Genomic DNA, 55,437 nt, shown 5'->3' on the forward strand with positions numbered 1-55,437 from the left:
GATGATATCTGTGCTGCGGCAGGATGGTCCTCACCTTCTTCATTATTGAAGAAAGGTCTTCCAGTAAATGGTCCTCACTTTCTTCATTATTGAAGAAAGGTCTTCCAGTAAATGAACAAGACTAGATGATGGCGCTAAAAGGTGGGCATAAATCTATTTAAAAATACAACATTAATTTGATCTTTATAAGGTTCATGTTTACAAGAATATGTCAAATTAAGTATTGTTTGAAGTAGTATTTTTATTATTTATATACCATATTTATGTTTTTGCTATGATTTTTTTATTATTTTATTATTATTAAAAAAAAAGATTAATCTGGTCTGATCAATTCTCAGTGAAACAAGAACAACTGTCAATGTCTTGACAGCTGATATTAAAGAAAAGAATAGGTAATATTTCATATAAATAGCTGTATATATGATAACTGTGTGTGTATTTATATATATATATATATATCTGATATTAAAGAAAAGAATAGGTAATATTTCATATAAATATATATATATAAATATACACATATATATTTTATTATTATTTTTATTATTACTTTTTTTTATTATTATTATTTATTTTTGCAGTACTTCACCACCAAGGAAGGTGAACGAAAACTATCCCAGAGGAATTGTGCCTTTGTTCCCGTGCCTCGGTGTCCCCTTCTTCAAAAATGGCTATGTAAGTATCGCACTGTTTTTGTTTTAGTTTAAATGCATTGTTGACAACTTTTAAATGTTTTGGTCACATGCCCATAATACAGGTGGTGTATTTTTCTCTTGGATTTTTAAAACACTTTTTCTTCTCCTTTTTCTATATTTTTGTCTTTCTAAGAAGCATTACTATGTTGGTATGAGTGTCACTGGATACTTGCTATGGAGAATCAAAACTATACAGAGAGGCATTTCTAATGAGGAATATAAAGTAAAAGTAACAGTGTTTTGAATTGATCTCACTACTGTTCTCTAGGCAGGAAAATAGTCTGTGTATTTTACAGGTTTGTGTGTTACCTGAGGCTGACAAAAGAGAACATGTTTTTGAATAAAATGCTTAACTTTAACCTGGAAGTTTGAATCTTGCACAAGTTGGTGTGTGGTTTTTAGATTGTGTTTATAGTTTTGATAAAATGGTGAATTGTGTGTTAGCAATCGAGAAAAACTATAATAAAATGTGACTGCTTTCATGGAGGGGAAAGATTTTCGGCAGTTTGGCACTTTGCACCTTACACCTTACACAAAGATTTGGTATAGCTCCAGAAAACTGTTCTAGAAGACTTCAGTTCCTGCTTCTTCCCTTGCTTCTGGCTGTAATTTTTAATTAAACTTGCAGACATTCATTTGTTGACTGATGTACTTTGAAAAGACACTCTACACAAAAAAGCCACTGGAAGAACCGGAATGAGAAACCCTGCTTTATAATGAACCTACATAACAAAAGACACACCTGAAAACAATTTACATGAAAAATGCCAGAAATACCAGACAGAAGGTTAGAAAATGATATGCCATTGTCAAGTCAAGTCACCTTTATTTACAGTATATAGCGCTTTAAACAAAAAAGATTGCGTCAAAGCAACTGAACAACATTAATTAGGAAAACAGTGTGTCAATAATGCAAAATGACAGTTGAAGGCAGTTCATCATTGAATTCAGTGACGTCATCATGCAGCTCAGTTCAGTTTAAATAGTATCTGTGCAATAATTTGCAATCAAGTCAACGATATCGCTGTAAATGAAGTGTCCCCAATTGTCATACAGTACGCTGAACTTCTGTAAATCATTACAGTTGTTCTCGATTGCTCACACAATTCATGAAACAATTCACCATTTTCTATAAACACAATCTCAAAACTATACACCAACTTGTGCAAACTTCAAACTTCCAGGTCAAAATCAAATAGTTAAAAACGTTCTCTTTTGTCAGGTAGTATTGAAACCTTTGATGAGCCTGTAGGCCAACTTCCCTCATGGTCAGTCCATGCAGAGGGACATGGTCAACTACTGCATAGTGCTTTGTTTTTCATCAGGAACAAATGAAATTTGACCTCATCCCCTTCATTCCCCTCCAATTCCTCTTTGTCTCCCACTACCAGGATTCATTTTCCAAAACATATAATCAGCTGTGCGTTTGTTCATATCATCCTGAGACTCTGACCTGTGTCATCAGTTTTGATACATAATGTTCACACATGGATAAATGTGTGCTGTTTGAGATCATTTTTGGATGAGTTAATTATATTGTGTGTTTGTGTTTTCTAAATGAGAACATGGTTAAACCTCTGCAAAATGATGTCGTTCCTGTGTATAGTTTTGCAGAAAACACTGAGCAAATTGGAACGTGTTTGCAAAAATACAGAAATTTAAATAGGGGTTAGATGATGACACCACATATTGATTTTTTTCTCTTGTAATTTTATGGCATTAGGTTTGGTTTGGGTAATTTTAAAGTGTTAAAATGTTCATGTATGTACCGTAGGATAAGATGCAAATGTTTCAATATATGTACAGTATGCATTTATTTACTTATATAATGAACTGGACTATGAGTATGTCTCTTAACATGTATTGCTATGATGGCTTGTCTACAAAAAGACTGAAAGGGTATGGGACAAAGGTAAAACAAATCTGAGTGTAATTGTTTATATAGCAAAAACATCAGTTTTAATAAAAATCATCATGTGGAACATAAAAGTGCCTAAAGTTGAAGAAACCCCTAGACTCTTAATCGATCACTGTCAGTAAATATCTTAGCCTCAGTAGTTTCTATATTCACACATTCATTTTGCCATTTTCAAATTCTCACTTTCATCCCTTCAAACTCCTCTGAATATTGTATGAATGTTTCGCTTTGCTCATGATTGTCTGCTTTCAGTCTACACCAACCTCAGCTCCTCAGGAGAAGGACAGGCTTTAAAAATGGATGGATGGGTTGCATGGTCCATCTGCAACATACAGAATAAACATTACTACTGTCCTCTTAATTACAGGCAAAATAAACGGCTAATTCCAAAACTCTGTAAAATATGCAATAAGCTGCATTAAAATCATGAATGTCTTTTCAAAATATGTTTAATTAAAAAAAACAGTCTATGGTTTAGAGGAACATTGTCATTTGCATACCTCTGAAGTAATGTCATCCTTTTAACTCAGAAAAAGCTTTAAGTTCACTCATGCAGTAAATAGTGCTGGATAAAAGACTCATTTAACCTCCCTAGTGTGATGAAGCAGGCAGGTAGAAGACAAATGAATGCCTTGAATGCAAAGGTATAAAAAAAAAAAAAAAAAAAAATTCTCACCATCTGCTGCATTAAATCGGTTGGAGAGATAGATGAGAATTACTGTGAATGAGCACTGGAATATTTGTGTACTGACAAAATCAATTGGCAATAGAGCTACACTTTATGTTGGTCAACATAACTGACCTACACGCAAATATTTACACCTGTGACTTTACTACATAACTGTATGAAGAAACATCATGGACCTTATTGATGGCTTCATCATCTGGACTCTTATGGTTACGTGTGAAGGGGTAGGTTATGTGCATGTTTTTGGATGCTGGTACCTTTTTCATTGAAAAAGCAACTATTAAATAAGATATGCAAAAAAAGGTTATTCAAAAGATTGATGTTTCTTGGGAAGTTCTTATAGTGTCCATGCACTTACATGTTTTTCAGATGAAGACAGTTCATCCTGAATGTTCTATAGTATTGCATCTACAAGAAAAAGAAGCTGAATGTCAGCTCCAAATTGGTTTAACACAGTCTTTGTTCAACTATAATGCTACCAATACAGGTGAGCTTAGTCACAGATAAGCACTGATACTCAAAACCTGAGCATTTATATTTCATCAAGATGTCAACCCATAATCTTGAACCTTTGTATTTTAAAACTATCTCTTTAATTTGCAAATAAAATGCAAATATAGGAATGAAAGCTCTAAGACATAAATTGTCCTCATTTATAGGTATATTTAAATACCGAGTCTTATAAAAGACTAAAATGTGACTGCATTGTTAAAGGGACAGTTCACTGACAATGACATTTAAAAAAAAAAAAAAAAAACTACCATAAAAGTAGTCATTTTAAAGTTGTGTTCAGAACAGACCAAAATTCAAATCATTAATTACTCCATTAATTACTGTCATGGTCCATTCACATTCATTGGAATTTATTTATTTATTTATTGTTTTAATTATGCAACATCTGTAGGGAACTACTGTATAAAATATGTTAAGACTACATACATCACTTATGCATTCATTAGCATTAGCAGTTACAGGAGTTCACAGGAAAACATGTACTTTTGACTAGAGCTGAATAATGACACTGTTGTATTTTTATAGTGGCTTTACAGCAGAATTTTGATTTGTCATATATCTGATGCATCACTGTTAAATACTGTAACGCTGCTTTGAAACAGTCTCTAGTGTATAAAGTGCTATATAAATAAAGGTGGCATGACTGATGATAAGAATCGATTTATTGTAATTGATAGTTTGATTAAGAAGTAGACTTCTGTAAACTTTTATTGTACCGCTGTGGATGTCTTCAGCCTGTCTGGTTGAGTGGGATGGTGTGAACTGCTGGCCTGCAGTCAGTGTAGGAGAGAGAGTCTCAGTGTCTTGCCCACCTCCTTTCCTCAAGTCTCATGGTAACATCAACAGCAACACCATAATAATAATTCCTACTCTTTTTGCAAAAGTGGCCATAAAAGTTCAATGCTATTTCATAAATGTAAAACCAGTGTTTTTGATTTTGACTTCTTTAGAGCTGATCACCCGCACCTGCACTAGTGAGGGATGGAGTAGGTTGAGTGTGTCTTATTACGATGCCTGCTTCCAGGACAACAGCACAGAGCAGGAAGAGACTGGACACAGAGTAAACAACCTTGAAGAACTCTATTTTTGATTATTTGCATTTAACTGAATGCTATTACTGTGTTTTTGGATTGGTTCTTACAGAGTGTTATTGTACTGTCGGAAGTGAAGAGTGTCATTTTTGCACCACCAGTGTTACCAAATGTAAAACTGATCTGTTATCAAACAGGTTTCCTGAACACTTCCCCTTTGTCCAAATGGCTTTAAAAAATAAAATAAAAAAGTGAGGTGTCAGAAATGCCTCTCGGTTTATATTTTGCCACATGTTTTTATATTTTATCTGATGCACAGACCTTCATACAAAATTGTATGCCTTGCATACGTGTCAAAACACTTTTTGGGGTCCACTGTATACTTTTTACACATTTGTCAAACGTTTTGTGTTTAACCTGTTGCAAAAGGTTTTTTGGCATATTGACAAATTGCAATATCCTATACTTTATTTATTATCTGTTAATACTAAAATAGAAATTTAAACCACAAATATTTGACACCAAAAGATGGTGCTCCATGTTCAATCTCAAACCTTAAAGCAATTATGCTACAGGAAGAATTTAAGTCATGAAAAAATTACACACTGCACCTTGAATTTTATTGAATAAAATTGACCCAAGATGAATCGAATGGTATCTAAACTTGATATTTTCCATTTTACTGTGGTAGCGAGAGTACTTTGCCAGGGTGAAGTTGATATACACAGTTGGGTATGGCATGTCCATTGGCTCTCTCTGCATTGCAATCTTCATCTTCTGCATCTTTAGGTACCGCTTACATTAAATATTCACTTCTTGCTTCAGTTCCTTTACTCATTCACTGTTACGATGCATGCAGGAACTCAACTGTAGTGACCTTTTTTTGACATTTGCATCAATGAATGCTGATGTCATATAATATTGCCAGATTTTCATTAACCCCACAGGAAGCTTCTGTGTACACGGACCTACATCCACCTCAACCTCTTCTCCTCATTCATCTTGAGGGCTTTGGCTGTGTTTGTAAAGGATGCGGTGTTATTCGCGGATGAGACTGTCAATCACTGCACAGTCTCCACGGTATGTTACACCAAAGAAATAACTGATAAGATCAACATAAAAAAATGCCATAGCATGAAACATATATTTTAAAGTGATCATCTGCTCCTCTGTAACTGAATGCTATATTTCATCTGCCAGGTTTTATGCAAGGCTGTGGTGACATGTTTCCAGTACTGTGTGTTATCAAATTTCTACTGGCTGCTCATTGAGGGACTTCATCTTCAGACACTGCTAGCATTCACCTTCACACACACAAGAACATTTTTCTGGTGCTATATTCTTATTGGCTGGGGTATATTTTAAGTATATTTTACACACAAACTGCTGATTATATAACTTATTCTTAAATGCCCATAGATTGTTTTCTCTGTATTACAGGGGCGCCATCTGTCACAGTAATAATCTGGACATTCTTCAAACATAAATATGATAATCATGGGTGAGGATGAGATTTTTGTGGAGTGCATTTGGACAATTACTACATATGGGAAGCAAAGTAACAAGATCTGGAGCTAACAGTTACAGTAAATGTATAAATGTGAATGCATGTATCATAAACAACAGTGTTTTTAATGTGTTTGTAGGTGCTGGGATGACCTGGACAGTGGATATTGGTGGATCATAAAAATTCCCATTTTGCTCTCTGTATTTGTAAGTTTATGCAAAATACAATACCTGTTTGCTTAAGACAGGCAGTTTTTTTTTAAATCTTATATTTATTCATTCATCAATATATTAATATATTATTGTGAATTTATTTACTTGCTGTTAAAATATTTTCTCCTATCCCATTTTAATAGACAGTGAAAGCTACAGTTAAGGCATTTGCCTGAAAACACTGTGGCTATGGTTTGGTACACTATAAAAAGTAGTAACCTGCACTTCTTACCTTAAAGAGCTCTTTCTACCTCACATCATCTATAAAACAATAGTTTTGTTATAAATTAATGTATTTGGGTACATTTGGTCATTTTTTTATTTTTAATTCTTGAACAAAACCGTTTAATATCTTTTTTTTTTTCTTTTTTTTTTTTGATAGATTTATTCCCATAAAATTTCTTAAAATGTTTGACTATAGACCAAAATAATGTGCTTTAAATCTTTACAGGTGAACTTTTTGGTGTTTGTTAACATAAGCAGGATTATAGTTGTGAAGACAAAAACCCCAGAACTGAATGGAGGAGATAGGCAACTTTACAGGTGAGATCTATTAAATAATTGCAAATTGTAAAATCACACTACATGGCTATTTTTGGTTTCTTTTCAGTAATACAGACGTACTTTAGATACAATAAGGTGCTCTGATCTCTTTTATCTACCGTTCAGGAGACTGGCGAAGTCAACTCTTCTGCTCATCCCTCTTTTCGGAGTACACTACATTGTATTTGCTCTGTTTCCCGAGCATGTGGGTCTAGAGGCAAGACTCTTCTTTGAACTTGTGCTAGGTTCCTTCCAGGTACTGTTCAGACACTTATAATGCAATCTACAGTGAATGCCAACTATACACACTATCAAATAAGTTTTAATGAATAGCAGTCTAATAAATGAGCTGTCTTTGTAGTTATTTTCTCTCTCATTTGAGAAGTGAGGAGCTTAAGGGGAGGAGCTGTTCATAAGTGAAACTCTGCCCTCTACTGTAAATGAACTTGAAATACAACAGCTTTCTTAACAGTGCCATTTTAAATTTAACATTTTTAATCTTTCAGCAAAATGCAGAAATATACTAATCAGCTACTAAATCAGGGGTGGTCCATGTCAGTCCGACATAGGCCACCCCGTGCTAAAACAAATCCATAAAGTCTCAAAGACTTGACTTTATGCTACTGCAAATGTCAAACTATTAATTAATGGTATTTCTTTAAAGGGTTTCATTGTGGCATTGTTATACTGCTTCTTGAACTGTGAGGTAAGATCTAATACATTTTAAATAGCATATGAACATATAAAGAAGCATTGTATGACCTTATCAGTTAATTAATTAATGTTTTTTTGTTTGTTTGTTTGTTTGTTTGTTTGTTTGTTTGTTTGTTTTTTAGGTGCAGAATGAAATAAGAAAAGAGATTGGGAAGTATAAGTTCCGAACTGACAACAACACTTTCCAAATGGCAACCCAGGACTTCACTGCATAAACTTGTTTTATCACAACTGCATATTATCTTGTTATATCGTTATAACACTTTTTTTTACATGGCTGTAAGTTTTGTATATAAACAAAAACAAAAGAACGTATAGGTGTGAGAAATGGCACTTGGTTTGATATTTTTTCTGATGCAATGACATCCATACCATACATATTTAAGTGTGACTTGTGTGTCCAAAAACTTTTTGGATGCCGATGTATTGATTTTTTCCCCCCTCACATTTGTCTAACCTGTGGCAAAGTGTTTTGGCACACTGAAAGGTGTTAATATCTTATTTGGTTTGTACTTTACAATTTTTAACTGTTAATATTAAATGTTCTGTTTCTGTAATATTTTTATATATATATGTGACACCAGAGGATGGCGCTACATGATCAACATTCAATGTGATGCATTACATCATCAATATCAGTTTTCCAAACATGAGCTCTTTTTCAGTCACTATGTACAGTAACTTGTTGGAAATAATATGCATTAAACATTCTGTATTCAACAGTGAGCAAACTGATGTGAATAGTTTCAGTATCTTAATTAATTTATTTTTTTCCTGAAAAGAATAATGTTGTTAGCATGTGCAGTGATAGTTCTTCATCTGCAACATTACCAGTGGGAGCGATCAAGTAGATTAGATTTCTGTTCAGCTGCCTGATCTACTTTAAATGGTCGTGGTGGGTGTGTGTGTGTGTGTGTGTGTGTGTGTGTGTGTGTGTGTGTGTGAGAGAGAGAGAGAGAGAGAGTATAATTGTTTTGTTTCATATATATATATATATATATATATATATATATATATATATATATATATATATATATATATATATATGCTTTGTGTGTATGTTGATTAGCCTATTGGAGGGCCTAAAGCTTAAAACACCCAATTTTAATACTTGATTCATGACCAATTATTTAGCATGTTGAAAAAAAAAATAATAATACAATTACAATGGGCTACTAATACACCCCTCCAATTATAAGTTAAATTTTAAATTCAATAACAATTTAAATGAAATCTTAATCGCGTTAATCGATTACTTCGTTGAGAGATTTTCGCGCCTTTTATCAAACTAACGGTCAAAATACTCGTTTGAACGTGGGAACTATGGCGTTTACTGTTTGAATATTTGTGCGATATTCGACAGTACGGGTTATTTTCGTTAGATTTATTTAGGAAGGAAGACAAACTGTTTCTATAGGCTACTCATTCATATAACATAGCAACTACAGTATAAAACCTTGCTCGTGTGAGTAAAATCCTTCTCCATAGGCGATACAGACATTATTATACCGTTAAACAACGCATAAAACTAAAGCATCTGCCCAGGAAAGATAAAGTAGAAATAGCGTTTTAATGTTTCAGAACCCCTTCCATGATCCGTGATGATCCTCTATACCTGCGGCTCAATCTCAGGTTTCATTCAAGACGTTCATGCGTCAGCAACAGCTGTCCTGGAGCTCGTGCTGGTCCCGGGTAAGAGAGACCGACTTCAGCTGGAAGGAAGACCAAAGACTGAAGGTTTTGTGGAAATATTTGCCTCTCTGTGACAGGTAAAGTTGTGGTCTAGAGCACTGCATGATGTATAGGTCGGTCAGTTGAGGACGAAGCTGTGTGTGTATCTGGAAAGCTGCAGGAATCATTTTGCCCCCCTGAGGTTTTGATTTCACTCTTGATTTAATATGCTGTTGACCATGTCTCAACAGAAGATTCTAGCTTGATTTGAATAGGATAGAATATAAAATAGAATGTTGAGGATTTATGGTTCAGAATTGTGATGAATATTACTTTGTCATGAGTAACAAGATTTGGGTATGTAAAAATGTCTAACAGTTTAGCAGAAAGTCAAATTAGTAGGATTTCACAAAATCATTACAGATGGGAAGTGAGAAAGATTTGAAAGTATTTCTCAGTCATGGCATTCTGCTGGCAAATATTTTTATATAACGACCACTAATTCTATAATTGACCAAAGTCTCAGGCAAACTTATAGCTGCGCTAGATTCGTGTTACAATATCACGCTGTGGGTTTTCTTTTAAAACAATAAAATAATTCAACAATGAATAAGGAATATTAAAACTCAGTTCATTATTCATATTTTTTTTTTTTTTTTGTAAGCATTTGTGTAAAAGGTATTATGTATTTTATCCTTTAAATGTTATTTCTGAAAGAGATTGGCAGTTGCCTCGTTTTCCAGTCTTGCTCTTTATCACTCTCATGCATTTACTCTCCTACACACTACTATATATGTAAATATGAACACACAAAACTTTTCTTTATGTCTAATGCGTCAGGTCTATTGTTCCAGCAGATGCTGACTGAGTAGTCATACTCTTTTTACCCATCCCAACTGCGTATGGATTCAGAGTTAAATATAGCCCATGTCTTCATTTCAGGGCTGGGCTGATGATGCTCGTAGTGCTCGTAGTGCCCCTCCATTCCTCCACTGTTAATCCATGTTGCCCTGATCCGAGGTTTAGGATGATGGAGACTCTTGGCTTGTTGGTCCTGAGACGCTCGTCAAAAGCACTCTGATTGGATTTTGTTTAACCCCCTTCAGGTTTATCCTCTTGCCTTTCACAGAGGTTCCAGCAGGAAGTGTCGACTTTGTAGATTGCACTGTTTCACAGAGGTGCCAGTTTGCTAAATTTAAGGGCAAGATTGAGACATGAGTTTCCATGGTTAGTTTCATAACATTAGCTCAGACTAGATGGGATGTGGTTGCTTGGAGTTAAACAGTTACACCATCATGTATATGACACCATATTGGGTATATGGATGGAGCAACTATTTGGTAATTTGGTGTGGATTTGGTTGAATTAGAAGGTGTGTTGTCTAGAGTGTATTTCGACTCTGTGAGTGAGTACTGGGCATCACATGTTCTTGGACGCAGAAGGTGTTGGTTTTAGGTTTCTTTCAGTGGTGGAACCATGTGATCTTCTGGTGATCCCCCTACCACCGCTCTCCTAATGTGTGCAAAAGGGGAATCAGTTTTGAAGATGCAAACATACATTTGACCCGTTTCACACTTTTTTGAGTTTGTAGCATTGTGACATTTGATATATTTGCACAATATGAGATGTCTCAATTAGGGCTGTTTGTAGCCCACATCATAAAAATGTCCCCATATATTTTCCTTTCTCTTGTTATGGATATATTTATATAAATTGGCTTTGCAGTCAAGCTGCTTCTTTGCTGCTTCATGTTAAAAGACATTTGCAGGTTTCGTTTCCTACAATGGATTGTAGGTAAATATCTTATCCATTGCTTTTTTTTTTCTCTTGTTTAATTAAATATATTGTTGCTATTTCAGAGTTAGGAATCACTGAAAATGATTCAGTGTGAGTGAACTGTCCGATTGAATAAAACTGAATCACAAACAAATTTAGACCTTTTTGCAAACCTTATAAGATTTCTTCACAAATGTGGCATTTAGTTCTGATTCTAAACAATGGATAAAAACACACACAACATAACTGCTGAAGTATTACCAGAGAAAATGATTCTCAGATCAGTATAAGGTAAACTCAGCTGTTTTACTTGTGCCCTAGTAAAATGGGTGTAGAAATGTCTCAATTAATTTTCATTCAATTTACTAGTTCGTTTAAAAAAAAGGAAAATTCTGTTATTGTTAAACTCCATGTTGTTTCTAGTCTGTAGTACTATGGCTTGTTTCTGCTGTGGAACACAAAAGAAGCTGTTTTACAGAATGTCCACGATGCTCTTTTCAGCATGATGCAAATTGAATGCCAGTCAAAAAGGACAAGAAAAGCACAATCAGAATCAGAGATGTGGCTTATAGAGGCAACCTGAGTTTGAGTGTGGCTCATATATCCTCTGTATCATGTTGTGAAATACATTCAAATATAAATTCAGAGTTGCTGTGTCTTGAATGTTTACAGTAAATGTATAAATGTGATTTGATGGCAACAGAGGAGAGAGGACTTTAAGCAAATAACAAGTTAAATGTCTAATATGGCTTCAGAATACTTCAAATAATGTGAATAATTCATATGGACTATGTTTATGCTTTTTTTGTACTGTCTAAAGCTTGACAGTCCACTGCACATAAATAAGCAGCTTTGACATTAGGAAAAATATCTCCTTTAGTGTTACACAGAAGACAGAGGATTATACTGGTTTCAAATGGCATGAGCAGGAGTAAATGATATCTGTAGTGTTAACATGCTCGGATGCTTGACATACTGAGGCTTTCTGCTACATATAGACCTTTTACTGTTTCCTCAAAATGTACAAAGATGCTTTTCATAGTTTTTAAAATCCTAGAGTCCCACATTTTAGTGAATAGTTATGCACGCCTTTCTAGAAGATAAATAATCTTCATATTTGGAATTAAATGATTAACCTTTTAAATGGTTTACATTTCATATTTCAAAACTATTACATTGGGATTTCAGTTGATACCATTGGATCTTTGCAAGTAAGGCTCAAGCATACATATGCACGAGGCCTTATAGAGACCTGAGAGAAAGGTCAAGTAGACACGGCAGTGTTAAAGAGAGGCATGGTTTATATTATGACCCTTTAAGAAGACATAGGCTCAGAGCATGCCTCATGTTATCGCACTATAGTAATAAAATCCCTTGTTTGTACTGCTGATCATTTGTTTACAACTTACCACATAGGCATCAGTATAAGGGTCAAGAAGTCATAAATGGATATAGTCAAGCTACTCCTGATGATATTGAAGTGAAATGAAGAGGTGTTTTGCTCTTTTGAATGTCAGTTATGTCAGAATATTTATATGGTTTTATAATTCATCTAAACCATTTCAAGCGTTAATAAAATGCACATCTTTTTCAATCCCCGGAATACTGTGTTTAGTTGAAGGTCAAGGCATGTTCTCTGCCGCAAAGTAAAAATAGGCTTTTATTTTCCCTTTGGATGTCAGTCAGTGACACTTTGTTTCATGAGCCAACATTGTTGATGTGTTGAAACCTCAAGTGGTTGCCCATGTACAGTTACCCCAAAAAGTATTTGGACACTTAAGCTGCTTTAAATATATATAAATGTCCTTACACCAGATAACAAATTGTTAAACAAAGTGTCACTGCTAACAAAACTGTTTTGAGCAATTTTTGCAACTAAGCAAAAATGTATGAAGTAGAGGTCTTCACAAGCCCACTTGGATCTGAACTTGAGGTTCAGATGAGTTCAGAAAAGTGGTGTTGAGATGAATTCAGGTCAAATTTTAACTAGGGTTGGGTACTGAAACCCAATATGGCACTGAAACCTATATGACCGGTAACAGACCAAATCAGAACGCAGATTTTGGTGCCTCATTTTGGTGCCACTTAAATAGCTGTCGAATATTTGTATTAACATTAGTGTCCATGTTGTTTTCACATTGTGACTTAAAAAGCAGGGAAACTCAGGAAATAAGACTGTCAGAGGAGCGTGTGAATGCAGCACTTGCTCCGATGGCAGCAGGTAGTCTACCGTTAGCCAGCTAAATTAAAACATGCTTAAATTCAAATACCTAAAGCTAAACTTCCTTTGTAATAACTTGAAATGAGAAGCGTTTTTAAACTGTTGTCCAACAAAAGAAAACATTATAACATGTTTTTATTTCAGAACGTCAGTCAATTGTTTGAAATAAATTGAATCACAGAATGAGGCAGAAATTATATTCTGTACTGTAATGTTGATTAGCAATGGTGGCTTAGGATTTGTTGTGAATTTGTTATGTTAATTAGTTGTGTTTTGAATTTACATATATATTTATATATTTTCGTGTACTTTAAAATTTTAATATATTGTTCAATTTAAATATTTTTTTTATTTATTAGTAACAAATAAGCTATTCTTTAATGTCAGCAAACGTCATTCTGTGGCTCTTTTTTTAAATGATTAATTCAGGCACTGTTTAGGTACAGGTACCATTTTAAAAGTATCGATTTGGCACAAGTATTATAAAAACCCAAACGATACCCAACCCTAATTTTAACAGGTCTGTTTCTGGTCTGGGTTTACTCTTTTTTTAAGAAAATTAATTTAAAGTTTGGGTAAGAAGTGATTCTGGTCACTTCAGGTCAGGTATAGATCTTAGAATCCAGAAGACTTTTAACACGACGTTAACTCCTCTCATTTTGATGAAAAGTTAAAAAAAAAAAAAAAAAAAAGGGTAGCCCACAAACTGAGGATGGAAAACAGTCAACTAAAAAGGAAATGAGAGATAAAAGCCACCCCTTGACTGTTTGCCGTTCCACAGTAAAGTTGTGCTTTTTATTTCACATTTGCTTTTATTGTAGTCTTTTTTTTTATCCTAATTCACTTTTTGGATTTGGATGGTTGACATATTGCAAGGATCACTCAAATGAAGAGAAGTCTGTGTGCATAACAGTCTGCCTGTTGTTCTTGGCTGTAGATACAGTAAGAGGCAAACTAACCCAGTCACAAATATTAGCATTAGGGCTGTTGCCAAGAATCTGGCAATACGATATGTATCACGATACAGGGGTTCCGATACAATATGTTGCGATACTGTCAGCAAGGCGATATATTGGGATATTTCTTATTTTAGGAATAGGATATATTTTTAGGAACACACCACCATATGCAAACGCCCCAACTGCACAAAACACCCCCAAAATGAGAGAAAGCTGCAGCCACGTGGAGACCCCCGTGCCACGTTCCCGCGATAGACGTTACCACAAAAGCCCAAATGACAGCACACTTCAGCTTTGTACAACGAAAAAGAAACTGGGACAATTCTTTCATCCTCCATTACTAGCAGCGATACTAACGCTAACATTATTGGCGTGCCCTAACGCTAGTATTTCCTGTCACTTAGAATTTGTTCAGAGATGAAGACTGCCATCTAGTGGTCGGGATATAAACTCAAAACGAAACAACTGCCATGAATCTTGTATGATTTTTTTTAAATATCAATATTCCGTTTTTGAGAATCGATACAGTATCGCCAAACAAAATATTGTGATACTCACATGTATAAATGTTTTCTTACAACCCTAATTAGCATTTCACCAGACAGCATTATTTACTTCTTCTGTCCTATGATGAGACTTTTTTAGACAAACCTCTTTTGACAGTACAGTTAAAAAAAAAAAAAAAAAAAAAGACATGAGCAAGCTTCTGGACTATCCAGTGGTATATAGTTCTACTTGTTGAAGACCTGATCTGCTCTAATGCAATCAGGAAATATCTTCAATAAAGCCTCTGCAAGAAGTATATTTTAAGACTTGGGGAAAACCGGGCCCCTGACCCGATAGAGACTAAAAAATTGGAGGAGGGGGCGGCGCTCTTTCTCATCCTATAGTGATATAAGAGATCTTGATGGTGGCTTCTTAGCCTCGTCCAGAATGGCACAGTGAAGCTTAATATTGGTGGGAACATGACATAGAACGTAATCCATTTTGGGCGGGAACCTCTGAAAGGGGTCGTATCATGGAAATCATTGCTCTTTTGAAAGACTTTGATGGACTGTGCAAACAAACTGATACATTTTTGTATCCTAAGCTTAAAAAATGGGTCATTCAGAAATGGTGAGCGAGAAATGCTATTCATGTCACAACCATAGGAACATAAACATTTAAAAAGAAAAGAGACAAGCTGAATTATTGGCAATGGATTGACAGTAACCTGCTGTTGAAATTCAACAACTTGTGAGCTGTAATAGGTGGAAGGATCAAGAGGAGGGATCATTTGTTTCTGGTGTTTAAAGGAGTGCATAAGTCTAGATGTTGGGAGATGAGGTGTGGGTCGGAGCTGAGTTGGCACGTTGACCTGTTTATTGGTGCGATGCGAGTGAAGTTGGAATGAGCAGAGTCATCAAGCTTCAGTAACTCGATGCTGAACCATGATGGCCCACGGCAGCTGGGCAGCCACCATATCAGTGTTTGTGTGGTACGCATGTGTATGAGAGTGATCGAGAGTGTATGTCTGCTTTCCACTTTCCCAGCCCCTCATACCCTGTATACTTGGCCCCAATAAAGAAACACTGAATCCTCTAAGGCTACGTTCACACTGTCAATTTTTGGGATTGACGACCGCATTTTCTTTACAGGTGTGAGTCTCGAAATGTCCCGTTCACACAGTCAAGTCAAGTCAAGTTGAACTTTATTGTCATTCCGCTACATGTGTGGACATACAGTGGAACGAAATGTCGTGCCTCACCTTTACACAACTAACCTACTGACAGATTTTGACTTTAAATACTATATATAAATATTTACCTATACATAAGCTAAAAAAAATACAGACTACATGAATGCTTCACATGATACTATACCTATACAAAACTAACCTACTGACAGATCTTGACTTTAAATACTATATAAATGTTTACCTATACATAAGCTAAAAACAAAATACAAACTATACAAATGCTACACATAAACACTGTACATATGTACATAACTGACCTACTGACAGATTTTGAATATGAATATACTATGTATAAATGTTTACCTATACATAGAATGAAAAGGAAAAATATATAGACTGTACGAATGCTTCACATAATACTGTACATGTGCAAAGAGAAACACTGTAAGTCAAGCAGCTGGCTGGGGAACAGTGCAAGATGATTAGTAGTGCACGAGCATGTAAACACATATTTGAGTCTTTTGTGGGATTATGTACACACAGCAGTGTGTGTAAATGTGTAGTGCGCATAGAGGACAATTGCACAAAAAAATAATGTTTCAGACAGTTTTCTGTGATGTGGTAAGGTTGGGGGGGTGTTTGGGGGGGTGGAGGAGGTGAGATGGTCCATGTTTCAGGAGGTAGGGGGGTTTGTGTGGGGTTTCAGAGGATGGTGGGGTTGTTTGAGTTCAGGGCTCTCACAGCCTGGGGGAAAAAGCTGTTGAGCAGTCTGGGCAGTCTTTCTCCTGAAATCCATCACAACACAACAGCAGCTTACAGTTGTGTTTAGAATACTGTCTGTATGAACATGCAAAGGGAGTCAGGCCCAATCCTTACACTGCACAATAAATCTCTTATTTATATTGCATCTACACTTATAATGAGAGGATTAGCTTGCAGAACTCAGGATTGAAAAAAAAAAACTTTTGCGTTTTCAATGGTTAGTGGGTTCTGACCAACTTAAATGCCTCAGATAGGCCATTACATTCCATAAATCAACAAAAATGTCTGTGATTGCTACAGTGTTCAACGCTGCAAAACACGTTGTAAATAGAAAACTTTCTCTCCAGAGTACAAACACAGAGAGACAGCTACGCACTGGAGTCTGCTGTGTGGCGGCTGCCACTTACTTTTTTTTTACTTTTTTTTTTTGTGTGTTTATTTGCCTGTACCCACTTCCTTCTTCCTTAAATCTTGAACTTCGTGACCCAGGGTTTGAAAACCAGTGATATACAGGGTATGCACATGACATCACGACATCACAGTAGGCGGAAATCACTGTGGTAAAACCCACTGAAAAACACACAAAAACACTGAAAATGAGAAACAGCTGTTGTGTTGTTTGATTTAGATCTAATTATTTTATCTAGCAGATAAAGTGTTCAGACCTCGCTTTGTGTATTGGCTCAGCATTGAAAACAAATGTCGGAAAACAAGATTCCTGGCCACATGTCAATGTCTATGGACCACTAGTTCTTTGATAAGTTGTAAGGATCACTGTCAAGACCAAATGCTTTGATTTAAGCAAGTAATCATTTATTTTACTCCTGTTTTTGCAGCTTCCTCTATTAGCACCAGCCAGGTTGCAGTATGCTTTGCTACTCAGTCTGACAGCATGTTCGGTCAGAAACATCATTGAATACCCTCTATATGGTTAAATCAGGGCATTATAGAATTAATAAACAAGTCTCTGTGTTTCACGTTAGAGAGTTTGTTCAAACAGAAAGAAACAAAATGGCAGCCTGACGCACGTCATTGGTTGTGTCTCTGTGAACACATCCTGATATATGTGAGTTGGCCTGGGTGACTGTGTCTGCTATATTAATAAGTAATATGATGTTCTAAAGTAATGTTCGGTTCTCTTTGGTACTGTGGGAAAATATCTCGCTGCTGCTTGTCTTGCACACTTTGTCAGTGCTTTGACACATTTATCTTACAGGTGGAATGTTGCAGAATGGATGTTTGGCTGGTAGCTCATGTCTTACAGGGTTTTTAGTCTGCCAAGCATACATCTTCAAGGTCAGCTTGTAATGTGGCCTTTCACGTAGTCCACAGTCATCTTAACTGACATTTAAAACCTCAGTGGCGTACAGTTATTGTTTAGAAATACTTTATATTTCATTACCTTATTAATGTGAACGGAAGTGGCTGACAGCATAATATTATCAGAAATCTCTACTTTAGGCTAAATGTGTAACCATTCTGATATCAACACAGAGTCTTAACCCTATACAGCCTACGTTATCATATTGGATACGCACATTTCTAAGGCCTCTAAATGATCAACAGGATCAAAACTTTGCTGAAAAACTTTCTGTCGTCTGATTGATTTTATACTTTTGTAGCAAGTAAAGTATCACGTTAAGTAGAACTTTTTAATATATATTTTGTAGCCTTTTAGAATACTTTTTTATTATTATTATATATGTATTTTTTGTGAAATAAGTGATTTTAAGTAAATGTACAAATAACTTTTATATTATTAGTAATATAATTAAGGATGAACATTTACTGGACAGGAACAACTGTTTTACTTGATTATCCATATACATGTATGTATATGTACATATATATATATATATATATATATATATATATATATATATATACACACACACACCTCTCAATCATCATTGTACTGCATTGCATTTTATGTTTTGCCCCACACAATAAAAACTACAGAGCTTTGATCATAGAACAAAGCATTAAATATGTGTTTAATAACTGTAATAATTAGGAGATATTGAGTGACAACTTATAGGCATTATATGTAAGTAGTCTGCTACTGTCATTAGATCTCATTTATTTAATTTACAAGCTATCAGAATTTAATTTGACTTTTTGGCCATATAAATTTTAGCAACTGTACCAGATAACATATTTTGAGCCTCTGAATAAAATGAAGGTATTTTTTCCTCCTCGAGTATGAGCTCCAAATTCTCATATTCTCTATATCTTACTATATGAGCCATAAAAGCCTGATCATGTATCACATATTATACTCAACAAAGAACGCTTTTTGTTGTTGTTGTCTTAAAACTATTCTTTCATATGTCAGACTTTGTAATGTCCTGATCCCATTCTGATTAAAGGTAAAAACTACTCAGCTGCAACTAATGGTGCAAAAATGTGTTTTCTGAACCATTCTTAAACTATATTCTACCATTAACTGCTTCATGCAAACATAATCCAAATCTTGTATATTCTGTGTAAAATGATGTTTTAACGCATTTTTGATTTAACAGCCAAGATGCTTTGCAGGAGTATTCATGACCACAAGGAGATATTGTTGAACAGTGAGGATGTACTGTACATGTAGGTACTGTATATATGGCCAAGATTGTTGTAAGTAAAAGGAAAAAAGAAAGTGAAAGCGGAACGCTGTCCCAGGCCTTTGGATGAAGGGTTTCATTCCAAAAAAGCTTTTGGTTCAGACTGAGAATGTTTGTCGTTAGAGTTTGGTTTGTTTAGTTGGTGTACACACTGGGTTCCTTGGTGTTCATCTGAAATTTGGTACAGTTTGCAGTTTGTATAGTCACAGCCTGTCCTATTCTTGTGGAAGTGAACTACTACTGATGATCTAATTGGGATATTTCACACTTAATTAGTTATTGAACTTTGCTGGAACCAACACTGAACTAAACTGATCTGAAAAATGCCACTTTTATCTTATGCAGAGCTGCTTTACAGCTTACACTGAATTTGTATCATAACTGATTCATTTTAACACTGTTGATTTCACCGTTTATTAATCTGAATTTGCTTTGAAACAATCTGAATTATATGAAGCACTATACAAATTAATGTGATGATTTATTCATAAATGCTTGAATAATTTGTAATGTGAGAGCAGCTCTCATTTTTTTGCATGTCTTGCAATATGTCCACAATAAACAAATGTAAGCAAGTTTTGGAATTGAGAAAGTGTTTATGAAGTCCATGGTAAATCCATTATAATTCAAATATATTTCCACTCTCTTTCAGCAGCTTAGTGTAGAGATTCCCCGTTGTGGTGGTATCTCTTCGCGATGCCAAGATGGCAAGCCTGCTCCCTCCCACAGGCACCGACGTCTTCCGGCGATTCACCCCGGAGTCGCTGGTGGAGATCGACAGGCTCATCCACGAGAGGAGCACCAGGGAGGATGTAGAGGGGGTTGAGAAGGAGCCACAGGCACCGAGCAGTGATCTGGAGGCAGGAAAGTGCCTGCCAATGATCTATGGCGACCCACCAAAGGATCTCCTCAACACTCCTCTGGAGGACATAGACCCCTTCTATAAAACACAGAAAGTCAGTCTCAAACAGTCTCAAAATACAGTGCTCTATATTTAAACCTAAACCTCTGTTCATCTGGTGTCCATAATTGTTCTTAAGCCTTTGTGTTAACCTCTTTCTCATTTGCAGACTTTTATCGTCATAAGTAAGGGAAACACAATCTACAGGTTCACTGCTGAACCAGCAATGTTTTGTATCAGTCCTTTCAGTCTTGTCAGAAGAGGAGCCATCAAAATTCTTATACATTCATATCCTTCTCATGCCATCATTTTGATAGCATTTTTGTAACGATGATAATGATGCAGTAGAATGTCATTAGCTATTTGCCATATTTACCTTGACTGTACTTCAAATTATTTAGTATGATCATCATGATCACCATCCTGTCCAACTGTGTGTTCATGACAATGAGTAACCCTCCAGCCTGGAGTAAAACTGTTGAGTAAGAGCTGCCTCATGTGAACACACACATTTTTAGTGGAAGTGACTAAATCTGTTGAGTACTAGCAAAAGTCTCAAATAATTTTGGAGGGATTAAAGGTTGTAGAGTAATAAAAAAGGAAAATATCTATATGAAATAATTACACATTTCTGCGTTGGTTAATTTTTTTATTTGTATTTTAAATTAGTCCCATATGTGTAATAGAATAGAATGTATACTTGTCATTTACAACTGATTTATACTGTATGTGCAGTATTAATACTAGCACATTATAACTGTGACTCTGCAACACATATTTTTGCTAATTTATTCACGAGAACTGTTGATATCTATATATTTGTTTGTTGTTGTAGGTATGTTTTTACTGGTATATACACCTTTGAAGCAACAATCAAAGTTTTGTCTCGAGGCTTCTTCATCGGACCTTTCACATTCCTCCGTGATCCATGGAACTGGCTTGATTTCATGGTGATCAGCATGGCGTGAGTATTTCAATTCATATTTACAGAATGACTATATATACAGACACACATATGAATATGTTATTAAAGAAAAAGTTTACTTAAAAATCCTTAAGGCCATTCAAAATGACTTTGTTTTATCATCTAACCAGATTTGGAGAAATTTAGCATTACATCACTTGCTCACCAGTGAATCCTCTGAAGTGAATGGGTGCCGTCAGAATGAGAGTCCAAACACTTGATAAAAACATCACAATAATCCACACCACTCCAGTCCATCAATTAATCATCAATTCATCTTGTCACTCAGTCTTATGAAGTGAAAAGCTGAGTGTTTGTAAGAAAACAATCTATCATTAAGGTGTTTTTAACTTTAAACAAGTCCTCTATCCACAGTATTGCTTTTTTCAGTGAAGAATTTGTCTCGCCTAAATCAGGAGAGAAATATGCACAGATCAAGCACTGTTCAAGCCAAAACAGTCCAAAACAGTTCTAAACAAATACATGTATATTGGTGGATTTTGATGTGAGAGGGAACCAGGAGATAGACTTTTTCACTGGAGGAGGAAGCGTTTTGGCAGTTTAAAGTTAAACACTTTGGCCCGGTTTCACAAACAGGGCTTAACTTAAGCCATGACTAGGCCTTAGTTAAATTAAGATATTTAAGCCACTTTTACAAAAATGGCTTAGAAGAAAACATTACAGGTGTGCATCTTAAAAACAGAACAATGGCACTGACATATTTTAAGATATGTCAGAGCAAGATATTTTCAGATGAGACAGCTCAAACATGCATTTTAGTCTGGGACTAGTTTAAGCCTCGTCTGTGAAACCGGGGGTACATGTTTATGTGGTGTGGATTATATCGATGTTTTTGTCAGCTGTTTGGACAGTCATTCTGACGGCACCCATTCACTGCAGAGGATCCACTGGCGAGCAGGTGATGTAATGCTTAATTTCCCCAAATCTGTTCAGATGAAGGACAAACTCGTCCATATCTTAATCGCCTGAGGGAGAGTACATTTTGGGCAAATTTTCATTTTTGTGTGAACTATTCCTTTAAGAAGTTGTGGTTCTTGGATCTAATTTTTGTGATGTTCACACAAGTGATATCCTGCATGCTTAGTATCATTCAGACACCTTCTCAGTTACTGTCGGCTAATGCTGATCACTTTCCACTGCCATGAACTGGTAACCCAAAGAAATGACTAGAGGACTAACCGGAAATGTTATCATTATGAACCGGTACAACTTTCTTTTTACCATGGAACACAAAATCTGAGATGCTGAAGACTTTGCTTTGCTGCCATTTTATATGTTCAAGTTTCAAAATGGATGCAAAAGCACCATATAAGTATCATAAAAGTGGCCCATACAACGTTTTCTGTATTTTAGGCATATTATACATTAGCTGATTTGAGGTTTGATTGCTTCCAGGTACATCACAGAGTTTGTAGACCTTGGTAATGTGTCAGCACTGAGGACGTTTCGTGTGCTTCGAGCTCTCAAAACTATCACAGTTATTCCTGGTATGTAATAGATGTATGTAATGCTACAGTACTTTAAAAGGCACACAAAATATAAAACCACAGAACCACACAAAAGCAAATTTTTCAATTATGTTTTTTGTTTTCTTTTATACCTTTGTATGCAGATATTTATTTCTGGAATATAATGACACCTTTGCATTGTATTGTTTTTATTTTTCAGCATGAGTTTTATATATCTTACATACTATATACAACAACAACAAAAAATTGTTTCTCTGTTGCATATCTTCCATTATCCATTTTTTTCAAAAGATAGTTTCTAAAAGCTCTCACCTTTCTGCTCAGGTTTGAAAACCATCGTCGGGGCTTTGATTCAGTCTGTCAAGAAGATGGTAAATGTAATGATTTTGACTCTTTTTGCACTGGCTGTATTTGCCCTCATTGGCCTTCAGCTGTTCATGGGAAATTTACGTCACAAGTGCATCCGTTGGCCCATTGCCAACAGCACCATCTTTGATGACTACAACTCCACCATGGTCAATGACACCACCCTCAACATCACAGATACTTTCGATTTCAAAGCGTACATAGACAATGAAGGTGAAGTCAGGTCAAGGTTATTAAATATTTCCAATTTTTACTCAACTATGTCATCACATAGTTAAAACAACAGTACTAACAGTGGCTATATATTTTATTTTTATACTTGTTATGCTTTGCAGAAAACCAATACTTTCTGGAAGGAAGTTTAGATGCTTTAATATGTGGTAACAGCTCTGATGCAGGGTAAGTTTGTTTATGTTTCGTAATTAAAAATGCTTGGAATTGAATATAGGTTGTGTATAATATAAGGTACTTTCAGTTATTTCCAATAGCTAGGTAATTGAAATACACCATAAATGCAAAAAAGATTTATGTATGAAAAAATTAAGATTAATGAGATTTGTTCTCTCATGTAATAAAAAGGTGCCCAGAAGGTTACACGTGTATGAAGGCTGGACGAAACCCAAACTATGGCTACACCAGCTATGACAACTTTGGCTGGGCATTTCTCACCCTCTTCAGAGTCATGACTCAGGACTACTGGGAGAATCTCTTTCAGTTGGTCCGTTAACTAGTCATTTTTATGTCTGTTGGAATAAATTATGAAAATTAAATTCCATTTCCATCTTGTTTAGACCCTTCGTGCTGCTGGGAAGACCTACATGATCTTCTTTGTGGTGGTCATCTTCCTGGGCTCTTTCTACCTGATCAATCTGATCCTGGCCGTGGTTGCGATGGCATATGACGAGCAGAATGAAGCCACCTTGGCTGAAGCTCATCAGAAAGAAGAGGAGTTTCAAAGATTACTTGAGCAACTCAGGAACCAAGAGCAAGAGGTCAGGTGACTAGCATATGATTTCACTTTAAAATATGGTTATATTATTTAAAGAGTTTGAAGACTAGTGTTACCTCAGATTCACAATGTAATGCATATCACAACCCCAAAGCACTTATTATTCATTGATTTACATTGATACAAGTTACACCGGTATGTTGACATGTAGTTGTTTATTTAAATCACAAATTGCAGGCAGGCAGTAAAGCATCTTTGGCCAGCCAGACAGCACAAAGTCAAGGGTCCAACAGGACAGGTTCCCTGCAAAGTCTTGGCGGTGATGATGTAATAAAGGACTGTAATGGCCGAATAGTGCCACGCCTTGTTGTCAACAGAGCGTCCATTAACAAAGAGGTGATATAACTTTGACAACAGGAGTATTTTAACATATTATTAGTGTCAGAGGTGTGAAGTATTTGAGTAATAGTACTTCACTATTATACTTTAGTATTGTTTAGGGAATCTGTATTTTTATTCAGTTACATTCACAAGGTAAAAATAATACTTTTCTAAATTATATAAATTTTACAAAGACCTAAAAGTACAAAATACATATGGTATGTTGTGTGACTCAGTTATTAAAAATAAAAATTTTAATTTTATTTATCCTAATGTTACAGAATCTTAATACTTGGATAAACTATCCCTTTCAGACAATGGCCCCTATTTTAACGATCTAAATGCATGGTCTAAAGTGCACAGCGCAGGTGCACTCAGGGCATGTCCAAATCCACTTTTGCTAGTTTAACGATGGGAAACCGGTCGGCGCATGGTCTAAACAAGTTGTCCCTATTCTCTTAATGAGTAATGGGTGTTTTTTGGGAGTAACGTGCAATAAACCAATCAGAGTTTCATGTCCCATTCCCTTTAAAGCCAGTCGTGCTAGCGCCATGGCTGGTTCGCTGTTTACATGACGAAATGTAATTTTTCATTTTTAAAAATGTTTGTGTGCTGCTGCACGCATAAGTTCCTCAACATAGCAAAGTGCCAGCAATGCGCCTGAACACACTTCTTTTTTAGACCAGCACATCCATGGGCGTACAAATGTGTGCAAATGCATTTGCGATTTTAAACAATGCAGCGCAGGATGGGAAAATGAGGACTGCGTCGGGCTAAAACTAGCAAAAACACTTTCTCCGGGTATATGATAGGGCCCACTTTTAACTTTAACATTTTTATAATAAAAATCACTGCAGATGAATGACCTTTAGTCAAGAGTTAACACGGTTCATAATTAGTCTTGATTATTAGTCTAAATATCACTATATTCGAATGTTAAATCACTGTAAAATCATCTGCTGAAAATACTCAGGTAACTTTTTAAAAATTAAGTACAATGGTAACACTTTATTTTAGGGGCCGATTCTCACTATTAAATAATTACTAGCATATTGGCTGTTTATTAGTACTTGCAAAGCACATATCAATGGCTTATTCTGCATGACCATATCTTAGATCACTTAATCCTAACCAATACCTAAACTTAACAACCATACCATAAATTAGGAGTTTAGTGAGGCAAAAGTCATAGTTAGTAGTTAGTTAATAGTGAGAATTGGACCCTGAACTAAAGTGTGACCAGTACGATTAAATGTGGATACTTTTTTTAATTTCACTTTTTGGGGTAGGTATTTAGAGTTTCAATTGTGTACAATTTTTTTGACATACAGTAGTATCTGTACTTTAACATAAGTACAATTTCTCAGTACTTTTGACACCTCTGATTAGTGTATTAGTTATACACAACCACTCAAAAGTTTTAATGTGTGTTTCTCATTATCTAATGAGCTTTTGATGCATACATGCAGTACATGTACAGACTAGTAGTATTTGTTCAGATTAATTATGAGCTCATTGTTATAACTGAATAGTAAATAGAAGTCTCTTTTCTGGTTATTTAGTCACTGAAATCTTTACAAAGTTTAGCCTTTTGCCATGTTTTGTCATTATGATGACTTCTGTACTGTTTTATTTATCCTCCAGTTATCAGCTGAAGAGGACCACAAGTCCATGAGCTCCAAACACAGCATGCAGTACCTGGACGAGCCCAAACTCTCCAAGAGAACAGCTAGTGCTATCAGTGTGCTCACTGCAACTATGGAGGGTACTAGCTTGAAGAAGGTCCTTGAGGGATTATTAACTGCAAATTAAAAGGATGTTCATTTGGATACCTTATTAAGTAGCTTTGCCACTAATGAGCATGTCTAAAAAAAACTTGAGTTTTTCCATTTATTGTGCTTCTCCAGATGTTCTAGAATATCAGGACCAAAATTGTTTGGCATACAAAAGTAAACAAAAACATAAATGCCCAACAGTAAATGCATTTATAGCCATGACATGATCAAAGACATGCTGAATACCCACAAATATTTCTTGTGAAGTCCTAGTAGTGGGGATGTAAATGCACTGGGATTAGACAGACACTTTGTATGTCCCTGAAGTATTATTTAAAGTGCAGTTTCCTAGATTTTTGAGCCATGGTCTTACAGAACAGCCTGATGGTGTCTATTGTCTTGGAGATAGAGATTTATCCTAAGCAAAGGCCAGGCACATTGTGTGTGGAGAAAAACCTGTTAACTTTATCTGAGTGGTGCTAATCTGTGGGCTATTTCAGATCCATGGGTTGACTTTAGACAGGCAGAACTTGTTGCTGTCACTCTGCCGGTGTTCATTCACTGCTCACTGTAAATGAAAGCTGTTCAGATATTGTTTTCCATCTCTCTTTGTCTCCCTAGAGCTGGAAGATGCTCAGAGGCCTTGTCCCCCTGGCTGGTATAAGTTTGCTGATATTTTCTTTAAATGGGACTGCTGCACTCCCTGGATCATATTTAAGAAGTGGGTTCATTTTGTCGTGATGGACCCATTTGCGGATCTAGGTATCACCATCTGTATTGTGCTCAACACACTTTTCATGGCCATGGAGCACTACCCCATGAGTCCGGATTTCGAACATGTTCTCTCAGTAGGCAACTTGGTTAGTGTTTCATCAATATTATGGATTACTGTTACAGTAAATAACTGTAAAAAAAAAAAAAAAAATAGAATGTTTAAAATGCATGCATATAGCAAGTTGCATAGTTGCATATCAAGTTGTGTTTTGAAAAAATATGGCTGTGTCCAGGGCCGTCCTTAACTGACGCGGATCCTGCGTTGCACCCCCCTAACCTGGTTGTGTCATGTGAGCCATGCTGGTTAACTGAAAAAAAGAAAAAAACAACAACAGGGAGATCAGCACCAAACCAGCATAACTCAAAATAACAGAAGCACTGAGTAAACAGCAACTGTAATAAATTGGATAAGTGTATTTTGGTGACACTTTACAATAAGGTTCCATTTGTTAACATTAATATGAAAATATTTCTAAAGCATGTATTAATCCTAATTCATGTTAAAGGTGCTGTATGTAGGATTGACACCGAGTGGTTGAACTAAGTATTACAGTCCAAATATAAAATATTGGAGAGGGTTTTTTTTCACCCGGCCCCTCCTCCTCAGACTTGAGGCACAGGCAGGTTGACAGATTGATGACACCAACAGGAACGAGTGCACTTGACGATGAATGAAATGAAATATGCTGTGTTTTCTGCCAACTTGTAACCCGGGGTGCCGAAATACAATTGGGTAAACTGGCAGTGGGCAGGTTTCATAAACCAAAACAGAGACCAACATTCTGGCCCGGAATGCACATTTTCAAAGGAGAATAACTGTGACTGTAGCATTGTTTTTCAGATAAACAAGTATGTTAACTTAGTATGTTTCTTAAATATCTGCAAACATATTATGGTATTTTTATGCTTTAGTAGAGTCAAAAATTTACATACAGCACCTTTAATTTCTACATTCACTAATACACTAGAAAATCTAAAGTTTTTCTTTTTTTTCATTGACCTGAGCTAACATGAACTAACGTTAAATTAACTAATGTTAATAAAGGTATATCAACAGAAAGATATGTCAAATGAAAACTCTGTTGCTCATTGTTATTTCATGTTAGTTAATGCATTAAGTGTAACAAGTGGCCTTATTGCAAAGCATTACTGCCCCCCCCCCCCCCCCCCTTTCTGGGCTTGCATTAGAAAGTATATATCCTTGCACAGCTCTACATAAAAGGGTTCTTATTTTTTTAAGTCATTTAAGTGCATTAGGAAAAAGTAACTGTAACTTTAATAACAGCAAAGCATGATTAACAGGTTTTAATTGGCCTGCCATTAATTCAGGTTATTAGTAGCCTTAAACTAGGGTGGCCATATGCGCCGTTCATACAGGACACATCCTAGACAGGATTTTAATATTGCCTAAAACATGCAAAGCAGTTTGACCAATAACATGCAGGTATTGTACAGATGGTAGACAACCAAAATGGTTAATGCCGCCGCGCGTACCGCCGCCGCAGGGCCGCGGCGTTAACTGCAAATCAGACGCGTGTTAAAATCATTCGCGAAACTACCGACAGATGGCGCAAAGGGACGGGTTACGAACTGAATGTAATTGTAAAATGAAAGGAAGACGTTAAACAACAATAACATTATAATATACATTATAACATCCTTAAAAGCCATTAAAAATAGGATAGTCTTAGGCTACAGTCTACTCATCAAAAAAATAAAAAAAACCTCTACACAAAGGCTCTTATGCATGCTATTGTTTTTAAACAGTCATTTTATATATATATATATATATATATATATATATATATATATATATATATATATATATATATATATATATATATACGGATTAAAATGTTTTCATTTCGGTTCATTCTTGGTTTAAAAATAATAATAATAATAATAATCTTCAGGTTCCATTTGCAGAGCGAAATGAGAACGGTCCAGCATTTACAAATAATTCTTATTAACTCTGTTATTATTCTTGATTTTTTAAACTGCTAACCCTTTGCATTTTTGAATTATGCCTTTACTGTGTGACCAATAATTGTGAATTGTGACTTTGATCGCGCTGGTGCCTCACGCGCACATATTCATTGGAAACAGCAGTCGTTCACCGAGCCATGCGGCGCGAGCAGCGGGCCACTTTGGCATAATTTTGCTAATTATGATTTTTTTTTTTTTTTTTTGTCGATACTTAAACACGTGTGAAATCCAAAGCCTATTTGACCTAATGAATAAGAGTTTAGCTTCAAATGGGCAACATGTTTGGATTTGTCCCGAATGAGAGAGATAAGCCCAACATAATGTATCGCTTTATATTATTTTTAATTATTATTATTTTTGTTGTTGTTTATAAGCCTATATTATTATATAGCCTGCTGCAATTATATTTATCCATTAGAATTATATATTTGTAATTCTTGTTCTGTTCTGATAATTTTTTTAAATTTAAAGGATTTGTTGTAAAGTGAAGGGAATTTAAAATGTCCTGTTGGTACATTAGCCTATAGCATTATTAGGCCTGCCGTTATTATTTTTTGAATGTAATAAAATGCAACTCTCACAAATGTAATTTATTTTTTAGCGGGTTTTCGTGTATGTTTTTATCCAGCTTTATTTTTCCATTTCATCTAAAAATGACTTTGTGCATCACATTCACTTCGTGAACAAACAAATATAACTTCAGATCTGCCTCCTGCGTTGCTCAGCTGTGGACGATTTCAAAATGTTTGATATAAAGGTTGCTGTCACATTTTATACAGGAATTGTTCATTTAAAAAAAAAAAAAAATCTAATTATATTGTTAGTTTGTTGCTAACATGCACTCAAGTCTTCGGATACTATACAAGATACAAGTTCATTTAGGATAGCATGCACTGTGACATTTTCCGTTTCAACTTATAAACTCCTTGAGATTTTAAAGTCAGTTTAATAGTATTGAAATTCAAGTTGAATCTCGAAAAAATTTTTTTTAATTAAATTATTTCTATGAATTAATAAGTTAGCATGACTTTTGCATCATAGCATTTTTTACGAGCTGTATTCGTTTTCTGAAACCAAGCACCCCTTTTTTTTTTTTTTTTAATCTATGAATCGCTCGCATATCTCCTACAACCTACAAATAAGGGCTAATAGAGGTTCTTTTCTTTTATTATTTATTTATAATGTTTATTCTTGAAGAAAATAAGCATTTATTCTTTAATAAAATAAGGGATCCAAATATTTGTAATGTACAATAATATAGGCCTATATCTGCCTGCAGTTAAAACGTTATATTTGTTTTGATTCGTCCATTTATGTTACAATTAGCCTATTCTAAAAATAAAAATAAATAATGTCATAAAGAAATGCCATCGGTCTGAATAAATTTTACCATTATAGAGTTGGGGTAGTAATTTAGGAGGTTAAAATACAGTTAAAATTACAAATGGCATGGGATTTTAAAGCATGACAACTGAAGGTCTATGAAACATTTGATGCATTTTTTTAAACAATGGCACTTAAAGTTTTCAACTAAAATATTACTATTTCAACCATATAGCCTGTGAATAAATAAATAAAATGCATACTTTTCAGTGAAAGAACACTGAGAGTGTAGGTTGCTTCTGGTGTTTGGATTTGTACTTCAATATAATGAGCTCCAAGTTTAAGGATAGCCTACACTAGTTGTATATATTTTTTTTTTACTCTCTATTTAACAGCATTAACTTACAATGAAAACGTCTTCCTTCAGGCAGACTTAATGTTTTCCTGCCTTGCTAAATGTTGGGTGAGTGAGCGGGAGTCCCGGAGCAGCTTACGGAGGATTCCGCCTGGTCTTAAAGCCTTCCGCAAACGCCTACGTTCACAAATAACAATGATTTTGGCAAAAATAATGATTAATTATCAATTGATAATTTGTTATTATTTTGGTCTAGTGAAAATAATAATATGGGCCGCGGGAAAATAATGAATAAAAAGAGAAGGGCTGCTGTGAGTGCAGGCATGTTTCAACCCAGTAACATGACAACACACAGTTCCTCACAGCTAAAAAACAGACCGAGTTCAGTTCAGCTGGAGGGGGCTGGGGTAGTTCTGTATAACTTGTGGGGGTCGAGATAAAGGTGTGAATTTCTTAGGCCTATGGCCTAAAAAAAATCTCCGATCTCCGATTTCACAAAAAAATCCGATTTACAATTTAAATCGATTTTTTTTTGCCTCCCTACTTAAAATCAATATTCAAATGACAAAGAAATTGTTCAAAACAAGTTTTAATATAAAAATATATTATTTTTTAATACTAGCCCATCATGCCATCCACTCGGCGTTAAGAGCTGTTCAGATTAAAACTGGCAACTCTGCAGTGAGTCAGTGTCATGGACGGAGGACAGAGCAAGTGTAGGCCTAAATCAGTTTTTTCTAGTCTATATTTTCATCTCGTTATGCCGCTGGTTTAGGTTATGTATTTATTTTTATTTCTTATATCAATTATTTGTAAATATAGCAGACACTGTCTAACCGTGTCTACACCGGACGGCCTTGTTCATACAGGGCGAAACATCTCTCTCACTCGGCAGTACAGTAGGCCTATGTGAGCGGAGTGGAGCAGCAACAATTTCCCTCTAATCACTAAGCTCCTGCGTTCATTGATACCAGAAACACTGCTCCGCCTTCACTCCGTGGCTAAAGTTGAAATGTTATGTTCATAATAGCCTTATAAAAATAAAATAAAAATAAATAAATAAATAAAATTACAGGAGAGTTTCAAAGGGGATTAGGCTATTGTGTGCAAACTTTTTGTCCTACCAAACGCCAAACTAATAAAATTGTGCAAACTTTTTTGTGTTGTTGATGTTTTATGGTGTTCAAATTTTGTTTTTGATGAAAATAACAGTTTACATTTTCGTCAGTTATTTTATCTACAGATCGATGCATTTTTGTTACAGATTTCTGCTCATTCAAAATCAGATACAGATGAAGTAGCCTACTGTAAGATTACATTTGTTTGAATGCATTATTGCGACAGCGATTACGTGTGAATGTGCTGTATCTGTTTAAATTATGCTTTAATCCGAAAATAATCAGTAAAATAAAGACAAACTCCTTGAGAACTAGCCTGTAACATCCCGCTCGACTATTGCCGTCATTATAGTCTTCTGATCGGAGAGATTGTGTATCAAGATATAGCTAAATATGTTTATCATGTGAATTCTTGCTAAATATGCAGTTATATTACGGGCTGTTGGCATGAATTGTATTCGTGATGGAGCGGTGCTGGAGCGAGTGAATACCACGACGCTCCTGACTTTTTAAAAATTCCGCTCCTCTTCAGTCAGAATCACTCCGCTCCGCTCATACTCTGCTCGGCAGAGTGTCTCAAACGCGCGGGGGAGGGTTGAGCACAATCATTCTCAAAACATAAAATATTTATTTTATTTCAATTTTCGTTTTTGTGTTTCAGAGGAAAAATCAGTGTTAGGGCATCTCTCCATTACAGACCGTTCTGAAGGAAGAATTTATGCAAACGCGTATAAAATTCTTTAAAAACTTTAACAGAGATGTCTAGATGGTATTTAATAGGTCTGCTTCTCACGTAAGATTTTTCTAGTTACTAGTCGTTCATTTGTCATTATTTCAACTAATCGCAAGTTTATATTAAATTTACAACTATAATCCATCCTTAATATATTCCACGCTCAAGAACATGCATTAAGTTTGTCACAAAGCACAGGCAGAAGTAGCCTAATAATTATGAAAAAGTAGACATTTTAATTATTTATTAATAAACAAATGTTTTCTTGTCGGCTGCAAGATGAAATTCACAGTGCTGACTCTCTCCACATGGACGCGCCTTTAAACAGAAATACAACCTTCACAGATTACATAATGCTTTCGTTTTGAATTGATTCGTTTACAAAGACATTTCAAGCTTTCTGTAGATATATTTCTCATGTATGTGAGACGCCACAATTTTCAGTTATTTCATTATTAGGAAAAAAAATTACGTGATCGAGAGGGCGCCTCCCTGTCATGCATTACTAATTTTTGCACAAACACTTGAATATAAATAATAATTCACATTTTGCATATGCATTACAAAGTAAATAATTTTTTACATGCAATTATCCAAAATAAAACCAAACAAGATTTGTAATGAATATAAAATATGTAGACAAATAAGAATAAATGCTGCGTGCACTCAGCATCATGCAGACCAAATCTTGCACTGGTATTTTACGGAATATTAGCCTATACAAACCTGCATTTAAATGCGGCTGCAATTTATTTATTTATTTTATTTATTTATTTTTACTTTACTTAAATTATATGAAAGCAAGCAAAGAAGACTCCATTTAAAATCACTGAAGTTGTCAATTAATGAAGCTCTTTTTTTTTTTTTTTTTTTTTTTTTTTTTTGTGTGGTCTTTGTTGATAAGTGAGGATGTTTTATTAATCCATCCATTCTTTAGAGTTGCAATGATTTAGTTAAATCGTGCAGGTTTAATTTATTTGTTTCTTGTTTTAATAAGGCCTAAATAATGGGAGCGTAATTATACAGTGCTTTACGTTTTACTAAAATAAAGAAAATAATTTATAAAACACGCAAGCCTAGCTCACAATAGGCTATCACTTTTAATGCTCCGAGGCAAAGGTAAACCACATTTTCTTTTTAATAACACACATAATTCATATTATATAAATAATACTGCACACTATTTAAAATGTGTCTAATCTAAAATATGGTGTAGAGAAAATATAAGCACAGGCTCATAGGCTTGACATTTATCCTGCTTGAATTCGTTCTAAGAAAACGCACATATCTGCATAAAGACTAAACTTTCATCTGTGAATATTAAATATTTTTTCTTTCATTTTCCCCGACTGCAATAAGATATAACACTTCGGTGAGGCAAAGCTGACGTCTATTTGCGAAAATGTGCTTTGATGCGCTTGTTTGAAAACCTGTGATTAAAGCGCTACTCAGCGGTCAAAAGCTGCAAATGCACTTTGCAGACGCCGCGGCGGCGGTACGAGCGGCGGTAGAAACGACGTTTTGGATGTCTACCTACTGTACATAATCGACAAATCGTGGGGCTGCGTGTGAGAAGGTGAGCTCTACGGGGAACGATCAAAGCGATGCAAATATGCGCACATGTTTGTTTGTTCGTTTGACTTGAAGCGTCACTCTTCACTGATCAAAGAAGACACCAGTAGGTGCAAAAGTGATTCGAAAGCATAAGGAGCCGTCTGCTCTGCTCTCTGTAGCTCTCATGAATCTCACACAATGATTGGCCTGCACAGTGCAAACAGCCAAAAACTAGATTTTTTAGGCTATATTAAATCCTGGCCAGGACGTGTCCCGTATGAATGGTGCATATGGCCACCCTACCTTAAACTGACTATCTCACATCACATTAAATCTTATTCTTCAAGTATTTACAGGAATCTTCACAGCTGAAATGGTGTTTAAGCTCATAGCTATGGACCCCTATTACTACTTCCAGGTGGGCTGGAACATTTTCGACAGCATCATTGTAACACTCAGCCTGGTAGAGTTGGGACTGGCCAATGTTCAGGGATTGTCTGTTCTCAGGTCCTTCCGTTTGGTAAGTCTGAATCTCAACCCCACAGTCTCTTTTATTGGTTTATGGTTTATGTGATTTATATTCTCTGTAAAATGCATTAATTTAAGAAATACCTTACCCTAGTATGAAAATGATATGTGGTTTAATTTTGTATGCTGTTGTGTCTCTCATGGTATGTGTGTGTTTGTGCCCGTCTCTGACGGATGTGCTGGAAGTAGCTACGTGTCTTCAAACTGGCTAAATCTTGGCCAACCCTTAACATGCTGATCAAGATCATTGGCAACTCAGTAGGTGCCCTGGGGAACCTAACGCTTGTCCTGGCCATCATCGTTTTCATCTTCGCCGTGGTGGGCATGCAGCTTTTTGGCAAGAGCTACAAGGATTGCGTTTGTAAGATCTCTCAGGACTGCAAGCTGCCCCGCTGGCATATGAACGACTTCTTCCACTCTTTCCTCATCGTCTTTCGGATCTTGTGTGGAGAGTGGATCGAGACCATGTGGGACTGCATGGAGGTGGCGGGAGCGACCATGTGCTTGATAGTCTTCATGATGGTCATGGTCATTGGAAACCTTGTGGTAAGTGAAGTGGAGATTGTAGTAATAAAATAAGAGTGAACATTATGGGAGAAAAACACTTAACTTTGCTGATTTTGGTGAATTTGTATCTGATGACATCCCACTGACACAATGCAAAAGTGATTTTATTACTTGGTATTTTTGTTGTGTTTTCCAGTACAAATATCTAAATATTCTTAAATCAAGATACATGTACAGTACATTGTAAAACAAGAAAAAAATACTGGGGAAGAAATTTTTTTTTTTTTTTTTTTTTTTTTTTTTTTTGCAGTACACTGCATGTGCAAGAACTTCTGAAGCTTTTAGTGCACTCTGATGTGTTACTATTTTCTTTCACACTCAAAGGGAACGCTATTATCATTAGACAGTTGCTGTCACTGCTAAGCTGTTAATCTTTATAACCGTTACACTGAAGCTGTACTGATCTGAAGATTTAGCATAGCAACCAAGCCAAACCCAAAGGATTTTCAGCACAGCTGATGGCAAGCTGGTTGTTGTTGACATTCAGGTGGCACAGCAGTTAGCGTCTGATTTCTCTGAGTAACCAGGTGTTAATTAGTCATAACATTGAAACTTTCATATGCAAAGCACCCTATAGTGCTGGACTTCAATAAATATTACAAACAACCAAACAGTTTTATTTTAGTAGCATTGATACATTATTATAGTTTTTGTTAATATTTTGAATTAGATTTTATTTTTATATATTCTTTCATTTTAAAGTTTTAGTAATTTTGTTGTGTGTTTTCGTTTTTGATTTGTTTTTTATTAGTTTTAGTTTATTTTGTTGTAGTTTTATTAGTACTTAAAATAATAAAATAAAATAAGTTTAAGGTTTTTATATTCTATTTCATTTTGGTTAACATATTTCATTTGAAGTAACAAAAATGTTTTTTTTTTTTTTATGGTTTTAATTTTAGTAAACCCTGCAGCTAAGAACATTGCAATGAGAAATACATGATCAAATATTATAATAGATATATCTGATTTCAGCAGCATTATTATTAAGAATTAGTGTTTCCGTATATAGTACATCAACAGGAAGCTGTCATTGTTGTTTTTAAGTGAAAACTAGCATGCTAATTTCACGTGTTGATACAGATCAAGGAGATGCAGATGAGCTGCTAGCAGCTGTGCACATAATTACCATACTGGAACTGCTGACTGAATACCCTTCCTCTGAGGTTATACATAGAGAGAAAAGGAAATGGTCTGTTTTAGCGTGCTAACGAAAAGCATCATTATTCACCATGGCCCATAGCTAACATACATTTTCACACACACATACTCTTCATGTGGATAGACTCTCCTGTACTATGTACATCGTATCACTGGAGCCAGCAAACAGCGGTTTTGATCTTGGCTGTATTCACAATTGTTTTTGCTAGTTTCAGCCCGACGCAGTTCTCATTTCCCCATCCTGTGCTGCATTGTTTAAATAGCAAATGCATTTGCACCCATTTGTGTGCTCAGGGGCGTGCTGGTGTGAAAACGAGGTGTTCAGGCGCATTGTTGGACCCTTGGTATTTTGAGGAACTGAAAACAGACCAACTCATACCTGGTCTGAAGTCTGCCACAATGTTTTTTCTTTGTTATTTAAAGAGCACGTTAGTATAGGCGGGTCCACAACGCGCGGACACGCTGCTTATTACACACACAGGTGCATAAATATAAAAATCCCTACATGTCATAATGGATAGTCATCACATGTATCAGAATTAGGCTACCTATTTGCTCATTTACGAGCAGCTCCATTTCCTCTGTGGAGATGCGTTCTGTCTTTGCGCTTGCAAATTCCTCAGTGTAAATAGCAAATCCTTCATGGCACGAGTGCAAAAAACACCCATTACTCATTAAGAGAATAGGGACAGCCTGTTTAGACCATGCGCCCGGCCGCGCCAACCATTTTCCCGTCGTTAAACTAGTTAAAGTGGATTCGAACATGCCCTTAGTGCACCTGCGCCGTGCGCTTTAGACCATGTGCTTAGATCGTTAAAATAGGGCCCTAAATGTTTTTTTAAAAGAAGTCTCTTTTCCTCACCAAGACTGCATTTATTTGATCAGAAATACTGTAAAATTAGTAATACTATTTTATTTAAAATAAAAATTTTCTATTTGAACATATTTTAACATGTAATTTATTTTTGTGTAGCTAAAGCTGAATTTTCAGCATCATTTCTCCAGTCACGTCACATTATCCTTCAGAAATCATTCTAATATACTGATTTGCTGCTCAAAAAACATTTTTCATTATTGAAAACAGTTGTGCTGCTTAATATTTTTGAGGAAACCATGATTTTTCAGGATTCTTTGATGAATAGAAAGTTTTAAAGGGTTCATATGCTTCGATGTCAAGTTTTCCTTTCTCTTTGGAGTGTTACAAGCTGTTCGTGAATAGATAAGATCCCTAAAGTTGCAAAGACTAAAGTCTCAAACCCAAAGAGATATTCTTAATAAAAGTTTAGACTCGTCCACGCCCCTCTAAAATGCCTCGTTTAAACACCCACCCACCCCCCCCCCCCCCGCCCCCCACATGTCAACGTCACAATGTGGGAAGATTTGCATAATGCCGCCCAAATGCTCAAGCAAAGAAAGAAGGCATACCATTGATTTTCGCTGTTGCTGCCGCTGCCATGTTGCGGAGAAGCTGTGTTTCATTGTGAAAGCGAAAATTCTTTGTTTGGCCTTCCGAAAGAGGACACAACTAGAAATCAGTGGTTAAGTTGTATTTACAACATTGTTCCAGAACAGTTCAATCCAAATATTCAGATGTGTGCAGCACATTTTATGGAGGACTGTTTCCTGATCCTGGGAGAGTAGACTACACTGCCGGCTGTTCTGACTCACAGTCTGTAAGTAGGTTTACATATGTAAAGGATTTGCCACTGATGATTCAAACGTGAGTTTTGAGCAATGCAGAACAGAGCTTATTGTTTGTCATTTCTCCAATCACAAATGCAGACATATGTGTACATAATTATAAATTAATTATAAATAATTCCAGTGTTAAATGGTTATATTTGAGGATGTTTTTCTCTTTTTTACATTTGCATGTTATTTGCATCTTAAAACGGTTTACTAAGCCTAACCAGAGGGTCCTGAAGCAAAACCAGCAGCCTCTTGACCTCACGATGGAGAGCAATGAAATCATATATGTAGAACATCATTATTGACATGAGTTGCATCTGCACTCTTAAGTTTAGTGGGCTGGATAAAAAAAAAGTAGGCTAGAGGAGTGTAAGATGGGAAACCAAATATCAGAGGCCTCATTTGGCATTCATCTCTGATGTGCAATGTGAAAATCACAGCACCTGCTTCTACTGTTGTGTTTCTCAGGAAGCTTGATAAATCTCATACATTAGGCTGATATGTTGTCAAATGGTCTGGGCATTTTGCACTAGGTTGTGACTGAGTGCCAAAAAATTGTGCTTTGATGTACAGGGCTATTATTATAGTATCATGACTCTATTACGATTAATATAGCATTGAGAAACTTGACTAAGGAGGATTCATTGGCAATGATGTATTTTTGTTTTGGCCAAGAGCTTTAAATACCCCAGCATACCCTGATTAAATTAATATCCACAGTGACAAAGATATATATTTAAGTACTGAATTGCTGGAAAAAGTAAGATTACAAAATATACTGTTACTGTACCATATTGTGATGTAAGCAAAAACTAATGAAGTTGGAATCCTATGAATTCATTCTCATGAAATTATGTCCTACAACTTTCTCCATGGAATTACATAATTTTAGCTACATAAAATTGTGCCTGGTTTCTTTTTTATCTTTCTCAGCAGTGTCCAAGTCTGAGATAAATGAAGCCAGCCATGGCTGCTGTAACTATGTGCTATGTCTAGTGTGCATCGACCCTAAAGATAGCATCCCTGACAAGTCTTCCAGATAACATAATATTTATTGAAACTTCATTACGATATGGCTTACCTAAACCTGATACTGTCTATGTATAACTTGGGAACCAATTATTTGTGAAACAGCTTTTATTACTATGATGTTATCCAAGATTATGTTCACTTATATAACACTATATAACACTGAAATTGTGCACCAAGCTGAATATGTGTATTCCATGTAGCAGAATTTTTAGTAGTATGTCACTACACTGCAAAAAAACACCAAACCGGGGTCGGCAACCTTTTCGGCATGACGTGCCATTTTTAATTTTTCTGGTTAACCACTGTGCATTCTCTACAGTACAGTACATACACATTTTTAGAAGATACGGTAAAAAACAATAGGCCTATCTGATTTTCATGCAAATAGTTTCTGAGGATTTTTTTTTCATAAATTCTTTTTTAAACTTTTCAAAAGTTTCTTGAATAACAGATAAACAGTGTGACCGTACTGAACACCACTGTACAGTCGTGGCCAAAAGTTTTGAGAATTACATAAATATTGGAAATTGGAAAAGTTGCTGCTTAAGTTTTTATAATAGCAATTTGCATATACTCCAGAATGTTATGAAGAGTGATCAGATGAATTGCATAGTCCTTCTTTTGCCATGAAAATTAACTTAATCCCAAAAAAACCTTTCCACTGCATTTCATTGCTGTCATTAAAGGACGTGCTGAGATCATTTCAGTAATCATCTTGTTAACTCAGGTGAGAATGTTGACGAGCACAAGGCTGGAGATCATTATGTCAGGCTGATTGGGTTTAGAATGGCAGACTTGACATGTTAAAAGGAGGGTGATGCTTGAAATCATTGTCTCTTCCATTGTTAACCATGGTGACCTGCAAAGAAACGCGTGCAGCCATCATTGCGTTGCATAAAAATGGTTTCACAGGCAAGGATATTGTGGCTACTAAGATTGCACCTAAATCAACAATTATAGGTTCATCAAGAACTTCAAGGAAAGAGGTTCAATTCTTGTAAAGAAGGCTTCAGGGCGTCCAAGAAAGTCCAGCAAGCGCCAGGATCGTCTCCTAAAGAGGATTCAGCTGCGGGATCGGAGTGCCACCAGTGCAGAGCTTGCTCAGGAATGGCAGCAGGCAGGTGTGAGCGCATCTGCACGCACAGTGAGGTGAAGACTTTTGGAAGATGGCCTGGTGTCAAGAAGGGCAGCAGCAAAGAAGCCACTTCTCTCCAAAAAAACATCAGGGACAGATTGATCTTCTGCAGAAAGTATAGTGAATGGACTGCTGAGGACTGGGGCAAAGTCATATTCTCCGATGAAGCCCCTTTCCGATTGTTTGGGGCATCTGGAAAAAGGCTAGTCCGGAGAAGAAAAGGTGCGCGCTACCATCAGTCCTGTGTCATGCCAACAGTAAAGCATCCTGACACCATTCATGTGTGGGGTTGCTTCTCATCCAAGGGAGTGGGCTCACTCACAATTCTGCCCAAAAACACAGCCATGAATAAAGAATGGTACCAAAACACCCTCCAAAAGCAACTTCTTCCAACAATCCAACAACAGTTTGGTGAAGAACAATGCATTTTCCAGCACGATGGAGCACCGTGCCATAAGGCAAAAAGTGATAACTAAGTGGCTCGGGGACCAGAATGTTGGAATTTTTGGGTCCATGGCCTGGAAACTCCCCAGATCTTAATCCCATTGAGAACTTGTGGTCAATCCTCAAGAGGCGGGTGAACAAACAAAAACCCACTAATTCTGCCAAACTCCAAGAAGTTATTATGAAAGAATGGGTTGCTATCAGTCAGGATTTGGCCCAGAAGTTGATTGAGAGCATGCCCAGTGGAATTGCAGAGGTCCTGAAAAAGAAGGGCCAACACTGCAAATACTGACTCTTTGCATAAATGTCATGTAATTGTCGATAAAAGCCTTTGAAACGTATGAAATGCTTGTAATTTATATTTCAGTACATCACAGAAACAACTGAAACAAAGATCTAAAAGCAGTTTAGCAGCAAACTTTTTGAAAACTAATATTTATGTAATTCTCAAAACTTTTGGCCACGACTGTATGTGTGTACGACAAGGACAATGCATTGAAACCATTCAGTTTAATCACCATTCTATATTAATGCTCTGCTTTAATTTAATTAACACGCGCACATGCACACACCACTCGCACACAGAGATCTGAGATTGTGCTGTGCAAAAAGTAACATTCAGAAGCTCATAAACTTGTTGTCAGCGCTGCCACGCTACTTTTATTAATTGACACTGAATCGCTACATTATATTTCTCAGCAACAAGGGGGGTAAAATCGCTGTTTTTTAAGTAAGTTAGCCTAACTAAACTCAGCTTCATTGTTTGTAGAGAGAGACGATTTACACACACATCTCTCTCTCTCTCTCTCTCTCTCTCTCTCTCTCTCAAAATGGCCATATTTGAGAAAAAAATTTGAGTAGTTTGCATCACTGGATATGGCTGTCAGTCATTTATCATTTCTATCATAAACATATCATTAAAAGTTTACTAATATTAAATTATTTGCTGCTTCATCTTACCTCGCTCTCTTTAACGTTAAACTGACGCTTCGCACTCTTCTTTTGTGAACAGTAAACCCCACCTACTTTGATTTGATTGGCCGTCTCAGTCATTTTGACATTGATGAGGGCTGAGGCTAGTATGTGCAGCGATCGCGCGCGCATCCATAGACTAGCGCAAGTTAATTCTTACACTTTAATAGTATTTATAGCTTCTAACAGGCTGTGTGACTATGAGAAGTTATTACCTCAAAATGTACGTCAGTTTGCAGTTTTCCCCATTGCTCGCGTGCCAGCGATTATCCCAGACATGCCGTAGGTTGCCGACCCCTGCACTAAACAATAAGTTCCCATTAGTTGACATTAACTAACAATGAGCAATACATTTGTTACAGTATTTATTAACCTTTGTAAATGTTAGTTAAAAATTTAAACCTTTGATTGTTAGTTCATGTTAGCTCAGGTTTATTTAACAATATTACCCGGTACAATTTTTGATTTTAGTACTGTATTAGTAAATGTTAACATTAACATTAAATAAGATTAATACATGCTTTAAAGGGATAGTTCACCCAAAAATGAAAATTACCCCATGATTTACTCACCCTCAAGCCATCCTAGGTGTATATGACTTATTAAATAAATAATGCCCTTGCTCTTCCAAGCTTTATAACGGCAGTGAATGGCTGTTGAGTTTTAATACTCCAATACAATAGAAGTCCAATAAAGTGCATCCATCCATCATAAAAAAGTACTCCACATGGTTCCAGGGGGTTAATAAAGGCCTCCTGAAGCGAATCAATGCATTTGTGTAAGAAAAATATACATTTTTAAAACTTTATAAACCGTACTCTAACCGTAATCTAATAACCGTATCTCTAGAAAAAATATTTTTTTCAGTGTGGGATAACTGTTTTCAGCTATGTTTGTGTGTGTAACACATTTAACACAGCTTTGCAGCAAAAAGGGCTGTAAATACCATCTCATATCTCATAAATGATCTTCTGTATGTTATGTTGCATCGAAAAATCTGAATCTTTGTAGTGAATTAGTTTTTTCAGTAAATGAGTTGCCTAATTAGTTCCTGTGTAGCTTTTAGGTCTTCTTCTTTACAGTAAATAAATATTCATTTAAATATTGAATTGGTTTTTTTTTTTAAAGAGTAGCTTAAATTATAGGTGACTTGTAGCATGGCAAGTGTGTACACGTTTACTACTTAAGCTACAGGAAAGCCTTATGTGTTCAACCTGCCAACCTCAGTCTGACATGTACTTCTCAGGTACTGAACCTGTTCCTGGCCCTGCTGCTCAGCTCCTTCAGCGGGGATAACCTGTCCGGAGGTGATGATGATGGGGAGATGAACAACCTTCAGATTGCCATTGGCCGCATCAACAGGGGTGTAGATTGGTTCAAAGCCTTCATCGCCAGTATGTTGCGAAAGATTCTAGGAAAGAAACCTCCTGAAAATAATGAGGGAGGAGGGGAAGGAGACATAGAACTCCATGCTATAAACCACCTGGATGAGGGGAAAATCGAAGAGGGCTTGACTAACTGTTTGCCTCCAGCACTGACCGTACCCATTGCTTGTTGTGAGTCTGATGTGGATGAGGAAGAGGACTCTGATGAATCTACTGATGAGGAGGATGGAAAGGTAAAACAACAACCTGTCCTCTCTCTGCCTACCTCATTATCTAGAAAAATGTGTACAGTTGTGTATCATTACCCATATATGGTGAGAAAACTACTATTAGTTATGCTAGATAAACCTTTTAAAATCAAACTAAAATTAGTAAAAAAAAAAATATATATATATATAATAAAAATTGCTTACCATGAAAAGTAATGAGTTTTAAACACATTAAATGTCTTTATTTCCCCCTTAAAATTGTGTTTTGGCCTGTCCCACCCTAGTGTTAAATAAAATAATATATCATAATTTTGACAAAATCTGTTGAGTTCTTTTCTAATTCATTGTAATAAATCTAGTTTAAATAACAAAACGTTCCTAAAATTATTAATTAATAAATGTAAACATAATTGAGTAAATTATTTTCTTTTTATCATTTTTTACACAAATCTACTGCATTCATCAGCCTCAATCATTAATCAGGCTCTATCATGCAAATTTATTATAAAAGAATTTATTAAACAATTGTTTTTTTTTTTAATTCATGGGAAATATATGTATATAAATAATAAGTAATTATACCCTATTACCCAGTGTTTTATGTATTTTAAAATTTTATCATATACAAATTATATATATATATATATATATATATATATATATATATATATATATATATATATATATATATATATATATATATATACAGTACAGGTCAAAAGTTTGGAAACATTACTATTTTAATGTTTTTCAAAGAAGTTTCTTCTGCTCATCAAGCCTGCATTTATTTGATCAAAAATTCAGAAAAAAAATGTAATATTGTGATATATTATTACCAATTATCATTTATTTCTGTGATGCAAAGCTGAATTTTTAGGATCATTATCACATGATCCTTTAGAAATCATTCTAATATGATGATTCATTATCAAAGTTGGAAACAGTTCTGCTGCTTAATATTTTTTCAGAACATGTGATACTTTTTTAGGATACTTTGATGAATAAAAAGTAAAAAAAATAAAAAATAAAAGAAGCTATGTTTTTAAAATATAAATATTTTGTAATAACAATATACACTACTGGTCAGTAATTTGGGGTCAGTAATTTTTTTTTTCTTTCTTTTTTTTAATAAAATCAATACTTTTATTCAGCAAGGATGTGTTAAATTGATAAAAAGTGATAGTAAAGAAACATATAATATTAGAATATATATTATTAGAATTTTTTTTTTATTTTGAATAAATGCAGTTCTTTTTAACCTTTTATTCATCAAATATATTAGACAGCAGAACTGTTTCCAACACTCATAATAAATCAGAATATTAGAATGATTTCTAAATGATCATGTGATAGACTGGATGTTACATGTGACACTGAAGGCTGGAGTAATGATGCTGAAAATTCAGCTTTGCATCACAGGAATCAATTATTTTTTTAAAGTATATTCAAATAGAAAACTATTATTTTAAGTTGTAGTAATATTTCACAATATTACTGTTTTTTCTGTATTTTTGATCAAATAAATGAGCAGAAGAGACTTCTTTCAAAAACATTAAAAATAGTAATGTTTCCAAACTTTGACCTGTACTGTATACTGTATATATATATATATATATATATATATATATATATATATATATATATATATATATATATAATTTTTTTTTTTTTAATGTTCATTATTAGAAATAAAATTCTCACAAGTGTCTTGTCTCAAAATATCAGGGAACATTACCTTAACACTTTGCATTGTTCCCCTCACATTTCTTTTTCATTCTCTATCATTTCTTTACATCTCTTGCTGCACAGGCCACTCTTAATGATGACGACTCTTCAGTTTGTAGCACAGTGGACTACCGGCCTCCAGAACCTGAGCCTGAGCCCGAAGAGGAAGAAGAACCAGAGCCTGAAGAGCCAGAGTCCTGTTTCACAGAAGGTGCCCATGCAGTTTCCTTCAGTATGAATGTTAACGCTCATGGCATCACTTCAAGGCTAGAAAAATCTTAATTTATGTATTTTTCTCTCTTTTTACTTAGGTTGTGTTAAACGATTTACATGTTTGAATGTAGACATCACAGCAGGATGGGGGAAAAAGTGGTGGAACCTTCGTAGAACATGCTTCACCATCGTTGAGCATGACTACTTTGAGACATTCATCATCTTTATGATTCTTCTTAGCAGTGGAGCACTGGTGTGTCTGTCAATACTGAGCCAATGCTTATTAAACTCTGCACTCTAGTCACATTATTACATGTGTGCAATATTAAATCTACTGTTTTTTTTATTATTTCATTGTACTGAAATAGAAACATATAAATCCATTCATGTTTAATGCATTGATTTTTTTCATTCTGTCAGGCTTTTGAGGATATCAACATTGAGCGCCGCAGAGTGATCAAGACTATCCTGGAGTATGCTGATAAAGTCTTTACATACATTTTCATAGTGGAGATGTTACTGAAGTGGGTTGCATATGGTTTCAAAACCTACTTCACTGATGCATGGTGCTGGCTGGACTTCCTCATTGTGGATGTGAGTTCACTTTTTTGACTCTTGCCAAAGATTTACCCTTATAAGCAAATACAAATATAAGTCTGTGTGTATTGATTTTTTCACCTGCTATTTTATTCTAGGTGTCGCTAGTCAGTTTAACAGCCAATTTATTGGGATATTCTGACCTGGGACCAATCAAATCTCTTAGAACACTCAGGGCTCTTCGACCCCTTCGAGCCCTGTCAAGATTTGAGGGAATGAGGGTAAGGAATGACTCTTCGTTTATAAATTTGTGAGTGATTTTTCGAATGGAATAAAGATCTGAAGTTGACCTTGATTAACCTTTAATTGGATTTTGATATATGTGACCTTAGACCACAAAACTAATTTTAACTTAGAAAACTAGTCTTAATTTATACATCATCTGAATAAATAATCTTTCCATTGATGTATGGTTTATTAGGATCAGACAATATTTGGCCGAGATACAACTATTTGAAAATTTGGAATCTGAGGGTGCAAAAAAATCAAAATACTGAGAAATGAATTCTTAGCAATGCATATTACTAATCAAAAATTAAGTTTTGATATAGTTATGGTAGAAATTTTACAAAATATCTTCATGGAGCATGATCTTTACTTAATATCCTAATGATTTTTGGCATAAAAGAAAAATCGATCATTATGACCCACACAATGTATTTTTGGCTATTGCTACAAATATACCCCAGCGACTGAAGACTAGTTTTGTGCTCCAGGGTAACATATTATGTGATGGTGTTGATTTTTGATATTTAATTTTTCTTATGGCATATCTTGGTAAAGCCATTTTCCACTTTTTGGAGGAATACAGTATTTGTTTGGACTTGCTGACACAACAAGTTAGCAAGCAGTCAATAAAAGGTTTGGTTGGATGATAATGACAGCAGTATTGGGAATTTGTTACAAAAAATATCCACATAAATACCAAATGATTGGCAATATGATTCTTTTTTGTTTTTGTTTTTCACAGAAAAGGGGAAGTGAGAAACTCATATTTAGTATTTAAACACTTCTAAAGATTAGGGGGAAAAATCATTAAAAAGTGTTAGAGTTAAAAGTTTAGAGCTATAACAATTAGTCCTTATTTTTGTTAGAATAATTTTTTTCTTTATTCATCCTGAAGGACAGAATATTTTATCTCATTTAAAGATTAACTTCACACTGTTCTGAGTGAAATGCCTTTAAGTTAAGTGGAAATAAATATTTGCACAAATATCGGTTACTCATTTGTCTCTAATTCATGATTGTGTTAATGTCCCATACAGGTGGTAGTGAATGCACTGGTTGGTGCCATTCCTTCTATTTTTAATGTGCTGCTGGTGTGTCTGATATTCTGGCTCATCTTCAGCATAATGGGAGTCAATCTGTTTGCTGGAAAGTTCTACCACTGCATCAACACCACTACGGAGGAACGCATCCCGATGGATGTGGTCAACAACATGAGTGACTGTATGGCTCTGATGCACACCAATGAGGCGCGCTGGGTCAATGTGAAGGTCAACTATGATAACGTGGGAACAGGCTACCTCTCTCTACTTCAAATTGTAAGTTTCTCATGACTTGTTGAGTACAATATACTTCATATGGTACACACGCAACCATAAACAGTCACATCATGATGAATTTTGGTTTATCTTTCAAAGAAAAAAGATGGAGCAAATTCAGAACTCAAAAGAATAAAGTGAGCATTTATTAAATCTAAGCTAAATATATATATATATATATATATATATATATATATATATATATATATATATATATATAGAAATTCAGTGCAGACACTGAAGCACATAAGCATATTTACAGACAGTGAATGTATTTTCATGTCATTTCCTTTTTATGCATCAGAGGACACAGAGGTAATTTAGTACAAATGCATAATCAATAAATGGGTTTTACATGACACACTTATATTCAGAAAGTACTTCTCTCCACATAGGCCACATTTAAAGGCTGGATGGATATCATGTATGCTGCAGTGGATTCTAGAGAGGTACGTGAATGACAATCTTTCCACCAACTGGTACCATGCAATTCTATATGTTGAATGCAGACATCTAATGTAGTATGTGCACACATGTTGCGAGTTCACAATTAATAGTCTGCACAACTTTATGTTATGCTGTCCTCGCTGATTGTATACAAAGACGAACAGTGCAATGTGGTGTCAAATTCATAAACAAATTTCTCAGTTGAAGTATTAAAAGGAATAGTCGATAACAATTCCTCCATCGTATACTCATCTTCATGTCTTTCCAAACCTCAAATCAAATTTTATTGGTTCTCATATACAAACATCAAGACATCAAAGTTGTGCCATTGATTTGAGTTCTGTAGTGGAGGTAAAGATTAATAAAATGAATAATAACTTGCCTGTTCAACAGCTTATTTTAATAACAATGTCATTTCTTAAAGGGGACATTGGATGAAAGTTTCTGAAATTGTAGCTTTTTTTGCAATTAGTTTGGTTTCTGGCATGTCTGCCAGCTAAGAAAAGCTGAAAAGGAAACACGCAGCCAGTTTGTTATGCACTGTCTGAGTCTGAAACTGTCTTTACACGAGCTGTTTCCATTTTCAGCCGGTTTCTACGTAGATAGCAAGCTAGCTGTTTGAATAAGACCATCTCCAAGCCATATATGGAGTCCAAGGGAGCAATTCAAACATCTTGTGTTGAAATGCCCCATGGAAGAGTGGGGTGGGGTGAGCGGTAGCTCATTATCATTTAAAGAGACATGCTTCGAAATGAATTGCTGTGAACAGAGCTATTTTTGTAAAAAAAAATGACCACTGTTTTACACGACCACTGAGGAATCTTAACCAAATTATTTTACATACATTTCATGAAGACCCTAAAGAATCATACCAACTTTTGGATTGTCCCCTTCAAAGTGCCCCTATTATGCCATTTCGAATATAGCCTTTAATGCAGTGTGTAGTGTAGCTGTATGTGAATGTAAACAATCTGCAGTTGTAAAGCTTAAGGTGCACATTAAATAAAGTTATTATCTCCCAAAAGAAAGAATTGACTGAACTGCCTAAACAAGACATCAGTAATTTGAATCTCACTTCTGTGACGGCTACACATAACACATTTGCATAAAGCCCACCTATGTTCTACGTTGGCCGGCCGCGAACAACTTGACCCACACTCAAACCATTTTCCTGGTATTTTACTGACGACTGCTTCTCTAATCTCGAGGAGTTCAAAAATGGATTTACAAAATGCTTGCTCTTGAAAGATGAGCTCAGTACCCAGTTTATTTGGATCATCTGGCTTCACTGAATCACAACCTGTAAGTATGATAAATAATAGATGTTTATATTTTCTATCGAGAGTTCAAAAAACTATGGCAATGGGCTTATTGCTTACGACACGTGCGGTAAAGAGGGGTTTAGAGAGACTGAATCTTAGAACTGCTTTGAACTAATTGTTTGAGATTCGTTGGAAAATGAGGTGATATAAAATAAAAAAAAATTTGACCTTGCATGCATGTAAACCTATTGTAGGAGACTTCCAAAACAATAGTAGGAACCTTAAAAATGGCATAATACAGGCACTTTAAATAATCTGACTTGTTTCTGTTTAGAATTTTTTTAGAATGAACTTACTTTTATTGTGGCATTCATTGAGTATTTTCTGTTAGGTGGAAGACCAGCCATCCTATGAGATCAACCTTTACATGTACCTATATTTTGTTATTTTCATCATTTTTGGCTCCTTTTTCACTCTCAACCTCTTCATTGGTGTCATCATTGACAACTTCAATCAGCAAAAGTCCAAGATAAGCATATCTTTTTTACTAAACAAATTATTTTAATTTGTGTTGTACATCTGGATAATTTTTTACCAGAAAGAATAATTCATATCTGTTTCTTCTGCACTTTGGAGGGAAAGACCTTTTCATGACAGAGGAACAAAAAAAGTACTACAATGCCATGAAGAAGTTGGGTTCCAAAAAACCAGCGAAACCTATCCCTCGGCCATCAGTATGAACCATTTGACATACATTGATTCTTCCATTGCTTTTTTTATCATAACATCTAATTGACTGTCAGCAAATGTTTTATTGGAATATCAGCATTAGATCTCTTGAGGTTTCTAAAAACTAATCCACTACATTTTCTTCTAACAGAATGAGATCCAGGGTGTGGTGTTTGACTTCATAACACAACAGTTCTTTGACATCTTTATCATGGTGCTTATCTGCCTCAATATGGTGACCATGATGATAGAGACAGATGACCAGAGTGCTGAGAAAGAAGAAATTCTGTATCAGATCAATTTGATCTTCATCGTCATCTTTACAGGAGAATGCGTACTTAAGATGTTTGCCCTCAGACATTACTTTTTCACTATTGGCTGGAACGTCTTTGATTTTGTTGTGGTCATCCTTTCTATAGCAGGTAAGTGTAGAACAACTCAGGCTTACTGGAAAAACATGCCTGCAGCGACATTTCTGCAAAATTGTTTTATGTTTCTTGCACGTTTTGCAGCACACTCAAAGAGAAATGTCCAGTGAATGATGCTTAGAGCGTGTACAATTTTATCCAAAAATAAATGTGAATCTGGAAATGATTTATTACGTTGGTTGTTATGCATTTTGCTGCAGTTCTGAAACGAAATGTCCAGTGAGTGGTGCTAAAATGTTTAATGATCTATCATGTTTGAAAATAATGTAACACCTACAACAAAATCTTACCGACTCTAAACCTAACCATTTAGCAAACATGAGATAAAAATGCATTTGCTGAAGAAACCATGCCATTTTATCTTGCTTCTAAGTCTTGGAGCTCTTTTATTGTGACTTGAGTGCAATGCTACCAGGTGTGCTACCTGTTTGCAAGTTTACTACATCAGAAAAGCCATTCATATGAAGCTGGTTATGTGATGCAGACATCAAAATGTATTAGTTTGCAAATCATACACTGTAGTAAAAGAGTTGTGGGGTCATAACATAGTATTGTGCAAAGAATCATGTGAAAATAAGTCTTAATTAATCGATAATCTGCCCCTGTAATCCCAATTTGTGTGAAAAGTTAAAAATGTTGTGTAGTGAATTGTCTGCATTGGTATATGTTTTTCCAATAAGCCTATGCTGGTGTAGAATTATAGTTGTCAAATATCATCCCTTTATAGTTTGTTATGGAGTATTTCACTGATTTGGATAAACTAGATACTGAGAGTTCTGCAAGTGCATCTCAGTGTAAACGTTCCTACTGTAATTGCTCTAAATAGTTTATAATAACCCATGTTTCTTCTTTCCCAAGGTCTTATGTTATCAGACATCATTGAGAAGTACTTTGTGTCTCCCACCTTGTTCCGTGTGATCCGGCTCGCCAGAATCGGCCGTGTGCTACGTCTCATCAGAGGGGCAAAGGGCATTAGGACTCTTTTGTTTGCCTTGATGATGTCGCTTCCTGCCCTCTTCAACATTGGACTGCTTCTGTTCCTCATTATGTTCATCTTCTCCATCTTTGCTATGGCTAACTTTGCCTATGTGAAAAAGCAGGCAGGCATCGACGATATCTTCAACTTTGAAACATTTGGTGGCAGCATCATCTGCCTGTTTGAGATCACAACCTCGGCAGGATGGGATGGGCTTTTGCTGCCTATTCTGAACAGCGGCCCTCCAGATTGTGACCCTGACATAGAGAACCCTGGTACAGAAATTCGGGGTAACTGTGGGAATCCTGGCATGGGCATCATGTTTTTCTGCAGTTATATTATCATGTCGTTCCTGGTGGTTGTGAACATGTACATTGCTATCATTCTCGAGAACTTCAACGTCGCTCAAGAGGAGAGTGGAGATCCGCTCTGCGAGGATGACTTTGAGATGTTTGACCAGACGTGGGAAAAGTTTGACATTGATGCTACACAGTTCATTCAATACAACCGGGTGTTTGACTTTGTTGATGCCTTGCAGGAGCCTTTACGAATTGCCAAACCCAACCGCCTCAAACTAATTACCATGGATCTGCCCATTGTAACCGGCGACAAAATCCACTGTCTGGATATTCTTTTGGCAGTTACCTATGAGGTTCTTGGAGACACGATTGAGATGGCTGCCATGAGGGAGAGCATTGAAGCCAAGTTCAAAATGAACAATCCCACATCTGCCTCGTTTGAGCCAATCACCACCACTCTCAGGAGGAAAGAGGAAGAGCGCGCAGCTATTGCGGTTCAACGAAGATACCGGAGACATCTCCTCAAACGTGCTATTCGCTATGCTTGCTTCATGCATCGTTCAAAGAGGAAAGTTAGGAGTCAGGGCGAAGAGGAACCTCCTGAAGCCGAAGGGTTAATTGCAAGGAAAATGGATGCCCTGTATGGCAGCAATCCAGAACTCGCCAAGGCTTTTGAGCTGCAGACTAGGCCAATGTCGCCTAATGCACGGCCACCCAAGCCCACCTCGGTCACACAGCACAGAGTCTCAGTGACCTACCCTCGACCACAGGGACAACTCATACTACCAGTGGAGCTCACAAGCGAGGTGATCCTCCGGTCTGCACCGACACCGCATGGCCTCTGCGGTTCAGAGAATGTGACAATAAAAGAGTCAATAGTATAACTGGTGGGCAATGACTATGGACTAAGAAAATCCTTGCCATGTAAAATTAAGTATCACCTGCACGCACTGAACAACATATGCTCCATAAACAAGATGGCTTAAAGGATTACACAGGACTGCTACAGTGTGACAGCATTGGAATGCTATTTCTTGGGAGTACTGTTTTTTATTATTTAAACTTTTGTAAAGACCTGATTTATTTAGGATTCATTTTATTTGTTCCTGATGAGAAATGTCCCAGTATATTTGTCCTGACTTAGCCAAGTTCTTTTGCCCTTATACGTATAAATGTTTATGGTCAGGTAGTTAGAGTTTTTTTTTTCTATTAAAGCACCACTAAATGGCTAAGTGCCTCAATTTGCCATGATTTGGTGAATATATCTCATTCAGTCCAAGGGTTATAACCATTTAAGTAAAAGGGGCCACGCCCACTTTGAACTTTTGGCACCATTATGGCAGAGTCAAAAGTTCAACTTTTTTTGCGAAATCATTGATATTCAGCCTCCAGAGAATCTTTCTGCATTGGTTTGGTTCCTTTTGGGCAAAAAAACTGGGACTAATTTGCAAGAGTGAGTTATGCCACAAAAAAAAAAAAATTTAATATGGCGAAAAAATTTTCAAGGTGGAATTGAAGTCACTATCGCAATGTAGCTGTTTCATTCCCTGCACACTAAAACCAAGTAGTTCTACTATATTTAAAGCACAGTATTCTCAATAAGCTTGCATTTTACAGGTTCATCATATTTTTTACCTTGTCTTAAATAATCTTTTTGCATACTTGTTGCAGGTTGTATCAGTATTTATAGCTCCTGGACACTCAATAATTAGATTTTTAAATTCTTTCCGATAATGATCAGCCATTAATGATCAAATCCCTACATTATTTGTAAACACTTATCATTGGTAAAAACTACTAAAAAACCACTGGTACTGATCATCACTCTAACATATCCCTCAGTCTGTCCAGAGTCTGTTTAGTCTACTGAACTATTTATAATCTCAGTTCATGGCATACCAGTTTACAGCAGAATGGTGGAACGAGTTGAACAGAAACTGATCCTTTACAGTGGGGTGTTTGGAGCCACTCTGAGCAGAATGTACCACTATGAAAAACATTTACAGTGCCCAGTGACTGTAATTAATTTATAACTTGAAGCATTGAAACCGTAGTGTAATTTGTAGCACTTCCTTTTAATGCCCTGATAGTCAAAACAGCTTGATTTCTTCTACTAGGATGCTGAAAATCTTTCTCAGTTTTGATGTTCTTATTCAGAAGCTGTCAGTCAAAGAAACCTAGATAGAACAAGCCCATCCATTTAACACAGAGACAGCACAGCACTAATAAGGCCCATTTGAATTGGGTGTCATAGTGTCCATTATCATAAACTGATGAATAAATTGTGAAAATAAGAGTTCCCCTGATAACTCTACATCAGATTTTTCTCTGTCCAGATGTTACTCAAACTTAGAAAGGATTATTTGTAGGGTGACAAGGGCATTACCCTGTAGTTGCTAACTGCTTTATAATTGATTTCCTTCTTTACAAAAAGAGCCTGAAGTGTCCAGAAGATGCCACACACAATTCTTACCTTAATTCATTTTAGTAACTGTGAGTCATAGCTAAAAGTTGTAATGTATTAGAGACATTTAATGATGGATTTCCTCTGAAGTCTTAATGTGACTGCAAATGTCTTATTTCTTAAAACTCATAAATGAAGCACTTTTGAAATATTTATATTTACCTCTTGTATAGTTTTTAGATTTGGTCTCTTATTACCAAAAAGCATTAATTTACTGTATGTTCAAATGAAAATTTATTTTGTTGAGAGAGAAAAAAAAAAAACTCATGAGCTTGTATGTAACCTGTGTGCAGTTTTGTGCACTTTTTGGTTTCATATTGATTTTGTTAATATGCAGATAATTTTCTATCGTTTACATTTTTATCAAGGAAAGAGACATTGCCGTGCTTTAGCTTTAGCTCGCCTCTAATTGCCTGTATATACACTTCGCAAATAGAAGCGGATTTCTCAGATGCTGTCTTTTCTTTGTATCTTCACTTGACAAAACATTTAATTCAATGTGCATTTAAAACGTTCATAGAATAAATTTGATAAGATAAGCTTGGGTGTCTTCATGCTTTAAAGGTTTGAACTGCTGTCTCAGATTGTAGTTCTTCAGTATCACGGTTCATCTCATGTCAGGATTTAGTGGCGTTTACAGTCTTAGCATGCTATCATGTGTTGTTTGTGGATATGTTTTCCCAGTGGTGTTTATCAAGACCATTTTTTTCCATTGGACTTGTGCTCCATATGACTTTTTCTGTGTGTCACAGTGGCCCCTGCATGCTCGGATAGCTGTTCTTGTGTCACACCTTCTATTTTTACCCCCAGCTAGAGATGTCTTCACCTCAGGTAACCAGTCTTAATAAGTTTGGAATCTAGTGATCTATACATTGGCATTTGTGCTATGGGGATAATAGCTTTCACAAGCATGTCCACTGATAGTAGGAGAAAGAATAATATTGCTGACCTGTCTTCAGAAATCTTTACCAGTGCAAAAGCTTTTATTGGACTAACAACTTTTTCAAAAACGTTACTATTTCTAGACAGTATTAAGGTGAAAGTTGTTGTTCCCACATAATCTGAGTCAATCAGAAACTGAGGCAGTGAAGTGTTTTTGTGTGTGTGTGTGTGTGTGTGTGTGTGTGTGTGTGTGTGTGTGTGTGTGTGTGTGTGTGTGTGTGTGTGTGTGTGTGTGTGTGTGTGTGTGTGGTTAGCAGTCATCTGGCCATCTCTTTAGGCCACTGAGTTCCCAGCACTAAACCAGTGTTAAAGTTCAGAGAGAGTGGGTGAATAACAGACTGCTTCTAAATCATTTACATAAGAGCAGTGGTAAACTACACAACCCTCATTTTTTCCATCCACACTGTTTCCAAACCTCCTGTCCTTCAGGTATTTAGGGTCGCAGAGATGTTGAAGACTTTCCTAAAGTCTCAAGCCGCTGGCAGGGAAACACATTGAAACATTGAAATTATTTTAGTTATTTCCT

General features: G+C 35.8%; 2 protein-coding genes across 2 annotated transcripts; both read left to right on the forward strand.

The window, feature by feature from the left end:
• The first annotated feature begins 3,267 nt into the window (after nt 1–3,267).
• Nucleotides 3,268–8,537, forward strand: ghrhr2 (growth hormone releasing hormone receptor 2). Its single transcript, XM_042768233.1, has 13 exons — nt 3,268–3,525; nt 3,671–3,788; nt 4,549–4,647; nt 4,765–4,874; nt 5,537–5,634; nt 5,793–5,925; nt 6,046–6,199; nt 6,286–6,346; nt 6,492–6,558; nt 7,016–7,107; nt 7,234–7,363; nt 7,772–7,813; nt 7,944–8,537. The coding sequence occupies exons 1-13, from the start codon at nt 3,472–3,474 to the stop codon at nt 8,034–8,036; spliced, it is 1,251 nt and encodes a 416-aa protein (XP_042624167.1). The 5' UTR covers nt 3,268–3,471; the 3' UTR covers nt 8,037–8,537.
• A 615-nt stretch (nt 8,538–9,152) lies between these two features.
• LOC109064413 (sodium channel protein type 4 subunit alpha A-like) lies at nt 9,153–54,686 on the forward strand. Its single transcript, XM_042767176.1, has 26 exons — nt 9,153–9,590; nt 20,153–20,453; nt 20,568–20,686; nt 20,791–20,880; nt 21,234–21,362; nt 22,779–22,870; nt 23,177–23,431; nt 23,554–23,617; nt 23,798–23,936; nt 24,010–24,210; nt 24,405–24,563; nt 26,193–26,313; nt 26,945–27,187; nt 34,514–34,686; nt 34,884–35,240; nt 42,938–43,309; nt 45,095–45,221; nt 45,322–45,476; nt 45,644–45,817; nt 45,919–46,041; nt 47,086–47,364; nt 47,760–47,813; nt 49,465–49,602; nt 49,703–49,807; nt 49,954–50,224; nt 51,089–54,686. The coding sequence occupies exons 2-26, from the start codon at nt 20,202–20,204 to the stop codon at nt 52,387–52,389; spliced, it is 5,493 nt and encodes a 1,830-aa protein (XP_042623110.1). The 5' UTR covers nt 9,153–9,590; nt 20,153–20,201; the 3' UTR covers nt 52,390–54,686.
• Nucleotides 54,687–55,437: the final 751 nt, after the last annotated feature.

Source organism: Cyprinus carpio, chromosome A12 (genome assembly GCF_018340385.1).
Source record: "Cyprinus carpio isolate SPL01 chromosome A12, ASM1834038v1, whole genome shotgun sequence".
NCBI classification, from domain to species: domain Eukaryota; kingdom Metazoa; phylum Chordata; class Actinopteri; order Cypriniformes; family Cyprinidae; genus Cyprinus; species Cyprinus carpio.

Bases quoted from the DNA above. Each gene is read 5' to 3' on its own strand.
- ghrhr2 (XM_042768233.1), top strand. From the start codon at position 3,472: ATGGACCTTATTGATGGCTTCATCATCTGGACTCTTATGGTTACGTGT. The intron at 3,526-3,670 runs GTAGGTTATGTG...CATGTTTTTCAG, and splicing joins TTATGGTTACGTGTGAAGGG to ATGAAGACAGTTCATCCTGA. The intron at 6,559-7,015 runs GTAAGTTTATGC...AAATCTTTACAG, and splicing joins CCATTTTGCTCTCTGTATTT to GTGAACTTTTTGGTGTTTGT.
- LOC109064413 (XM_042767176.1), top strand. From the start codon at position 20,202: ATGGCAAGCCTGCTCCCTCCCACAGGCACCGACGTCTTCCGGCGATTC. The intron at 35,241-42,937 runs GTAAGTGAAGTG...TGTACTTCTCAG, and splicing joins TGGTCATTGGAAACCTTGTG to GTACTGAACCTGTTCCTGGC. The intron at 46,042-47,085 runs GTAAGGAATGAC...TGTCCCATACAG, and splicing joins CAAGATTTGAGGGAATGAGG to GTGGTAGTGAATGCACTGGT.